This window comes from Trichosurus vulpecula, chromosome 6 (genome assembly GCF_011100635.1).
Source record: "Trichosurus vulpecula isolate mTriVul1 chromosome 6, mTriVul1.pri, whole genome shotgun sequence".
In the NCBI taxonomy this organism is placed as follows: domain Eukaryota; kingdom Metazoa; phylum Chordata; class Mammalia; order Diprotodontia; family Phalangeridae; genus Trichosurus; species Trichosurus vulpecula.
Window position 1 is genome coordinate 28,424,317 of NC_050578.1, and position 69,858 is coordinate 28,494,174.

At 39.0% G+C, this 69,858-nt stretch overlaps 1 protein-coding gene across 2 annotated transcripts; it reads left to right on the plus strand.

Moving 5' to 3' along the window:
- Positions 1–3,373: 3,373 nt before the first annotated feature.
- STOX2 (storkhead box 2) lies at positions 3,374–38,890 on the plus strand. 2 transcript variants are annotated; one of them, XM_036763335.1, is made up of 4 exons: positions 3,374–3,522; positions 21,514–23,761; positions 24,063–24,114; positions 37,185–38,890. In XM_036763335.1, the coding sequence occupies exons 1-3, from the start codon at positions 3,390–3,392 to the stop codon at positions 24,067–24,069; spliced, it is 2,388 nt and encodes a 795-aa protein (XP_036619230.1). In that variant the 5' UTR covers positions 3,374–3,389; the 3' UTR covers positions 24,070–24,114; positions 37,185–38,890. The 2 variants fall into 2 exon arrangements, with proteins under 2 accessions (XP_036619230.1, XP_036619229.1); XM_036763334.1 differs by lacking the exon at positions 24,063–24,114.
- The last annotated feature ends 30,968 nt before the right edge of the window (positions 38,891–69,858 follow it).

Here is a 69,858-nt window from a genome sequence, read left to right on the forward strand (position 1 = left end):
TCAGTGGTCTTTTGGACCTCCTTTTCCATTTGGCTAATTCTGCCTTTCAAGGCATTCTTCTCCTCATTGGCTTTTTGGAGCTCTTTTGCCATTTGAGTTAGTCTGTTTTTTAAGGTGTTGTTTTCTTCAGTGTATTTTTCAGTATTTTTTTGGGTCTCCTTTAGCAAGTCATTGACTTGTTTTTCATGGTTTTCTCGCATCCTTCTCATTTCTCTTCCCAATTTTTCCTCTACTTCTCTAACTTGCTTTTCCAACTCCTTTTTGAGCTCTTCCATTGCCTGGGACCAGTTCATGTTTTTCTTGGAGGTTTCTGTTGTAGGCTCTTTGACTTTATTAATTTCTTCTGTCTGTATGTTTTGGTCTTCTTTGTCAGCAAAGAAAGAATGCAAAGTCTGAGACTGAATCTTGGTGCATTTTCGCTGCCTGGCCATATTCCCAGCCAACTAACTTGACCCTTGAGTTTTTCAGTGGGGTACAACTGCTTGTAGATTACAGAGTTCTATGTTCCACGTTTGGGGGGGAGGTGCCAGCCCTGCCACACCAGCACTGTTCCTTCCCCAACCCCCAACCCGAACTGGGCTTAGATCTTTGGCAGGCTGTGCATCCCTGCTCTGATCCGCCACTTAATTCCTCCCACCAGGTGGGCCTGGAGCCGGAAGTAACAACAGCTGTAGCTGCCCCACCTCTGCTGCCCCCGGGGCTGGAAGCCGAACCTGGAACTCCTTCCACTCCTGCAGCTTTTCCCACTAACCTTCTCCACAGTCTTTGGTGTTTGTGGGTTGAGAAGTCTCGTAACTGCCACAGCTCACTGAATCAGGGTGCTAGGGCCCCCTCCGCCTGGCTTCTGGTCTGGATGGTCCATGCCGCTCATGCTGGGCTCTGCTCCACTCCGTTCCCAGCTCCCAGCTCCGAGCTCCGTGTGGGATAGACCTCACCCAGAGACCATCCAGGCTGTCCTGGGCTGGAGCCCTACTTCCCTCTGCTGTTTTGTGGGTTCTACCGTTCTATAATTGGTTCAGAGCCATTTTTTATAAGTTTTTGGAGGGTCTCCGTGCGGAGCTCACATTATTCCTGCTTACCAGCTGCCATCTTGGCTCCGCCCCCCTCCTCATTCTGGTTTTAAGAGTGACTATGCCCCTCTCCCCCATCAGAGCTTGCCTCTGGCAAGTTCTGTTACAATGAAAAAAGGGTTTTCCAAATGTGGGCCTGTGATGATGAACAGCGTAGGTCCATTCAGAGACTCTAAGCACCAGATTGGTTAGATGGTGATGATTTTTTTGGGGGGGGGGTCATAGTCCTCTGAAATCAAGGTTGGTTACTGTATTAATCACAGTTCTTAAGTCTTTCAAAGTTGTTTGTCCTTTACAATATTGTTATCTTACAAATTGTTCTTCTGGTTCTGCTTACTTTATTCTGCATCAGTTCATACAAATCTTCTTAGGTTTCTCTGAAACTTAATGACCTTCGTCATTTCTTACACTTCAGTAGTGTTCTATCACATTCGTATACCGTAACTTGTTCAGCCATTCTCCAGTAGATGGACACATCCATATTTTCCATTTCTTTGCACTGAAAAAGGAGATTCTATAAATATTTTTTTTGTATCTTTGGGCCCTTTTTTCTTTCCTTGGTCTCTTTATGAGAATATTGCTAGGTCAGAGGGTATGCACAGTTTGTTAACTTTTGGAGCATAGTTCCAAATTTTTTTCCATAATGCCTGGGCCAATTCACAGCTCCACCCGTAGGGTCAGTACTTTTTTTAACTTGTTGATTATGATGGTCTAAATTAATGATCTGGGAGGTGTCTTTCACTTTTTAAATCTATGAAAGAAAGAAAATATGTTTACTTATTCAAATGATTATTCATTCCATATACTGATACAATATTGACAGATGTATTCATGCTTTAGATTAACTGACAATTTTTCTTTGCTTATTAATCATAGATCATAATTAATCCCCAATGTAGTAATTTCTATAAATACTTGTGTGTTGTGGCATTGTACCAATATTTATAGTCTCTAGTTTATTGCTTTGGAATAAACACATTTTAAAATAGAATGCTTAGTTAATTCAAACAGTTTTGTTGGGAAATGAGCTAAACATGACAAAGCTGAGTTATGTTGACTGTTATCTGTCATTTTCAGTATTAATCACATACACATGTGTTACCCATCTCAAGAGCTTCATTCTTTGCACTCTATGGTAATTCATTCAATTTAGGAGCATTGTTCCTAACTTTAGAGATGTGCTTCTTTTTGAGAGATTTCTTTTGTTACATATTTTTTTCCTCCTTATTGATTATTTAGCAAATCTTTTTTTTGGATTTTTTTCCTGATAAGAGTATACTGTGTTTTATGAAAAGATACAGGAAGTCCTCAGATTGTAATGCTTTGTACATCAGCATCATATAGAAGGACACATGAAGAAAGAAATAACAAGTTTTAGCAACATCTTGATTAGGTGGGATGATGAGTACAAGAGAGGAAAGGAAGCAAGGATGGTGGCCATGTGCTGGCCTGGAACAGGAAAGTTGGGAATGAGGGAGAGTTGGGGAAAAGATAAGAAGTTCTGTTAGACAAAAGTAAAATGTATTTTAGCCAACAACAAAACAGCCTTGTGTTTCTATAGACTATCTCATCTTCAATTTAGATCTGCACTATGATGTCAGAATTATTTTATATGTATGTGTTATGGTGAAAATTATTTTGTTAAATTGTATCATGAGTTGGCTTAAGATCTGGGAGTTCTTGGTGCAGGTGAACTTATTTTAAAAAATTGATAACTATATTTCACTGTAATTGGTTTCCTTTGTCATGCTAAATATTTTATTTTATGCTTTTAAAAAAACTTTTTGGAGAAGGGCATCTATAGCCTTCACCAGATTGCCAAGGAGATTGTTCAAACCCCCCACCCCCCCAAAATTGAGAATCCCTGAGTTAGCCCATCTGTTTTGTCATAAACTTTTACTTTATTTAGCAAGGCAAGAGGAGCCTTAACTGTGTTTTAACACCTTTTTTTTAACCTAAATGGAATGTGCTACTGAATACCAATCTTGGTTATATAGTTCTGTTCCTTCTGTTGGGTTGTAATCATCTTGAAGGGTGTTTCTTATTTTTGTGCCTCCAGTGCCTAGCATAGTGCATGGGTTACTGTATAAACAATTGGTTAATGTTTGTTGGATTAAATCTTAGAACACTTTATTGCCCCTATGAGGGTTGGGGTGTGTGTGTGTGTGTGTGTGTGTGTGTGTGTGTGTGTGTGTTAGAGGAAGGAGGGGGGGCGTGGAAGGGGGAGAAGGAGACAATTAGAATATAATTGCATTTCTTTAATGGAGTACTTGCTTCAAATGTTTCTCCTTTTCTACAGGTGATGTCTCTCCAATCAGCATGTCTCCCATCAGTCAATCTCAGTTTATTCCACTTGGGGAGATCCTTTGCTTGGCCATCTCAGCAATGAACTCTGCAAGAAAACCTGTCACACCAGAAGCATTGATGGAACACCTGACTACTTGTTTTCCGGGTAAGAGAAACATAATGTAGCCTTTATCCAGTGGTTTGCCTGGGACTTCAAAGAGACATTCTTTCTGAGTTTACATAGACCAGCAATAAACTCTTATCTGAAGTGACTGTGGAATTAAGGGAGCTATATTACTTTTAAAAAACCAACAATCAACCTACCTCCTTCAACCAGACAGCCACTGTTTTAAAATTGGGATTAGGCAAAGGTATTAAATTATAGCTCATGCAAAGATTTTAGCAAAAAATTAACAAATATTCTATTCAATTTTTGCAAACCATTGGATTATTCTAATTTCTTGTTTAGATGCTTGAATACAATGATTTAAGAGATCTGACCACAAAATAAATGAGTAACTTTTAGTTCCAAAAGTTCTCAATTGTGTAAGATTTTGTGTAAGAAGATATGTCTTAAGAAATTGTGTAAGATATGTAGTGTAAAATATGTAAGATGTGTAAGAAATTGTGTAAGAAGATATGTCTAAAATAAATATATATGCTGGCAATTTATCTTTCCTACCTAATTTGGTCTTTAAGAACTTGAGATTTAGTTATTTGAGATTTAATTTAAAAATAGCTAAATAAAAAAAACTCTGAGAAATATTCCTTTTCCAACTTCACTCGTGGTGTTTTGTTCATGAGTTTTTTAAGGGACACCACAGGCCCTAAGTTTGCTTAGGGGTTAAGAGGATAGTATTTGCCAGACCAATTACAGATAACTATTACGTGTCTACAAAGACACTGAAACAAATTAGATCTCTAGGATTCCAAGTCATTTAATGAATTTCTTTATCATTTTCCAGTCCACATGGGTTTATCATTTCAGACGTCAAGACTCAATTCTTCTCTCACTCATCTCACATAGACCGCCTGATCTTTTCATTCTTATAACTCCAGTATCTCTTATATACATCCCTTTGGTTGGCCCTCTTAACCGCAGCAACTGTATGGTATCACCTCTTACCTGGATAATTGGTCTCTAGGACTCGAGGCTCTCTTTACTCCAGCTCATCTTCCACACACCTACCAAAGTGATTTTCCTAAAATGCAGATCTAACCAGGAAATAAACTCCCTATATAACCTTTACCTACTATTCCAAGTTCTTCACATCCTGGTCCTTTCCTTTTCTTCCATACTTGTAGGATATTACTGTCTTCTAGCCACACTGGTTCATTATACCTTGCACAAAATTTCTCCTCTCGGCGCCTTTGCAATGGCTGTCCCCCCATACCTGGAGTGCCCTCCCACCTCACCCCTGTCTCTGGGAATCCCTGATTTCCTTCAAGACTCTACTCTGATGTCCCCTTCTGCTGGAGGACTTGGCTCATTTCTTCTTCCTGCTTATGACTTTCCCTCTAAGGTTTCCTGTGTCCCTGGAGTATATTTATCTTGTAAATACCTAAGTCGAGTCATCTCTCCCATTAGATTATAAACTCCTTGAGAGCAAATCTGTTCAGATTTTTGACTTTTGTATCCTTAGTGTCAGAAAGGAAGGAAGGAAACATTAAATGCCTACTATGTGCCAGACACAAAGCGTTTACAAACATTGTCTTGTTTGATCCTTACAACCATCCTGGGAGTTAGGTGCTGTTATGACCCCTATTTTACAGTTGAGGAAACTGAGGCCGACAGGTTAAATGACTTGCCTAGGGTCATGCAGCTAGTAAGTAGGTGAGGTAGGGTTTGAACTCAGGTCTTCCTGACTCTAGGTCCAGCTCTCTATTCACTGCTCCACCCACCTGTCAGGCACTTAATAAATAGGTGCTTGTTGACTGATTTGTTACCCTTTCATGCATGGACATCAGGGCACAGACCAGTGATTTTCAGTCTTCTGGTAATGGTTGGATTTCAGGATTCTTCTGGCTACTTTCTCGCCCACAAAATTCAACTCAATAGACATTTACCGTATTTCACCACATAGTCATTGCCACCACATAATTGTTGCACCCCATTTTTCAGTCGAGAAGTTGGCTTATAATCTTTCATGGCTTAATCATCTCATGGTATAATTTTGTTCATCACGTCCCTCCCCCTCTCCCCCTTCCCCTTTCCCTTCCCCTTTCCCTTCCCCTTCCGTCTTCCCTCTTCCCCTTCCCTCCTCCTCTCCCTCTCCCCCTCTCTCCCTCTCCCCTCCCCCTTCCTCCTTCCTCTCCCTGTCCCTCTCCTCCTCCCCCTCTCTCTCTTCCATATCTCTCTCTCTCTCCCTCCCTCCCTCTCTGAAGACCCCAAGGTCACCACTTAGTCAAAACAGTCCACTGTTAATCAAACTCCCTTACTTTATCACATCTTACTCCATCCTACACAAGATTCAGCCCTCCAGGACTACATCTGTGCCTAACCTTGGGGAAGAGGGGGTAAGAGAGAGGAAAGAGAAGTTAATCCCTTTTCTATATCCTGGGGCATGGAGAGGGGGCAGAAGTATGGCACTGTATTTTCCAAATTCTCTTCCTTGCCCACATGTTGATTGGTTGATATACCAGATTACATATTCTTCTATCTTTGAATGCCTGGAGTGGCTCTTCTTCACCCTTTTCTCTGTACCTATCATTATTTTTAAATTTTTTTTAAAAAACTAACTCCCAGATAAATTTTGTCTTTTCATCTGGAACCTAGCTAAAATCTTAAATTCTCACTCTCTTGAGCAGTTTCTACATCATCCATAAATGTAATTCCCTTACAGAGAGTGTCCCTTGCTCCAAAGTTTCACTTTGATGCCTACTGCTAATAGTCAACCACCCCAATTGCTGGTGTTTTTTTAAAAATGTGGCTTCACAATAAACTTCGTAAAATCAGTTCAGATTTATTTATTGCTCTTAGGTTTCCAAATCACTTTGCACACATTACCTCATGTGATCACCACAACGACTCTGGGAGGTAGATAGGTGCTATTGTTATGTTCCCATGTTATAATTATTATTAGATTATATTATATTGTACTACATTACATTATATTGTATTATATTATCCACGTGTTATAATTAAGGAAACAAGCTGAGAGAGGATGACTTGTCACACAAAACTAGTGTTTGGTTGAGGTAAGATTGAAACCTAGGTCTTCTTATTGCTGAAGCCCAACCTTCACAGGATCGTAGAGCTGGAAAACGGGACCTGAGAGGTTATCAAATTCACCCTCCTCATTTTTAAAGATGAGGAAGCTGAGGCCCAGAGTAGATAAGTGACTTGATTAAACTTTCACAACTATTAGCTAGGAAAACTAGAATTCAAACCCAGGACTTGTGACTCTTAGGTTGAACCCTCTTTCCACTGGACAATGGAGCTGTCATCACTTACCATACCATGCTGCCTTTCTGGGATGTTGTAGAATTCAGGTGAATATCTTCCTTTATGGAATGCAAATGGATAGGGGGCAGGGAGTAGATCAGAGCCAGTGAACAATAGTGAAAGATTAGTCATTGCCAAGCAGCCTGTAATGATTTCAATAAGTTAAACTGTTTAGTATGGAAAGAAATAGATTGCTTACACTTAAATGTACATTAAAAAAAATTTGGCTAGGTTTTACAGCAAGTTGAATATATATATCCAAAGGCCACAGTTGTCTGGCTAAGAGAAAATAATCCTTTTTCAAATGTGTGGCATTGGCTGGCGATGTTTAGATTTGCTCTGTAGACAGAGTTCTGGGACACAGCCTCCTTGAAATATGAGGTATGCTAATTATTTATAATTTCCCAGAGCAACCACTCTGCATTAATTCAATGAACAAATGAAAGTATTTCTTTACAAAATGTAATACCCCTTCAACGGTATATTTCATAAACACATATAGCAATGCCCAAAATATAGGGTGTGGATTTTTGTATGTTGTTTTTTAAATATCACATTTAAAAAAAAATTGGGCCTTACAAAACTGGGAATAAAGAAACTACATTTTTCTATTTCTTAATTTGCAATCTCACAAGAAAATACTCATGAAAGCCGACTTCTACTTTTTGAACATTTCTAAAGTCTCCAGTATTGGATATAAATCTTGGAATACAAAGAGTATTTTAGAATTTATCCTTCCTGTGCTTTCCTCCATCTTCTTGTGAAGTTCTCTAGTGAGCAGAGTTTATAGTTCTTGTTTGTGATGAAAAGACTTGACAGTTTTTAGTTCTTTAAGAAGTTTTCCCTCAATATCATTGGCTTAAGAGGCATAAGAATATGTTTAAAGGAAGGACATTTCTCCCTCTCCTCCTTCCCTGCTCTCCCCCACACACACACATCTGTTGGCCAGCTATCTGAATGACACTCGTCCATTCATCTGGTATGGACAGTGACTTAAGGTGGAATAGTAATTTCTAATTAATGTTATCATTGGGATATTTTCTTCAGGGAGTTGAGGGGAAAAACTGGGATTGGTTGGCCCTTAGAAATGATAATTTTACATTGAGCTCATCATAATTTTTAAAATTTGAATTTACCCTTAGTTACTTTTTTTGGAATTTATTAATAAAGGATGTAATTCCCCAAAATCCAAGCAAAATCACTGGAGAGCATAAGGGATTCTTGAGGCAAGGACCTTGCCCATTTATGATGCTTCTTCAATGATGAAAGCAGCGGTGCATTTGTTGTTCGGTCATTTCAGTTGTGTCCAGCTCTTCACGACCCCATTTGGAGTTATCTTGGCAAAGACACTGGAGTGGTTTGCCATTTATTTCTCTAGCTCATTTGACAGAGGAGGAAACTGATGTCACGCAGCTAGTAAGCGTGTGAGGGTAGATTTGAACTCAGGTCTGCCTGTCTCCAGGCGTGGCACTCTATGCACTGTGCCACCTATCTGCCCCAAAGCAGTACATATTCTCATGTAATTTGACTATCTGAACTGATACTAGTTATAAATTCTTTTGTTTTTGAGGTCAGTAAAGAGGTGGATAAGCAGAGTACTACCATTTTTATCCTCTTAGGATCCAAAACTCTTTTTTGTTCCCTTTGTTCCCCAAATCCCTAAACTTTTATTTGGGGAGAAGAGGGGTAAGATCTAGAGATGAGAAGACAAAAAATAAACCTAGACTTCTCTCACAACCATGCTTTCTTTTGGGCTTGGCTTCAGATATTCCTCGTGGATCATTTCAGATAAATGCCAAGTCTTACATGTGGCTAGCTGGGGGAAGCTAGGAAACGGTATCCTGGAAAGTGGCCCTTGAGCTAAGTCTTGAAGGAAACCAGGAATTAGAGATTGTGAAGAGAGTATTCCAGGCATGGAGAACTCAGCAGTATGAAGGCACCATCTGCAGGAGAAGGAATGTTGCGCGAGTCGATCAGCAAGGTGATCACTCTGTCTGAAACACAGCATTTGTGGAAAGGAGTGGAATTTAAGAAAATTGAAAAACCAAATAGAGGGGTGTATATTTGATCCCAAAGGCAGTAGTGACTGGAGTTTTTTGAGAAGGGAAGTAAAAGGGTCAGACCTATGCTTCAGGAAAAATTAGTTGAGAAGAAGATAGATTAAAGCGCGATGAAACTTGAGTCAGGGAGACCAATTAGAAGATCATTTCAAGGTGAGAAGAAATAAGACCCTTGACTTGGGTGGTAGAGAAGTAGAGAGAAGGGGACATATTTGAGAGATCTTGTAGAGAAAGAAATTGACTAAATTTGGCAATGGATTGGATACCAGAGGGGAGAGGTTGGGAGGAAAGATGTTAGGCTTTGGGCATGTTGAGTTTGAGATGCCTCGTCATACAGGGCTGGGACTCAGGGTTGGATAAATAGATGTGGGAGTCATCTGGATGGAGATGATAATTCAACTCAGCTCATGGGAGCTGAGAAGATCCCCAAGGGGGAATGTAGAGAGAAAAGAGAAGAGTACCCAGAACAGAACTTTGGAGGATGTTGTAGATGTTATTGAGTGTGGATGAGAGGAAGTAGTCAGGTAAGAGGAGAACCAGGAGAGAACAGTATCTTAAAAACCCAGAGAATAGGGACAGTAGACAGAGTGCTGGCCCTGGAGTCAGGAGGACCTGAGTTCAAATCCAGCCTCAGACACTGGTTTTGTGATCCTGGGCAGTCACTTAACCCTGATCGCCTCACTCGAAAGAAAGAAGAGAGAGAGAAGGAAATAAAGAGAGAAAGAAAGAATAATCAGGAGAAGAGGGTGATCCACAGTGTCACATCTAGCAGAGAGTTAAGAAGGATGAGGATGCAGAAGAAGCATTTAGAAACAAGCAGTGCCGGTAGAAGTCAGAAGCCAGATTGTAGAGGGTTACTTTGACCCTTTGGTAGATTAATGGTTCCTTCACTGTGAGTACTTCCTCTATATAGAGACCTTTGTGGGTTTTTTTTAATCCACTAAGATTTTTATCAACAGGAATGAGAATTTTCCTGTGCAACAAGGGAGACTCTGTTGGAAGCAGCCTTATTATTTTAGTGTCTTGGCAGAGGACCAGTGTTCTCCTCAAAGTATCCATCTGTTGTCTCGTGTATAAAATGTCCATGCCCAATTTTTGTGTTTGCATGTGTAGAATATACTTGTAATAATATATATGTCTATATAGTTATTTTTACTATAATGTATAATTTTTCAGGATCTACCTCTCTCCCTCAAGTGATTTAAGATCCTAACAATGGGTAAGGGGTTTTGTCTCTAGCTAACAACTAGTGGAAAAAAGACTATCTGGCATCCATTGGTCCGCAGCATATTTGTTACATTAACTCAACCATTAGTAGAGAGTCATGGGCGGTCCAGATAATGTAAGATCTGCATGGGAAATCAAGTTAATCTAGAGGGAAATAGTCATGGTATAAAGAAGTAGAGGAACAGGTACCTGCTAAAGAGCCTTCATGGTGTACGTGGAAGAGAGGTGATTTTTGTAACGAGGGAAGAACTCAGTCAAGAAAAAAATGCATCTAACTTGTGGTTTCAGCTTCATCACATGAGGCAAAGTAAGAAGGAAAAGCAGCTTCCCACAGGTCCAAGAGTACAAAGTAAAGGAATTGGGAAGGTCCAAAGATGAGGGAAGGTTGCCTGAGGATCCAGATACGGAAGAATTGTTTTGTACTGGAAGTCTGGAGGAAGTGTAGGATAGGTTTGCCACAAACCATTGCCAGTGGTCAGGGGCAAAATTGATCTAAAATTAACTGGAATAAGGAGTAGAAGTGAAATTCCTTCTCAGTTGAATGATCATATATGGATAGTTGGCTTCAAAGGCCAGCACTGGCCATTCAATAATCTACAGACATGGAAAAATAACTTATTGGAAATAGCATCTATGAACTGATTCAAAGTGAAGTAAACAGAACCCGGAAAATATTGTACGCAGTAACTGCAGTGTTGTATGATGATCAGCTGTGAATGACTTAGCTAAGCAATACACAGAACCAGGACAATCCTAAAGGACTTATGATGAGAAATGCTGTCCACTTTCAGAGAAAGAACTGATGAAGTCTGAATGCAAATCAAAGCATATTTTTTTACTTTATTTTTCTTGGATTTTTTTGGGGTCCATGTTTCCTTTAGCAACATGGCTAAGATGGAAATATATTTTGTATGACTTATCCTGTGTATAATCTATATCAAATTGCTTTCCTTCTCAAGGAGAGGGGAAGGCAAGAATTTGGAGCTCAGAATTTTAAAAAACAAATGTTGAAAATTGTTTTGGCATGTAATTTGAAAAAATGAGATGTAAATATTTGTTTAAAATAAAAAAAATTGAATTTAAAAAATTTTTTAAAAAAGAAATTAGTATCTTGGAATTGGAAGAGGTCTAGGAGATCCAGGAGGAGGGACCCAAATGTGAACTTTCCTCCCTTTTTGAAGCTCTAGACTAGACCTTCAGTGATGGGGAATTCACTATCTCCTGAGGCAGCTCATTCCATTTTTTGGACAGCTTTAATTTTTTCCTTACTCTTTCTCTTCAATATCTATGCCCATTACTCTTAGTTCTGCCTTATGGGGGAATAACAATTGATCAAGAAATATGTAATAGGTACTAAGTACCAGGCATTGTACTGAGTGTGGGGTATACTGCCCTCAAGGAATTCTCATTCTACTGGAGGAATACAGCATGTTCACAGATCAGTATGGGATGTACATGCAAGCACACACACACAACCATATTCAGTGATGGAATCAGAAAAGGCTGCTATATGACCTCCCTTCAAAATTTTTGCACAGTTGAAGGAATTTTGTCCTCTTATGTCCATGTTTTGCCTCAGCCTCACCCCCTAATTATCTTCCAAGTTAAACTTCAGTAGATCTTTCAACAGCTTCTTATATATAGCATGTTTTCCAGTTTCCTTAGCACCCTGGTCACTTTCATCTTGTATAGTCTCCTTTTTTTTTCACCATCCTTCCTCCAAAGTGGAACCCAGAATTTAATACATTGCACCAGATGTGGTCTAACCAGGGAAGAGTGGTATGGATACCATGCATTTGTTAACGCAGCCTAAGATAGTCCTAAATTGTTTTGGCGTCCTTGCCATGTTGAACACCAAACACAATATGAAGAGAGCGAGATGTATGGTATTTGGAAGGATCGTGTTATGTTTTTCCAGCTTCTCCCTGTGAATCATGGAATAGCACACTTTCCAAAGAACTGAACTTGTGGCTTGGTGATGGTGAAAGGGTGACGGACATATGAATTCTGGGTTTAGATAGGCTGAAACCTATTAGCAATGAAGAATTGTGTGCCAGAGGTTATGTTAAAAACAGAATGAAGTAGATGCATGTTGGTAAAAAGAGATGGGGTCATGTATCAATCAAGAAAGGATTACACATGGTTGTGTGATCCACAGGTATCTGCATGATACCGAGAAATCTAGGGGAAAGCACAGCATGTTAAGTAGAGTCCCTTTAGAAGATTTATGGGAAGACACAGATAAGAATTACACAGAATGAAAAGACATAGACAAAGTTGCAGTCTACACCAAGAAAATACCCACTGTGATAAAAAATAATAGAACTTTTGGAATACCAAGTCATGCTGCTGATGCCTGTTGATCTTTCAGTTTTAATAACTTCCGCACTGGCAAATCTGTTTCAGATTTTCATTTTCACAGTTTTCCATATAGGAAGAATCTTTTAAATCTCTCACAAGACAATTCTTCATATATTTGGATTCAACTGCCATTTCCTTTCAAAGTCTTCTTTTTCTGCTTAAGCATCTCCACTTCTTTCAACCATCCAATATCGGATATGGTCTCACCATTCCAGTTGTCTTCCTTGGACATGATCCCCCTTTTATTTTTCATGATCTTCCTAAAATGTGGCATTCAGAAATGAACAGAATGCTCTAAGGCAGAGTATACTTTGAATGTTGCTTTTGTTAATAGAACCAAAGATCACACCAGCTTTTTTGGTTGCCATGTCACACTGTTGACTAAAATGCTGGATTTGTCTTTGGAATTCAAAACCAATGTTCTTTCTACTTCACCTTGCTGTGTTTAAAATATATTCAAAATAAAATATTCAAAATAAAAACATTGAACAACATAGGACCAAGGACAAGATCTATCAGAGACTTCCCTCCAAGTTGATATTAATCATGACTCATTATTTTTGGTGTTCAATAACTTTGTCAGTCCCAAACATACCTAATTACCATCATCTAGTACATGGTATATAACAGCCACTTAATAAGTGCTTGTTTATTGATTGATTGATCTAGACTTATATCAGTCCATCTTGTTCAAAAATATGTCATGGTAGACTCTGCTAAATGTTTTACTGAAATCCAGGTGTATGCTTTATCTGTGGTATTCATATGATCTAGTCTATTAACTCCATTCCCCCCAACAAAAAAAATAAATGAAATGATTCTAGCATGATCCATTCTTTATAAAACCCATGTTGAAAAAGTGACTTGTTGATTGATTGATATAGACTATATAAATCCATCTTGTTCACAAATATATCATGAAAAACTTTGCTAAACATTTTACTGGAATCCAGGTGTATACTCTGTCTATGGCATTTACATGATCTAGTTTATTAACTCCATCCAAAAAAAAAAAAGAATCAAATGATTCTGGCATGATCCATTCTTTATAAAACCTGTGTTGGCTCTTAGACATCACTGTTATACTTCTGAAATGCTCACAAGCCGTCCTTTTTAATACTGTCTGAGAATTTTTCCTGGAATCAGTCTCAGTCATTTTTAGTTAAAAGGTTATACGTATCCTCCACTTTGTCTTTTTCTTCCCTCCAAAATCATGACTTTTGCAACACTTGCTCATCCCACTAGATGTTAGAGCACAGGTAATAAATTTCTTAATCTACATTTTTTCCTAAGTAGAGTGGTAACTACAAATTTTTGTGGAGCTGCCTACTAAACCAGCCAATGACATTAAACCTGCCCTTTTTGAGATGGGAAGATGGAAGATTGTGATAATTGATGTGCTGGGGCAAGACGGGTTGGAGCTCACCTTGCTCCACCAGCTGGGACCTTTTATATTTTAGCAAATTGGACAACAACAAAAAAGAAAAACAGATATGCGTAACAAAGTAAAGATTATGCAACACTGACCAATGCCTCAAAATATGTCTCCATCTTCTCCATATCACAGACTCCGTCACAAGGTAGAATGCATGCTTCAGCCTTGGTCCTCTGAAAGAATGTTGGTTGTTACATTGAGCAAAGTTTTCAAGTCTTTCAAAGTTATTCTTCTTTGTAGTATTTTTGTTACTATATACATTGTTCTCCTGATATTGGTCACTTCTCTCTGCATCAGTTCATATTGGTATTTCCAATTTTCTCAGAAACTAGCATAGGGCCGGACACATAGCAAGCACTTAACAAATGTTTATGTCTCCCTCCAATCAATTTTGACATTTTTTTTATGGCACAACAGTATTCCATTACATTAGTACACCATAATTTATTTAGTCATCCCCAATAGATGGATACCACTGCCCCAGCTTCCAGTTTTTTTATTACTACAAAAAAGAGTTGCTCTCAATATTTTAGTATATGTGGGTCCTCCTCTTCTTTCTGTGCTCTCTTTCAAGTATTTGTCTAGTAGTATCATCAGGTAAAACAATACTATTTACAGTTTAGTGACTTTGGGGACATATTTCCAAATTGCTTTCCAGAATAGCTGGACTACTTCCCAACTCCATCAACAGTACATTAGTGTATCTGCTTTTCCACAGCCCTTCCAACAACTGTCATTTCCTGTTTTTGTTATCTAATGTATGAGAGGAGAGATGGGAGATGTTTTTCATGATTTGTCTTTTCAAAGCAGAGGGTAAGGTAGCTGCCCATTTCAGCCTCCTCATCATGAAAGCTATTTTAGATCAATTATATTTTTCTATAAAATGATGATAATTGGTGTTAATATCTTTACTTTTGTCCGTTTCCTATTTTTAAGAATCAACAGATTGGGTTGGAGCTGTTATAATCATATCCCATGATGTGTTGTTTTTGTTCTTTTAATTTGGTCTTTACTTTGACCACTTCTAACTAGCTGATGGTTTGATGGAACACAGTTAATTCTGAAGTGGATGCTATGTCTGTAACAAGTTGTTTCTTAACTTTAACATATTGTCAGTTCTATATCTCACTCAGTGCTCATCTGGTTTATTGTCTCCCAACCCTTTCCTTGAAGTAGTCATGATTTGTAGGTGAAAAGCCTCCTGATTATGGTCCTCAAGTAGCCCTTCATTTCTTGTTTTCATCTTTAATTTTTCACCATCAGTTGAAAAATATCTTCCCCAGTGCCCACTTTCACACGGATGTCACTGAGTGCTGATGTAAAAGTTGGCAGAGTTCAGAGGATTTTGTCAAGTTCTTAATGGGTCTTGTATACTTCATCTTCTTCAGTGGATGTTGGCACATAAGCTGCAATTATCTTCATGGTGGTCTGTTTGCTTATGCTTTTCATGAGTAGTACTGTAAGGTGAGATGACTAAGTATTTCATGAAATTATGTTTATTTTTGCCTTTGAGCGCAGGATGAAACCAGCCCCCTGCCAACTCATTTGTCTCTCCAAGGAGAACCTGAAAGCTGTCTTTCCACTCAGCTCTAACTTCTTTATGCCCTCTGGTTTAATTTACAGCAAAAATGTCAGTATTGATGTGGTTTGTTCCCTCCACTAGTGTATCGACTTGTTGACGATGGAGAAAAGTCATATAGAGAATGTCAACATTTAAGTTAATGTTTGTAAACAGTCTGTGAACTGTCTAATTTTTAGATTCACTTTTCTTTTCCCATCATTCTGCTGCTATCACACTGGAGAATGCATAAGACCAAAGGGCATTTTGGCCTTTTTCTCCCATTCCATAGATTCCTGTGGCCATGACAAACCTCTTCTTTGTGCCCAAACTTCTGGTTATGTAATCCTTCTCCCATTTATCTAGGCATGTCCCAAATATAGTCTGTTGCTGAGCCCATACTTAGGGTTTTTCCAGTTTTGTGTAAGATCTGTTAGACATTGTACCCTAGCCCGGCTTTCATGAACCTCTGGTCTTGGTCACATCACAATGAAGCATTAGACTAGGACTTAAATGGAGGAAGATAATGCCCACTATGTATATAATGTGTCTGAAATATTTTTCATTCCTTCATAGGCAGGGGAAAGTGCTATGTAAAAAAAATAACTTCTAGAGAAAAATGTAGTATGTCTACCAGTTGCTAATTCAGAAAAATAGCTCAAGTTCTGTGGTTCAGTTTAGGGTAATGTATGTAGATATATCCACAACTAGAGAGAAAACTTAACTAACTGTTCATATATACCTTACTTTAAAATTATAGGAATTATAGGCCAATATTAGATTCATAGATAGTCTTTTACGTTGTTGAATAAAGGGACACTCCAAAAGAACACCATAGAGAATGCTCTCACATGTTTCTATCATCTGACTACAGAACAGAATCTCATCAAATTTCGTTATTTTAGCTTATCTACTTCTAAAAGGTTGCTAGAAGGCTGAAAAATGTGAAATTTAAATGGGGGTGATCTTTGGGGTAGTCCAAAGACTTAGAGAATAACATGATTTGCATGTCTCTTCTGTTCAGTAAGATTTTTATCATGTATATGTTAATTAAGCCTGTGATGCTGCCCCATTAATAATAATCACTGTATGACTTAAACATTCATTAAAGAAGCATTTACACAGTGTTTGGCAGACTTCATGAATTATCGGTAGTAATGAAATGGATTTCTCCAAATGAAAGAATACTTTGTGTCAGAACTATAGGAGTTTTGACCACATTCTTTGACACTTTATACATTCAAATACTGGTTGGACATTGAGCACCTAGAATTGTATTGAGTATTGTAGGAGGTGCAAAAGAAATATAAGATGTCATCCCTTAAGGAATTTATGGTCTGATTGAGATACAACTGATTACATACTCATAACTAGCATTTTTATATCACTTTAAAGTTTGCAAAGCACCTCACCTATGTTAATTCACTTGATTAAACTAACATGAGCAAAACAATTATTATTGGTTAAATCTGGAAATGCTGAGGATTTCCTTAAGTGTGTGAGGGAGAAACCGTTAACTTAGATACAGGCAGGTCTTCTTGGATGATGGTGACAATACTGTCCTGACTGGAGTAGATGGTAGAAATGAAGTTGAGTAGATTGATTGGGGGAAAATAAGGCTGTGTTCCAAAAGCCCTCTTTTTCTACAGTTCTCTTGATGACTTCATCAGCTCCTGTGAGTTTAAATTGTTATCATTTCTTTGTATATGGCTTCCAAGATATACAGAAGTGTGCGCGCACACATATGTTACTCATATGCAATATATAAATCCATTTACATTTATACATAAACACTTATGTACATATGTGACCTATATATGTATAAGACTCTATATGTAGTTCATCTGCATTTGCCATTTTTGTTCTCTTTATTATCATTTCTACTTCCCATATGAGTACATCTGGGATTGTGCTGTGAGTCTTAAGTGTGCTGGTTGTGCTGTTCTTGATGGAGAAAACAGGCTCTGATAATGATTTTTACAAATCTCATCCATTTGTCTTCTGTTTGTTGACCTCCTTCCATTTGCATCCTTACATGCCCTTGGGATGACTTTGCTTAGTTGGATACCTTGCCAAGATTCTTAAACTAGTTTTACCTTCTACAGTTTTTGCTTTATGGGATGAACCTACTCATCATTATCCATCATCCTTGTTTGTCAGATTTTATAAACAAGTTTATATTCTATCTCGGCGTTACCTTTGGCAGTCATCTCTCTTCATCTGGCACACAAGTTAGATGGTTGTTGACTAAGGTATTTTCTGGGCTCTTTTGGTATCCTTGTTTTGTTAATTAGTTTACATTGGTTAAGCTAAAGTATAAAATCATTATAATCAATATTGATATGATTTCCCAATTTTGTTCGTTGTTTACTTATTTAAATGATTCTGGATCAAGTTGTGTAAATTGTATACCATAACTTATTCTTTGTCTTGCTTTTTTTAAAAAAACAAATTCTGATCTTAGGTTCGATAATTTGATGGCCTATCTGTGCACAGAAAGTTAATTCAGGAAAAAGTCCTTTGGCAAAAACAAGTCTTGCTGTCAAAATATATATTATTTCATTTTTTGGTGGTATTGTTTGGTGCTCACTGTTGTCCCATGCTTGCCATTTCTTTTCTCAAGGAAAGCATCCAAGATGCAAAGGCTGAGACTTCTGTGCAGTCCTTGAGACTTTGGCCTGTCTCATTCCTTCTTCTCAAACTATACTTTCCAATATATTTCTCCATGTCTCCACTGTTTTCCACTTTTGCATTACAATCACCAAGTGTCAGAATGTTAATTTAATTTGGAGGGTCCTATTAAGTTCTTTGCAGAATTTCTTTACCTGTTCATCTCCAGCAACTGATGTTCTTACATAAGTTGCAATTATTTTCATAGCAGTCGTATTTGGAAATACTCATCTCTGGTATGATGACTATATGCCCCATAAAGTAATATTTCATGTTGCTCCTGGAGATGCAATAAAATCCACTCCGCTCTTGCCTCTTTAGGAATATCTGTCAGTCATTCTTCCATTAGCTACAATTTAACTTCTTTCTTTCCTTTTTGTTTATGGCAAGAATGTCAGCCAATAGGCTTGCCAGTTGGTGATGATTAAAATTAAAAAAAAATTGGTCATTGCTTCTCATGAAACAAATTAAAATACAAAATGGGTCTCAGTCTTGTTTTGATACTTTCCTGCTTCTGCAGTAATCACGGAAGAGAGGCAGAAAAGGGTGTGGAAGGGTGCTAACGCTCAGGTTTGGGAGTGTTTTGTTTTGACTGTCTTTTAATTTTGATTATTGGTAAATGTTAGGTGTTTTATCCATTGACAAATTAGTAGACATTTTTGCAGGAGGAGTTGAATCATATCAATTATTTGATTTATACACTTAGAGATCCTTGAAATAATGAGACTAGATACCAATTATCTGTATAAGAACTTTTCACTCCTCAGTTTACTGAGTAACCAGACATTCTGCTCTTTTAAAGATAGGCATCTGCTTTTGTTTTGCTAAGCCCATATTTTAGAAATCCTCCATCAGTGAATATTAATTTGTAATAAAATGTAGCAGCTATGATATATATCTCATTTTATACTTGTTATGCTTTTACCTTTATACACATCTGGAAAATTCTTCTGACTGTCCCTAACCCTTTTTTTAACCACTCACAAAAGTGCCAGTGAAAGACAAAATTGCATTGAAATCCCAAGGTATCCAACCAGATAAAATGCGCACATACAGAAGAATCTATCGTCTATGATCAAACTGGGATTTCAATTTCAATTCAGTTCAATTCAAAAAGCAATGTATTAAGTTCCCACTATTTCCCAGGCTCTGGGATATACTAGGGATAAAGAATCAAGACAATGAACTCCTTAAATTGCTTACATCACAGAGACTGACTCTGCTGCGTACGTGTTCAATGTTATGTCACCTCTGTTCCAATAGATTATCTTTGGTTTTGGGCTGAAGCAATGTGCTTTGACTCAGACTGTGCCAGGACCACTGTTGATGGAGCACTACTGTATTGGTCCAGTCATTTGGAATTAGACACCCCAGCCCCACCAAAGTCACCAGACTGTGCATACCTTTTGACCTAGTAATACCGCAGAAGAGGAAAAAGGACCATGATGTACAAAAATATTCATAACAACTCTTTTTATAATAGCAAAACCCCCAGGATACTTAAGGGGATGCTCACTTCTTGGGGAATGGCTAAACAGACTTTCGTATATGAATGTAATGGATCATTATCATTAAGCCTTAGAAATGACAAAATTCAGAGTTCTAAGGGAAATTAGGCAAGCTTCTACAGACTTAAGCAGAGGCAAAGTGGACAGTAGTAGAACAGTTTACACAATGGCACCAACATTGTGAAGAAAAGCCATTTTGAGACTTGAGTACTGTGTTTAATGTAGTGACAAACCTCAGTTCCACAGGACAAATGAAGAAGCATGCTCTTTGCCTCCTGCCAGAGAGGTGATGAACTTAAAATACAAAATGAGACATACTTTTTTGATGTGACTGTGTGTATTTGCTTATGAGGGTTTCATTTTTCTTTATCTTATTGCTTAACAGGGGAGGGGAGCATGGGAAGGAGAGGAAAAGTGGGAAAAATGAAATTAATTCTAGGGGAAAAGAAACATGGGAAGAGTTTTAACAGGTAGAGAATATCTTGGGGAGAGGGTATCCTAGATTTAGGATATAAAATGAGCCAAGATGCAAGGATTAGAAAGCCAGGTAGTACTAAAAAAAAAATTGCAAGTAGTCTCATTGGACTGGACCACAGGAGAATATGACAAAGATTTTAAAAAGCAATAAGACAGGAAGGATAGGCTGAAAAAATGAGGCACCACTGAAGGTCTTTGAGCAGGGGAATGATGTGGTTGGAACCTTCCATTAGGAATTTTTATTCATCAGCATTATGTGTTAAGAAGGCAAATTTCTCTGCGCACCCAGACCTGCTTAGTAACTACCAGATTCTAGGGGTGTGTGTGTATGTGTGTGTGTGTGTGTGTGTATGTGTGTGTGTGTGTGTGTGTGTGTAAACTACCAGATTCTGATGATATAATCAAATGCATACTTTCTGCAATTTCAATGTAGTTCCTTTTATTTATCCCATGCTGCACTGGATCCTAAAAGCACAATGGACTCTGTTAGTTCTTTGCACGTAGTGAATGTTTAGTTAATGTTTATTTTACATTGACAAAGGTGCCAAACCCAAAACCTACAATATTCTTGAGTGCAGCCCAAATCAGATTAAAAAAATAATTGGGAAATATTTAATAAAAAAATTTAGCAAAATAAAAAATATGCCAAAACATAAGTAATGTTACTATGTGGTTTTCCTAGTCAGTATTTGGCCAGCAGGAAAGACCATTTAGTGTCCCCCTTTTCTATTTGAGTTTGACACCACTGCTCTAGGAGGTTCTATCCACCAATACATCCATGGTAAGTACTGGGGCAGGATTCCTTACCATAATTCTTAAAGAAAGTGATGATGATAAAGACAATATGGTGTAGCCAGAAAGAACATGGAACCAAGAATTGGAAAAAAGTGAATCTAATGCTGATGGGTGATTAGAGGAGAGAGTATGAGCCAAGATGACCCCTAAGGTCCTTTCCTAGATCTGACATTCTCTATGACGTGTGTGTGTGTGTGAATGATCTTTAAAATCTAGGACCATAGTCCTGCTGAGTTTTCTCCCACTGGAAAAATGCCCCAATTGCCTCCTGATGGGTAAACATTAGCATTATAATCATAATGTAATATGTTTCTTATTGGGCATTATGTAATGAGCAGTGTTGTTATGGATACCAATAGCACTTTAAAAATGTTCATTAGCATGCCTGATTGTCACTTTTGGATTAATTTTTCAACCTGTTCCTATCCAGTAGATATGTAGAGATTTCTCTTTAATATATTTCCTCTATTTTCAAAACACGCTTGTCAGGAGGGAGGGAGGGATGGATGGATGGAGGGAGGGATGGATGGAGGGAGGGAGGGAGGGATGGTAGGAGGAGGCTATTGAGAAAGGGCCAGGGGTGGCTGCTCAGTTCTCATCTGTGTATTGCTTTGGTTTCAGGTGTTCCAACTCCAAGCCAAGAAATCCTCCGGCACACACTGAGCATGTTGGTTCGTGAGAGGAAAATCTACCCCACTCCAGATGGCTATTTTATTGTGACCCCACAGACTTATTTTATTACTCCTTCCCTCATAAGAACTAATAGTAAATGGTATCATTTGGATGAGAGGATACCTGACAGGACTCAGTGTACCTCTCCACAGCCAGGAACCATCACACCCTCCACCTCGGGCTGTGTCAGGGACAGAACATTACCCAAAAACCACTGCGACTCTTGCCACTGTTGTAGAGAAGACATGCACAGCATGCATGCATCTACGCTGCAAAGGAAAGCCGCCAAGGACTGCCCCCCTTCACTATGCCAATTGCCACCCACTGAAAAAAGTAAAAGTACTGTAAATTTTTCTTATAAGACAGAAACGCTTTCAAAACCTAAAGACAGTGAAAAACAGTCCAAAAAATTTGGGCTGAAGTTGTTTAGGCTGAGTTTTAAGAAAGACAAGACAAAACAACTAACTAATTTTTCTGCACAGTTTCCCCCAGAGGAATGGCCTCTGAGAGATGAGGAGACGCCCACTACAATCCCCAGAGAAGTAGAAATGGAGATTATCAGGCGCATTAACCCAGATCTGACCGTAGAAAATGTTATGAGGCATACTGCACTAATGAAGAAACTTGATGAAGAAAAAGCTCAGAGGAGCAAAACGGGGTCATCCGCCCACCACAGCGGTAGGAGCAAGAAGAGCAGGAACTATCGGAAGACCCACGGGAAGACTCGTTCCCACAGCAAGACGCGGGGGTCCAAAGGAGGGGACCCTTCAGATGGTTCTCATCTTGATATCACAGCAGACAGAGACTATGACCTGAACGACCCTCTGACTCGCTCACCACGGGAAGGCTGCTTCATCGTTGAACACAAAGGAGATCATTTCATCACGCACAGCCACCCTAACATGATTGAGCCTCATTTTCCCATGACACCGGAATGGGATGTGTCTGGTGAACTGGCCAAGAGGAGGACTGAAATGCCTTTTCCTGAGCCTTCCCGGGGAAGTTCTCACTCGAAGGTCCATCGAAGTCACAGCCATACCCAGGATCGCAGGTCCAGGAATGAAAGGTCCAATAAAGCCAAGGAGAGATCTAGGTCAATGGATAATTCCAAAGGCCCTCTCGGTGCTGCTTCCTTAGGGACAACTGAAGACATAGTTGAAGCGTGTAGCCAAGATGATCCAACACTTAGCCAGTCTTATACTGACGATAGTACTTTAAGGCCTACACAGACTGTCAGTCACCAAAGGGCTCACATTTCATCCACAAACTATAAAGAGGTGTGTATACCTGAAGTTGTCAGTGGCAGCATTGAACCCCCCAATTCTTGTAGCCTTTCGGAACAAAGCAAACCTCCAGAGAGTTTGCCATCTTATAATGAACTCAATGCCTGTCCAACCAAAGCTTCCATGGATGACTATTTTCAATGTAACACCTCCAGCGAGACAGTCCTCACTGCTCCATCACCTTTGGGGAAGAACAAAGACGATCCTGACACTCTGACCTTGACTGATGGGATGAAAAAGCTGTCTTCTTCTGAGAGGCAGCCCCAGCATCCCACCAGAGAACCCGTGGTGCACAAAGAGGAGTCGCCCAAAGGGCCAGGGGGAGGCTTGGCAGCAATTGCTGGCCCAGCCACGGACCCTGTTGCCAATGGACGACTGATCCCCCACCATGGCACAGAGTCAATCAGCCTAGATAAGATATTCAGCAAAGACACGCTCTTCAAACCACTCCATAGTGCCCTGTCCATGAATAATTATCACAAGCCAACCGTGTCCCTCCTGAAAGCTCACCCACAGTCGTCTCCCGATGCTTTGCCGGGTCGCTGCGAGATCCTGGAACAGTCCCTGGCAGCCTCTGTCAGTCAAGCCGTGCCCCTTTCCCAACGACAGCAGGAAGCCTGTGGGAACCAGGAAGCTTCATTTGACTACTACAATGTCTCCGACGATGACGACTCTGAGGAAGGGGCACACAAGAACGCAGAGGAGGAGAAGAATCGGGATGATGTGGGGACCATGCAGTGGCTGCTAGAGAGGGAGAAAGAAAGAGACCTACAGAGAAAATTTGAGAAGAACCTCACTCTCCTTGCCCCAAAGGAAAACGATAACAGTAACAGCCAGAGGGCAACACATTCTGCCCGGCTAGACAGCATGGACAGTAGCAGTATCACCGTGGACAGTGGATTTAATTCACCACGGTAAGAAATTGGAGTGTGTGTGTGTGTGTGTTTATTCTTCTATATGCACACTTACCTTTCAGTAATTTAGCCACTGTTAGTCAATCAGTAAGCACTTATTAAGCACCCACTGTGTGCCAGGGCACTGTGTTAATTAAGCACTGGGGATGCAAAGAGAGGCAAAAGACCCCTACTACCCTCAAGGTCCGTAATGCCTTGTGTCAATCAATACTTAGATGCTTTTCCAGGATCGGTTCTTTGAATGAGGATTCAAAGCAGTGAAACTGTTTTGTTAACAACCTGTTTCTGACTTCTTTTTCAGGAATTGAAAAAAGCAATGTTTCTGCAGCTGTAGAGATCACCAATCTGGACTGGTGGGTTGGCTCCTTCCCTCAGACCAATGCTTGTCTACGATGACCTAATCTAGAATGTCTTAACTGAGAGTTTCTGACATCAGCAGGGGTTTTCTTCCTCTGATGAAGTGTCACCAATGTTCAGAAAGCGAGGGCTAATTCCCACCCAGCCCACACACCCCAACTCACAAAGATAGAGACATACAAACCAATTAGATGGGCATCTCTTTTTAGATGACAAAACTAGCTGCTGCTGCTACGCTCCCTGTCCGCCATGCTGTCTTCTCCTACCACCCACATGCCTTTTCTGTTTTTCTCCCTTGTACAGTTTTGCCAGAGGTCCCTTTAAGTGATTTTAGGACTAGGAGAGATGTCAAGTTTTCTTCTTCATAAAAAAAGATCCTTTTTTATTTTGGATGGGGCTTGACCCAGTGCATAAGGGGGAAGACATAGGAATTTTTTGTGAAGCACTTTGAAAACCTTAAAAATCTATGTAAATGGCAGTTGTTCATATTTGTCCCAACCAATTTGTCTAGTGACTTAATTGACATGAGGCACTCCCGGTGAAGAAAATGTCTTCTACCAATGCAGATCTGCAGCCATTTTGCAAATAATATAAGGTTCAAGAAATGAGGGGTTTCCAGCTTTGGTCTTCCTTAAATAAAATGTTCCCTAGCATTACCTGCCTGAGATAAGGAAGTCTTGGGAGAGTTTCCTATCAAGTTGCTTGCCCAATCATACAGCCAGTATGTGTCAGAGTTGAGACCTAAACCCAGCTCTTCTTGAATTGGAGGCTGATTCTCTTTTATATTGCATTACCTCTGACTGTTGTTGTAAATGATATTAATATTCTTTTTAATTTAAGCATTCTTAGTGCTGCTATAGAATTGATAATCCCAAACTATTTACACATGGTGCTCCAAAAGTCTTAGCTTGAGAAAACTTAAAACTACACTAAGACTTTTGGGACACTCTTTTTCTAGATAATAGCCCCACACTTTTCAGGAAAGCTGAAAGAATTTTACAGTCTAATGACTTCTCTTCCAACTTCTGTAGGGCTTTAAGGTTTACAGCGTGCTTTTCCTTACCACAACCCAGTGAGACAGCAAGTTTTGTTCTTTTATCCCCATTTCTTGGAGGAAGAAAACCAAGAGAAGACCAAGAGAATTAAGTGACTTTACCCAAGGCTGTGTAGCTAGCAAGCTTTGGAGCCAGGATTTAAATCCAGGTCTCATTACACTTTCTATGCCAAACCATATACTAAACCCAATCTCTGCCCAGTCAAGATGCTGAAAGACCTTGTCCAAAGCAGCATAGGGGTGAGTGATGGGACATCAAAGCCAGAGAAGGGCTGCTTAGCTTGCTTCCTTCTCAGCCCCTTCTTTGTGCTCAAAGGGCCAGGTGACCTGGGGCTCTTATTTTCATTCCACTTTCTAATCCGGATTGGTGACTCTTGGATGCAGAAATACTGTTGAGAGGTCAACCATTTCTTGGCTGATTGCCAGCTCTCTTGGAGGTTGAAGCCAGCTCCCTATCTCTTGATAATTTAACATTTTTACCATTACCTGGGTAGGGCCCTACATGGCATGGTTTATTTTTAGAATAGAATTGAGCAATAATTCTAATTTTGAGACTCATTCCATCCTTTTAAATGCCTTGACAGCCCTGGAGTACACAAAACTGGGCTTGGGAATCACAGACTCACTTTGTCCAGTGTTAGGCCTTTTTAAAAATCAGTTTCAGCAGCCAATTCATCATTTTCTAGGAAACTTTTTTTGGAGTTAAATTTCTTTTTCCTAATGTAATGCTGATTTTTTTTCACCTGCTTTTGTGTCTTTGTCTGTTTTCCTTTCCTAATCTGCCCTTCTTTTGAATTCTGGTAGCGGTGGATCCCAGAGAAATTAAACCTTTAATCCTTAGTTGAACTTGAAAACGTTCCCTGGAAGAAGTGCCTGGCCATTCACCTGAAGCCTTTCTACTTCATGGTATCTTCAACTACAGGATTTTTTCTCTACCTATTTTTAAAAAAAAAATTTTTCAATGCTACTCACAAGGCATTTTCCCAGCATCCCTGCCATGAAGAGAAAGCTAGTGGGGTGTGGTGTAAGAGACACCGGCGTTGGGGAGCAACTGAGGGTCTTTTACACATGTAATTCATCTCACATTTCCACATGTCATCCATAGTTAGGGACCTTTTATCCTGGGTAAAGAAGCAAGAACATTAGAGCCATTGTTTTCAGCAATATTACTTGTGTTGTCATTAGTATGGAATATTCATTTTGGTTTTGGATTGAGGGGGGAGAAGAAGGGAGTGGGTTTTTCTTTAAAGAAAAAGCCGCAGCTGTGCTTATAAGTTAATATTTTGATATAATAGAAATAAAAGTATGCTTTTTATCGCTAACTGGCGTTGATATAGCACTTTAAACTTTGCAAAGCACTTTACACACGCTATCTAATTTGACTCTCACAGTTATAAGGTAGGGGTTATTATTGTCCCCGTTTTACAGGTGGGAAGCTGAAGCCAAAAGAGTGATTTGTGCACACAGGTTTTAAGTGTCTGAAGCAGGGTTCGAACGTGAGTCCTGCCAACTCCAAAGAGCAGTGGCAAATCTCCCTTGTCCCCTTCGTGATTATTTTCTTGGATTTGCTATATAAAAATTAGTTCTTAAATCTCCTTTTACTAATGCAGTTGAAGAGCTAATGCAACCTTCCTGAACTTCCTCACTTTAATGATTTAGGGTCTTTGAACCCTGCTCTGTTGTGTTAGCTTTTGGAGTGATGACATGATCTGCAACTCTGACTGTTTTCATCTGCATTTTGATGTAGTGGAAAGGGCATTGGCTCTGGAGTCAGAGAACCTCCTTCTGACATGAACATCATGACCTTTGGGAGGGAGGTCCCTTGGCTGTCATTACCCTCCGTTTGTAAAATGAAGGGGTTGATCTAGGATTTAGTGATCCTTTAGTCAATTAAGCAGTGTTATAATAACTGCATAGGCATCTATTGTCATCTGTGGTTACCTAAGAGGACCAGGAAAGTGTATACTTCCATAGGAAATGAGGATGCTATCTTAGCCCAATGGATGTGATTATTAAAGAGAACTGTTCTATTTAATATTCTGTCTCTCATCTTAGCTTCAAGTCTTGCCCCCTTACACTTCCGCAGGGTCTGGCCAAGGTGTTGCCTCTTATTTCTTGTTGTTTAGTCATTTTTCAGTCATTTCTAACTCTTTGTTACCCCATTTGGGGTTTTCTTGGTAAAGACAATGGAGTGGTTTGCCATTTCCTTCTCCAGCTCATTTTATAGATGGGGAAACTGAAGCAAACCAGGGTTAAGTGACTTGCCCAGGGTCACACAACTAGTAAGTGTCTGAGGCCTAATTTGAATTCAGAAAGATGAATTTTTGTGAGACCAGATTCACTTTTACACCCCAAGGACTCATTGGAGGAGGGTGTTAGTGAAGGATGATATCTGATGCTAATAAGTGAAAGCCATATCTTAAAATACCTACTATGTGCTAGGTACCATGCTAGGTGCAAAGATATAAGTAAAACAGCCCTTGCCCTCAAGAGCTTACACTCTGTTAAGAATGACAAATACCTTAGGACAGTAACCTAGATGCTCTGAAGCTGAGGCAAGAAAAATAGCTGATAAATACAGGTCCTGGGACTGGACCAGTGATTTCATTGCTGTATAGAGAACTCACAGGTGAGTATAATCCCTCTACCAAGGCAAGTTGGCACTCCATCTACAATTTGTACTCTCAGAAAGTTGCTGAGAGGTTACACGACTTTATTCGGGGTCACACAGCCCGTAAGTGTCAGAGGTTAGATTAGAATCCAGGCCCTTCTGGCTTCAAGGCCAGCTCCCTATCCACTCTACCATGTCATTCCTCTTAACTATGATCCCCAAAGACATAAATCACAAAAGCTGCCAGAGGTATTTCTGGGAATACTGTATGAAACACAAGCATAGCTAAGGTATTTGACATATTGCAAACACACCTAGTTCAATGAAGTGTGAATGTTTGTCAGTATCATGAGCAAAGCCATATGGACCAGGTTCTCCTGACCTAGAGACCTTGGGAATGATCAGGTTGTATTTGACGTAGGCTATAGCAACAGGAACTTTAATTGGAGAAGTGTTCCGAAGGCTCATGTTTCTGCCTGGACATTGCTTCTTTTCATGATTTCTTGCTCAGAGTAAGCATTTTGAATATCACAAACAGTATTAATACATCAAGTGATTCAACCTGCAGAAAAGAGGATGGATTCCCTGATACCTCAGTCTGTTTTCATTGAAAATAACACCAGTACAGAATGAGGAAAATATAAATTGTACACACAACCTGTTATTCAGCCCCTAAATGGCACATCTTCTTAAAACTTGGCATCCTGATCCCAGTAGATTTTGAAGGCTTGCTAGCCTTTTTCACTCACTGGCTAAACCACAGGGCGATGAATTAGCCGTGGCATCCTGTAAGACAAGTATGGTGCATAGAAAAAGATGCTGAATTTCAAGTCGGAAGATTCTGGTCAGTCAGTAAACAGTGAATAGAGTGCCGGGCCTGGAGTCAGGAAGACCCGAGTTCAGAGGTGGCCTCAGATTCTTCAGGGTCAAGCCGTTTAATCTCTGTTTGCCTCAGTTTCCTCAGTTGCAAAATGGATATAAAACAGCACTTAACCTTGCAGGGTTGTCCTGAGGGTCAAATGAAATATTTGTAAAGCCCTTGGCACCGTGCCAGGCACATAACAAAGCTACGTAACTGCTTAGTTCTCACACACATTCCCCTCTACGTACCAGGCACTGTACTAAGTGCTAGGGATACAAAGAAAGGCGAAAGGCAGTCCCTCATCTAACGGCATAAGACAAAATGAAGCAGAAAAGGAGAGAAGGCAGGGTGAGAAAGTATCCACTGCAGCGACACGATGAAGTCCAGGAATGTCATCATACAGGAAATAGAGAAGGCTGACCTGGGCCTCTCCTCAAATGGAGATTCCGAAAGGTCAGGTCTCTATTCCCATCAGAGAGTGGGAGAGGCCCCAGGGGCAGATGGGGCTGATGTGATCTGAGTAGTTGCTGGGGCCTGTGATCCATCATTCTCCAGGTCGGGAGTACAGCCAGGTGGAAAATAATAGTCTCTATTCTAGGTCCCAGAAGGACCATCTTTGATATGAGGCCACCTTGATTACCAGTTCCTGGCTGGGGTCTTGATAGAGAAGTCCAGAGTCAAGCCTGGTGAAAAATGAAGGGTCAGATCTCATCCTTCCCCACGTGGTCAGGATGGGCGAGTGCACTAACCTCTTTGCTTACTCCAAATAATAGTCCTTTTTTGATAGCCTAGAGATCTTTGATACAGTTACATTATTACGTTCTAATTAGTGTTAATAATGAATCCCATAAAGAGATGACACCACTCAAATTTGTACTGCATATTTTCACTAAGCCGGAACCAATTACCCATATCTTACATAACTGTAACTTCAAATAGTGCAAATTCAAATAAATTGAACCATTTTATGGAATTCACTATTTTACCAATTGGGTACTAGCTGTAATATAAAATAGAACAATTGCTTTTGATTAAAAAATAAGACATTTGGAAAAGATGATTTATAAAAGGTGTCATCATCTCCCCTACCACCCTACCCCTTACCCCAAAGAGAAAAAGTGATTCCATTAAAGGAAAACCCCAGTAACCTCCTAAGTAATTTGCTACTTTAAAGGAAAAAGAAACTCCATAATGTGATATGCCCTTGTTAATCTTCTGTGAGACAAAATTAAATAGGTCTTCAAGGAGGTTATGACAGTGAAATCCTTTGAGGGTTCACATGTACAAAAACCTATTTTCTCAAAAATTAGTTTTTGGCTTATTTGCAAAGTCCTGATTTTTCACTTGCAAGAAATGTGATGGAGCATTATAATGGATCATAATGGACGCCTTTAAAGCCTCTGTTTATTTTGATGAAACAATTTGGTGGTGATAGAGCTGGCTGTCTCTGATATAGCACTCACAACTTTTCCATTAATGGTCTAAGTCTATAGTAGTTTCTACCATGTACTTGCCTTTTTCTCAAGACAAATGTTTGCCTTACTCCAGGAATGACTGTCTTCTGATGCAGTAAGAATAGGAAAACAGACACCTCAGAAGTGGTTGTGATACTTTTCTCAAGACCCAGGAAAAGCAAATTAGGAGATGGAGACGCTCCAAATCCTAGGGAACAGAGGGCTGTTGTTGTCGTAGTCTCTCTTGCTATGCATTTATCTTCAGAAGTGATGCAGAGCCCAGTACAGTGGGTGGCAGCTTGCCAGCGCTGAGCTAGAGTGGGATTGCAGTATGATATTTTGGCTATCTCATACCTCCGATTTTCAGGTTTTGTAGAACATAGTGAAGTCTGAGCCAAAAGCAAGGTCCATTCTCGCTCCAAATTCAGGGATTTTTTATTTCTAAGTAGTACTCGTTCCTGATGTCTATACTTTGAGAATTGGTGATGTCTTCGGTATGGTTATGGTGGCTGGGGGTGGGGTGGGGTGGGGGCGCTTCCTTTCACTAACAGAACACAGTTTGTCTCTCCCACATCTTCGACCTTCATGAGTTCCTGTGGCCAAAAACATTTATCACCCTGTGGTGATAAGCTAGTGCTCCACTTACACACAGTCTGTCATTTGGCTGGTGCTTAGAGCCATTCCAGGTGGGAGTACTGAGTCAGCAGACATTCACTAAGCACCTACTATGTGCCAGACAGTGTGCACTAGCCCTTAGAAATACTAACACCAAAACAAAGCGGTTCCTACCCTTGAATTTATGTTCTGTTGGAAGAAACAACATGTATGCCTATTAGTAAATATAAAAATATATGTAGTCAATAAAAGATGTTTGAGAGATGGTTAACAGGTAGAATGGAAACATAATAAAATAATAATTAGTATTTATATAGCACTCTTTATAAAGTGCTATAAATAATATTTGTATCTTATTTCATTTGATCCTCACAACCACCCTGGGAGGTAGATGATGTGATCTCCATTTTAAAGTTGAGGAAACTGAGGGAGAGAGGTGGCATGGTTTGCCCCGGGTCATACAGCTGGTAAGTGTCTGAGACTGGATTTGGCGAGGACAGTCCGGAAGGAGATAAGAGGGGATTGGATGAAGGACGGGTGCCAGTAGAAACGTTGGCCTTGGGAATAAGGAGGACAACTCCTTCATCAGAGACAAATCTGACTGCCATTATCATACCCTTCGAGAATCCAGGGTCACATCCATCCCACGATGCAGCCCTGGCTCAAGACTTCAGGGGAAGAGAGAATGTGAGGGCTTCAAAGGTGGCAAATGTAGGTCGTTTTAAAATATTTTAAAAACATAACATTTAAGTATCACCATTTTGGCCTGTGAGGAGGCTTTCATTTATTATTAAATTCCCAAGTAGGCTTATTTTTAAGCGTGGTGGGTACTTTTATTTACTTATACTTATTTATTACTTATTATATATAATATATATAGACTATATGTGCTATAGTGTATATATTATAGAGAGTATATATACACTATATATACTGTATATATACCTTTATATTACTTATACTTATTTATTACTTATAAATATATACACTATATATGCTATAGTGTATATATTATAGAGAGTATATATACACTATATATACTGTATATATACTTATATATTACTTATACTTATTTATTCAACACTAAAAAAGAAAACAATTGAGGTTATGGGGGGAGACGAATATCCCAACAGAAGTGATCAACTTGTCTATTTTTCCATTGAAGACACTTTATATGAGACTATGAGGCACAAGCTGGCAAAATGAAAATTCATCACTTTGGGTAGATTTTCTGTTTGTTGGATATTACCCTGATTACCATTCCTGAAGACTTTTAATATTAAATGAAGCATGTATGTAGTTTGTTTCAAAAGAGCTTTGCACTCTGTCACCTTTCTCTTCTCCTTCGCATGCCCTCCTGCCCCTGCCTCCAATGTCCTCCTTCCTCATGCCTGCCTCTGTGAAAGAGCAGCTCAGGTGCCACCTTCCCCTTCCCGGGTGACCTTGAATGTACTCGGTCTATTTTATATTTGCGTGTTGTTTCTCCTGATAGAATAGAAGTAAGTACCTTGAGAGCAGGGAATGTTTTGATTTTGTCTTTTTTTATGTCCACCAGTCAGCATAGTCTGTGGCATGCAGGAGGGGCTTAATAAATTCTAAGCAGCAGGGACATAGTAGATAGAAGGACGGACTAGAAATCAGGAAGACCTCAGTTCAGACCCTGCCTCAATTTATTCAGCAGTAAAATCGGGATCACAGTAGCTCCCACGGGATTCTTGTGAGATCCAAAGGAGATAATTACATAGGTTAAGCACTTTGCAAGCCTTAGCCCTAATAAAAGTGAACATTCATTATTGTTCATTCATTGATGGTTACTTGGAATGCATTTCCCCAGGAAATATGATGCTGTACCACATGGTAGTTATTTTTCCACAGCAAATCCCCCAAATCTGCCTTATTTAACCTATAACATACCTTGAATATAAATCTTCTATAAGTAATACTCGATTGCCTTAGGAATTAATTTTTCTATGGGGAAAGCATTCAGAGTTCCAGTGTGGGATTGCAGGAATATGTATCCCCTATCGGAGTGCCAGCAATGAAAGATTATGCGTTACTCAGGTGTCCTTCCTTATTCTGGGAGGATGGCAGTTTGTGCAGAGGAGTGAGAAGTGGGGCTGGGGACTCTAGAGAAGACAGGGCTGAGATTGGGCAGGGTCCTGAGGAGAAGGCCAGCGAACGGAGGCTTAAGTTTTTCCTTCCCCTCCTTCTGCTGCCAAAGGCGGAGCGCTGGACCTTGAAGAAGGAAGGACCCACGTTCAAATCCTGCCTCAAAGGCTTGTGACCCTGGACAAGGCACTTAACCTGTTTGCCTCAGTTACCCCAGCTGTAAGATGGGAATCACAATGGCACCATCCTTGCAGGGTTATTATGAGGTTGAAGTGACATTTCCGAAGTGCTCAGCACCGAGCCTTGGCACATAGCAGGCATTTCACTAAGGCTTGTTTCATTCCTTCCTGTATGGGATTCATGGTCCTGAAGTGTCATTTTCTCTTAGTTTCCAGTCTTCCTTGCTTGGTTCCTGGAAGCAAGAAGCAGAGACAAGACATTGGTGGTGAATAGCAAAAGTTCCCTTAATGAAAGAGTAGGACTTTTCTTCCTTCCTTCTCCTTTTTACCCCTGTTACCGTAGCGGAACTTGCTGTGGATGTGGTAAAAACATCAGGGATTTTCAGGGACAGGAGCTCATGGCAATACAAAGGAGCTTCCCCTCTAATAGCCATAGCAGACATTTATGTACACATCACATCATTTTGTTCTTCAGAACACACTCTTTGAGACACATAGGGCAACTGTTGGGTTTTTTTTTAATCAAACCTTGTTTACAGATGAGGCAACTGAAGTTAAACATGGTTAAATTATTTGCAAGAGTCAGGACTGAGACTCACACCCATGCCTTCTGGTCTTAAGACTAGTGCATTTTGCACTCCAGCATGTTGCTTCTTCCGCTCCTCCCCCCACCCGTCCTGCCAGCTGCTTGCCCTTGACTAATTGCCAACCCTGGGGGAGTCTGAGAAGTGGGTTCCAATGCTGCTAGGAAAGAAGTGTGGAAGGGGGTCTCTTGTGGCCAGTCTTTGACTGAGTCAGATATACAGAAAACAATCAATGAATATATTTGATAGCATTCTACCTGTTTAGAATGGTCATTGAGGCTTCGTTAAATTTATCAGCTTCAATAAAAGCATAGAATAAAATTGTTCCCATCCCTGCATCATCTTTTCTCTAGGGCATGGCTTCTTAACTTGGAGTCCATAAACTTGATTTTCTTTTTAAAAATAATAGTTTGATAGCTGTATATAATTGTGATTGATTTCCTTAGTAATAATAATGATAAATTATAATAGCTAGCATTTATATAGTATAGTGCCTTACCACAGCATAACCACCCAAGGAGATAGGCACTAGCATGATCTCCTTTTTACAGAGGAGGAAACAGAAACAGGCAGAGGTTAAATAACTTATCCAGGGTCTTACAGGTAATCTTATCTGAGGTTGGATTTGAACTCACGTCTTCTTGACTACAGGCACCATGCTTTCTCCGCTGTGCAATCTAGCCGCCTTTAGTAAGTAATCTTTTGTATTTTATTTTATGCCTTTAAAAACATTATTCTGAGAAGGGATCCACACAGGGATCAGTCTATTAGATGGGTTCTTGATACAAAAATGGTTGAGAATATTTGACAGTTCCACTTGCCCTATGGAAGTACTAAGTTAAGTAGTAAGTAGAAAAAAAGTAAATACTTTTTTTTAATAGTACAAGAGCATTCTGTAGTGACCAGCATGCCAGATTATGTGTCAAGAGACTTATAACTAGTCCTGGCTTTGTCCCTAATTATTAAAGCTTGAACGGGTTCCTTCCTTCCCTACATCTCAGTTTATCTGTACGTTAGGAAATTAGTTGGACCAAATGATTTCCTTTAAGATGACATCTGTCTCTGAAATGCTAAAATTTTCTGATTTCAGCAGCTCAAAAGAAGTAATGGGTAGGTAACAAGAAGAAAATGGCAAACAAAGGATAGAGGGAAAGTATCTAGGTGTCTTAAATTTGATATTTATTCAGCATTTACTGAATGCCTGCTCTGTGCAAAGAAACTCTGTGCTATATACACTGTATAATAGTAACAGAAAACAGCATGTTTGATGCCCCTATTTCCTAAAGCCTTCTTTAGGGAAGGGCTTCTCCTTTCTCTGATTCTTACCAGGATTGTACTGGAGCTAACTGGTACCCATTTGTGAGAATTGATTGTTAAATTTTCAGTGTTAGTAGTTAGACCCCAGAAATTGGCAAATACTACAGATCAGGGCTTGATGTCTTGTCTTGAGTGCCTAAACTTAACGTGATGAAGAAAATGTTAATACTGCAGATGAAACTTCGAAGTGTGTCCTGTGTACATTTTTTATTTTTGGAGAGCTAGTTGTTAAACATACCAGCATATCCCCATCCTTTTCCTTCCGTGTGGTCACTGATGTGGCTAAAAGGGTTTTTTAGAGAGAGCAAAGTAGTCCATAGGCTTTGAATATGCCACTCCTCTATCCAATGAGGAAAGTAGAATCTGCTCTTATTTCTTTTAGGCAGGAGAGAACACCAAGTCCTTAACCTGGGGTTCACAGGACCCCAGAAGGGTTCGTTGATAGATTTTAAGGGGTTCCCAAACTCAGATGGCAAAAAACTTCAGTAACTTGTAACTGAAGTTTAGCATTTCCTGTTTAATTATTCAAAAGACATCATTCTGATACAAAAAAGGCTAAGAATCTTTGATGTAAGGCTATTCTGCCAGTTCAGGTATTTAGATTAATAGTATGATTGAAGCCCTGGCTTCAGGTTATTAGCAGCAAAAAATAAAGAACTTGGCCTATCTCTTTAGCCTCTTCAACTTTTGAAGGGACCTTCTGCATTTAGACTAAGAGGTGTTTGTTTTTCATGTGGACTGTGTGCAAGCTTCTTTAATCCGATATTACCCCTTCATGCCTTACAGAAAGATTCTGAGAACATTGGATTGTAAGGAAACAGTGTGAGAAGGAATCTTACCTAGGGAGTTCCAGACAACTGAGGATCCTTAAATAGATGTGGGCCAAGGTTACACAAAACTCTTGTGTGGTCAGGAGCCATGGGAAGGCAGGGAACATTGTCAGCATGGGGTTTGAACAGCTCACAGATGGAAGTGACATTTTAACCAGTCTTAATTTTATTAGATAAATTTTATGTGCTATCTCATGTCAGGGATGAGGGTGGAGCTTGAAAGCGTTTTCAACACGTACCATACACGATGGATCCACCCAATGGGTCCAAAAAATGTTAGTTTTTTCCTTACTTTTCACTTTAGCAAATAGTAAATCCATCTGTATGATGGAGTGGAGACCCTCTCACCATGCTGAAAAACTTACAGCTTTTTATGGCTTGAAACATGGGAAGCCACTAAGCAATGCTGCCCTCAAAACTAAATCAAGTGGGTTTTGTTTTTTTGGTAATCTCCCAACAAATTTTCACTAATTGTCTTAGCCCTCTTAGAGTTACAAAAATAGTTTCAAGCCATTTAAACTTGAGAAATTAACCAAGAAATTGAATAAAGCTGTTAAAGCATTTTTAGCACATAGAATCCTCCAAGGAAAAAGGCAGGAAAGAATAAATATATGCCCCACAACTGAATGGAAGAAAGCAAATGTTATTTATTTGCCTTAACAATATTTGAACTAATTTCAAGTAATGTTCTCCCCAAGAGCCTTGGCATAAGTTCAGGGCCTATGCCATTTGGTCAGGTCCTACCAAGTGGAATGGCTTCGAATGTATACCAAGCAATAGGTACTTCATAACTCCCTCCAAGGCAGAGCCCAGATTTTGGGGGAGGCTCCTCATCAGAAGATGGGCTGCCATGCAAGGTAGTGAATTCTCTTAGGTTTCTAATCTGTGTCCATGGTGGGAATAAGCACATCATTCGTATTATGGCCTTTTTAAAAAAAAAAAAGTATTTGAACTTATAAGGGCTAGAATTTAACCCAAAGCTCAGACTGAAAAGGTACTCTCTGGAGTTCACTGAGGATCCCAATTTGGTGGTATTTACTTCTTTACATACTAGCCTGAAATGAAGGCATTATGTATATATATTTGTGTGTGTGTGTGTGTGTGTGTGTGTGTGTGAGCGTGTGAGTTTAAAAAAATCCATCTGATGTCTGTCTCACACGTGACATCTTGAAGTCGTTTCCTTGAGTTAAAAAAAAAATCCAACTGTGTTCAGCCATATGAAATCCTTTAGTCCATTTAACGTGCTAGTATTATAACATGTTGACTCGTGAAAACTTCTGGAATCCATTTTGAAGAAGCATATGTGAGTAATCAAGTTGGGATAGTTTATTGATCTGACATTACGAACCAACAGAGGAAGTCCATTAAATACATCATTCTCTCTTCCTCTGGCACTCGATATGTAATTATTTATGTGAAAACTTTTTTTTTAATTTTATTCCTCCTACTAGTACCCGTGAGAGCCTGGCTTCCAACACTTCCAGCATTGTTGAAAGTAACCGTCGTCAAAACCCAACCCTGAGCCCTGCGCACATAGGCGCTGCTCCAGCATTCAGCTTCCGCACAAGTACAGACCCCTCTGCAAATGAAGCCGAGAAGTTGCCGAAACCCAATTGCTTGCAAGCTTCTGTTACTAGTGTGTGATGGTCATTCTGCCTCCTCCAATCTTCTGTCTCATCCTGTATGGCGAAGTTTACGACATTGGGACTGATGTTTACATCTTTGGGAAGACAAGCATCTCCACCACAGTTTTGGTGTTTACTTCAACTGTGCTGCTAAGTAGGCTAGGACAAAAAAAACAAACAAAAAAAACAAAAACAAAAACAAAAAAAATCTTAATTTCCAAGTATTGTTTTTCACGTTTATGGCTCTGTAGCAACAGACTAGCCCAGTAGGGGTAATGTGTATACTTTTGCTTAATTGATCATAACTGAGCACATAGGTCAAAGTCTAGCCACTGTAGGTGTTAGCTGCATTTTTTGGTGTCATACGGTTGCTCATTCCATTTACAAATGCCACAGATGTGTGATGATGCTCCTAGTCCATGGTTGAACGGTGCCACAGAACTGATCCTCGATACCTATTTCCCCCAAGTTAAGCCACCATAGAAAGCATATAATAAAAGGCACAGGTCATCTTGAGGAAACACAACGCCAAACACTACTAGAAAGGACCTCAGCCCTTCTCTGTCTGTGAATTATTTAGACACCCATCATTTTCACTGTGAGTTCTCATGACACACTTTTTGCAGGAGCCCTTGGAAGTGAGTCAGAAGGGATTGTGTTCGAATCAGTGGGTGTGTTTTGTTTTGTTTTGGTGAATAATATCAGATGCTTGTCTGATTCTTTACCTTCCATAACTATGAACAGGAATATAGGCCTTTGAATTTGAAATGGACAAAGGAAGGGGGAATTACCAACTTGACTTAGCAAGAGCACACTAAGTGATGGAAGAGGTAATGTGGATTTTTTTTTCTAAGTATTAAATCATGTATCTTAGGGAGGTCATTTTATTCTTGTGATACTTATGATGTTCCTAGTTTAATATAATAGAGGAAATAGCTAATTTGTTTAAATGAAAAGCAATTTCTTTGTGATACAAATGAAGAGTATGGCCTGAGGAGTTTATTTCTTTCTAATGGAAGGACATAATTCTATTTTATGTAGTTTTAAATAGAATGCCTAAATTAGGCTGTGGAAAATAATCTTTAGTGGTTATATGGAAGAGCAAATTTAGGGAGAGTTGAAATTCAGGCCTTTGATTCCTGGAAAGATGTTTGTAGACATATAAAAATACGATTTCAGTGGAAACAGAATTGTGCCCGTGGGATTAATAGCAGGAGGCCCTAATTCTACAGGTGTGGCATATACATAATTTGTACTCCCCTAAAATTTCCCAGAATAATTATGCATATATGAACTATGCCAGAGTAATGTTTACAGATACATTGTACCAACTTTCAGGAGTCACTCTTAGATAGGCTTATAGATATCATTAGCTCATATTGTTCCCACAAATGGTTTGTTAATGTTTGGTTTTGGTTTCTAGTTTAAGGTATTAAAGACGCCTTTCCACAGCTTAGGGATTATTACGAAGATACCAAATTTTCAGTCTCAAAATAAGTTGGTATTTGAAAACAGATTTTTGTTGGAACAACAAATAAAATACGTAGATAATAAAAATGACTTGTAAAAAAGACAATGTGAGACTCAAGGCAGTGATATGTAACAGTATGAAGACTCTCTTAGTGATGGGTTCATTTTGTTTTGCTTTTGGTCAGCCAGGTATTAGAAATGAATTACACATTTAACTCTAAATGTAAATTGAAATTTCATCTCAGATTTTGTTAGCAGGTATAACATTTCGTAAAACGCTTCTGTCTTAATATCATAATTTGAATCACCAGGAATCACAGAAATCTGTGCAGTCTTATATTTTATGGTTGTTTGCAATTTGTAGATTCCCTTTCCCCTTCCCCCAAAACCCCTCCAAATTACTTTATGACTTGAAACACGTGGGGACTTTCTAATTCCTTTGCAGATACTTAAGAGGCACATGGGTCAAATTCCTTATTTTTTGGTATTGAGAATTCCTTTTTATGTTGCAGTTAGACATTCCCTTGCATTTCTGAGTAGACTCCTAAACCAATGGGCCTTCACCCTCATGCCTTATTTCCTCTATGGCATGCCACGTCTGCTCAGAAATGCATCGTTTGCCTCATTGTTTAAATATGTGCAGAAGGAATGATAATGTATCTAATAGACTCCAGAGTCCATTTCTTTGGGGAGTTGTATACCATACAGTTACTAAATTTTCCACATAAATTCATTTAAAAAAACACATACTTTGAAGTTTATATCATGCTATAGTTTATATCATGTGATTCATAAGTAATAGAAACATTGGAATGCTATATTAACCTCTAGTTGGTCATCTGAAAATAGCCCCTGTAAAAACCAGATAGTATATGAACAGAAAAGAAAAAAATCACTTATTTAAGAGAAACTTTTTGAAATAAAAATTTGTCAAGCATTAGATAAGAAGTTAACAGTCTATACACTATCTGCCAGATAAATGGTGTATGTGATTTCAAAAAACTCTCATAGACCAGCAGTCATTAGTATTGAAATTATAGACTTTTTCAAAAATGGAATGTAAACAGGAGTTTCAAATAGAAACATTCTCATCTGTATTTAATTTTTACTCTTGGAAAAATGTATTTACAATGGTATCTTAAGGCCGTTCTGTCTTGAGGTTCTTGGTGACCAAATGCTTGGGCCTCTCTCCAAGAGTTTCTGATACCATCATACTCCTTCCATGAGATTAGAGCTTTCTGTTATGGTTTCTTATCTGGTCTTCTCTTTTTGTATATCGACTGAAAGGTTTACAGAACTGAGTTGGGTTGAATCTCTCTGTGTGTTCAACTTTTAAAAGGTCAACACATCTGTCAGTATTTTGCACATTTAATATGTATTATTATAATACAACATATTACTTTATGGTAATTTTTATTTTCACATATAACTACCTCCATGAATTCAATGAAATGGCAGCAGTGTGTTCAAGGGTGTTATAAAAAGCAAGGTTAAAACTTTCTGAAGCATCGGGTGACAATATTCTCTCCATATGTTGACACTTGTGTTTAAAGCCCTCATTTCCAGGATTCCTTTTGTGTGTGTGTGTGTGTGTTTGGTTTTTCAGATTCAGTCTTTGCATTTCTTGTCAAGAAAGCTCACTCGGGTGTTTTTTGTTGTTGTTCATATCAAGAGAACATTTACAATTTTGGTCTCTTTTCCCCATCCCTGCTAATTTTTTTTCCTAGTAGATAGTTGGTAAGTGTGATTTAACAGGCTATTTGCACCTATTAGAATTTTAGGTTTTATAAGGCAAAGAATACACACCAGATATTTGAACTGCCAACTCTGAAGCACTTTGGGCCCCAATCTGCCTTCACTTGCATGCTAACATATCAAGTCAAATTTTCACTTTACTTGAGAGAGCTGTGTTGTACATTCCATTCTCACCATATGTCTCATTTTCTGTCTGTTTCTCTCTCCCTCCCTCTCCCCCACTTCCACTCTCCCTTTCTCAGTGGTTCACTTTCTGTGTTAGACCATGCATAATATGCCATTTTCTATATTGTGCGCATCTCAGGGTACCTTAATGAGTAGATTAAGAAGGGGGTGCCATCCTATCAAGACATGAGCGAAAAAGCCAAAAGGGAGGTAGCTGCGGGGGAGAGGAGGGAGAACAAATCATCCCTCTTACTGTGCTTTGAAACTTTGAGATTTGGGTTTTTGTTCTGAAGTCCAGAAATCAAAAGCTAAGCTGTACATCAGCTGTTCTCAAAACCCTCTTTTTCATAACCAGCGTTTAAAAGATTTTTTTTTTCCACAGACAGTACCAAGGGAGGGACTGTGAACACCATTCTCTTTCAGTCTGGCACAGCAAATGTAAAAAGAAAAAAATCTACCTGGGGGGTAAACCACTTCTTACCACAAAGTGTACTTGAAAATAAAGTTTTTAACTTAAATTATAGAAATATTGCTTATAATCATAACACTCTTCCTGATGTGTCTCACAAAGGCAGCACTTGGAGCCTACTAAAAATAATGATTGATAAGAACTTTGCACACAGTTCCCCTTGGATCTCAAAGTGCTTCCAAAGCATTCAGATTCACTAATGCTAAACAAACAAAAAACAGCGGGTGCTCTTTATTTTAACAACTATTTGGGAAAAGAATGATCAGATAGTGAGACTTGAGGTCACTCTCAGGGGCAGCTATCAATTAGTGATTGGATTGATAGGCCATCATGAAAAAGCACTAAATGGAATGCTTTCCCCCCTCCCTATAAAGGGAATAATAAACATCAACTTATTATTGTCAAGTGTAAATAAAGACAATAAATAATACTACTAATAAATAATACTTTGCATTGTCCATTTTTACTTAGAAATTTCAGGGGTTTTTATGAATTTGATATCATCCCCTCAGCTTATAGAATGTGAGGCAAAAATGCAGACAAATTAGTTGACACCCCTCCCCAAATATTCCACTTGAACTGGTAGTTCTAGACGTCCTCCTTCATCTATGATTTTTATATTAAACTCCCGCATCATCTATGCCACAGGGACATTCTTCAGGAATAAGGCTGCTCTCGGCAGTGGAAGGTGCTGAATACACATTTTAATTAAAAACTTTATCAAGTACTTTTTACAGGGCTGTTGGGCACAAAGGAGAATTTGTATAACCGATTTCTGCCTGTTATTTTGAAGGATTTGGATTACTGAAGAGAGCTGGTCTTGTTAGCCTTGTCCTCTAAAACAGGAGAGAGAAAAAACAGCCTTAACAACTACACGCTCCTCAAAGTCAAATTGGCCAGTTGACAGAGCTGTCCAATGTCCTGTCACACTCGGGAGCACCCAGCACAGCATTCCCTTTGTTGACCACCTCCAGTATCATCTTGCCTGCTAACAGAAGACAGCCTATATTTACTCTTCTTCTGTCTGCAGGTGGCTCTTCCCTGTACATTAGGTTTAGAAGAACCTAAAGAATATTGAAAACACCTTTTTGGTTTTGGGAGACATCACCTGGCTTTGGTTCAGTAGGGTCATGGCCTGAATAGAGATGACTGTCAAATGCCTTTGCCGACTGAACAAATATTTTCAACTGGCTGGGACCTGTCGATTGACATTCCCCCTTCTTCTTCCTTAAGAAAGCTTTACAGTGTTAAGAATGCATTCAGTATTCTTATTTTTCTGGGAGATTTTTACTTAGGAGATACTCCTTCAACTTTACACGTTTTTTAAAAAATCCATGGTTAAATTCCACTTTTGTAGTTGAATGAGGGACTGGAATCTCCTAGGCTGAGTTAGATGAAGTTGTCTTTGCAGCAGTATCCTGATAGACAGCCATAGCTTTTCCAAATAATCTTGGGTCTCTACAATTTCTATACAGATTGCCATGGGTCATTTGAAATTCTACTGGAATTTTAGAAGGCTGATGTGGAATAGAAATAATGATTTAGATTTGAAAATTAAATTTCTTCCAATAGCTATAAATACACACATGCACACACTCACCCTTACACACACCCTTTACAGGGCTTTAATATTTTGGCTTCAGATATGAACATCTACTACCATACCAGCTGAAGGCAGGGGATGCTTCCCAAATGGTGACTGGAGGAGGTGAGGAAACTATGGAATTTGGGACTAATTCCACTCATGCCCTGCCTCCCCATTCCAAGGGCTGACCTCATTGCCCCTGTTCCTTTACTGCTCCCACCAAAAAGAGGTACCAAATCTGGGATCTTGTGAAGATCTCACCTGATTTACATCCATCCTTTGCAGTTAGGTGAAAGATCATTGAAGTGCACACTCAACGAATCCTCCCTTTCCTATCCCACCCCCCGTGTCCTGTCCCCCCTTCCATCTCCACCTAGATGCTGATACACCGCCACATGTTTCCACATTGGAAGGGCAGACTAATGTGCAGTATTGTGCACACATGCTGGGTTAGGGGATAGAGCCACCCTAAGGTCACCTCCATGTAAGTATGACAGCTATAAAGAAGGTCCTTAGAGTAGTTGGCACAGCTATTACTTTAGAGAAGAGACTTCAGTTTAAATACTAACTTTAAGGGATCATAATTCTGCAGGTATCTTTCCCTGAGTGACTGAATGTGACTGTTGCATTAGGTTAAATGAGTTAAGAAACGCAAGTGGGATTTACTGTATGTTAGAAGGGAGTTTTGCAGCCAAGACTGCCTTGAATAAATGTGTTTGCACTGAAAAAAATTTTTAAAAATTTACTTGGTCTCTGGTTGCTGTAAAGGTCATCCAAGATGGATGTTCTGTTTATATTGTATAATATTTCATATGAAATAATTACAGCTCATGAAATGTCTTCCCTAATGTTACTGATTTATAACAGCACATTTGTAACATGGTTTTTATTGTGTCCGTGTACCATATTGTAAATGATGATTACTTGTCATGCTTAGTATAATAACTTAAAAGGAAAAAAAAGGACAGGGATTTTTGTAAGTCTATATTTGAAAGTCCCTCCACATGGTAATATTGTGTTCATGTTGTTTACGTAGTGTCGTGTGAAATATCCATTTTGGATTGTGTTACTTTTTAAGATATTAAATAACATTTGGTTATATGTCTAAGTGGATTTTTTTTTATTTGAGAGAAAATATTTTAGGTGATGCTAATTATTTGTCCCCTAAATTGAGACAGTTTTTGACAACAGATACACATCTCAGAATAGGGTTGGACATTTCTACTTAGAGAAGAGAAGGGGGAGGGAGAGAATTCTTTTATGAGGAATTTCAGTCTTCTAATGCACATCAAAAACGGGGAGGAAAAAAGAGGTGGAGGGAGGGAGAGAGAAACTGAATGCTACAAGTTAGTGATTTTTCTAAGAATTCTTGAAAATAAACAGTTCTTGAAAATATTTGAATATTTAAATCAATTTCAATCTGAACATTAGTGAAGCTAAGAAGTACCTAGAATTGAATTCTGTTTTGAAATGTGACTATGAAATACCTAATTTTTAAAAACAGGACAGAGCAGAAAAATGTACATTCAAATGAATAAACCCAAAGCAGTCATTAGGGGGACGTTGAGTATGTCTTTTTACACATGCAATATTATATATGATATATGTGTGCAGACACATACATGCATCCGTGCACACATATATGCTCAGTGGGTAGAGTGCTTTACTTGGAGTCAGGAAGATCTGAATTTGAATCCTGTCTTGGGCACTTCCTAGCTATATGACCCTGAGCACATCACTTTCAACTTCTTTCCACCTCAGTTTCCTCATCTGTAAGATGGGGACAATCACAGCACCCACTTCACAGAGCGGTTGTATCAGATGAGAGAACATATGTAAAGCACTTTGCCAACTTGAAAGTGCCATCTAAATTTACACACACGTACACTCATGTATGCATGTGCTTATTCCAACCATCCCATTGTCCCAAATGTTTTAGCAGGTGTTGAAAATACAGGTTATTTGAACTTGGCAAAATGTTTTTGGAAGAGGTTATGACTAATGAGTTATAATTTTAAAGGAAAAGAGATGTGGCATGGCAAGGGCAGTAAGGGCTGTTCTGTGTATACTGGCCAGCTTAAATAAACTCAAGAAGGAAGAGGAGAGAGTGAGAGATGGGACTGGGGGCCTTGAGAAAATATTTAAATAAGGAAGCAAGTTCAGGTTTTTTTAAGTCAAATGGTATGTGTGACTAGACAGATATGATGATGGAGCTATTTTCTGAAGAGCTTTTAAAGCAATAATTAAGGGGGGGGGTGCTAGGGAGTAGGAGCCAAGATGGCAGAGTGACATCAGCATTCTTGCCAAGCTCTCCCAATACACCCTTCTACAACAACTTAAAAAACCCACCAAATGGAATTCTGAGTAGAAAAGCCAACCAAATGTCTCAATGAGTTGTTTTTCCAGCCTAGAGTAACTTAGGAAGACCGAAAGATGGATTTGCAGACACTAGGGTAGTGGCTGGTGACAAATATCTCATAGCAGCAGCACCAGTAGTAGACTAGCACCTAGAAATGATAAGGGAACTGAACATCTGGTCAGATAGAGACTCCTGGGTTGCCTATTCTAGCACTGAGAGAAGGATCTGGTGCCATTTGGCAGCTCTGTCACCCATTACCTGGTTCTGGGTCACAGTTCCAGGAAAAGAGGAGCTTGTGAGGGAGCAGAGGCTCTACCTGGATAAAAAGGACCAGAGTACAGACCAGGAGAGCCTCAACCCAGATCACAGCACTTTGGAAGCACTGAAAACATCAGGAGGACATAAATGGCAAAAGCTCAGGTCAGACCCTACCCCATTCCCTCCCTCCCCCTCTCCCCAACCTCAGAAGTGAGCACAGCCCAACTCTAACAAATTCCAAAGTCAAGAAATAAGCTGGAAAATTAGCAAATAACAAAAAGAACTTGACCATAAAAAAGCTATTATGGGTGACAGTAAAGCTCAAGATACAAACTGAAAGGAGTTTGAAAACATCTAGAAGCAAAACTTCAAATGAAAAATGCATATTGCACACAAGCCCAATGAGAATTCCTAGAAGAGCTAAGGAAAGAGATTTTTAAAAAATAGAACAAAAATGGTTTTAAAAATCAAATAAGAAAAAAAAAGAGAAAAAAAATAAAAAAATTAAAAAAAATCAAGTAAGAGTAGTAGAACAAAATTGGGGAAAGAAATGAGAGCAATGCAAAATGATTATGAAAAAGGAATCAACATCTTGGTAAAAGAGGCACAAACATATACTGAAGAAAATAACTCCTTAAAAATCTGAATTGGCCAAATGGTAAAAGAGGTAAAAAACCTCATTGAAGAAAGTAACTTCTTAAATATTAGAAATGGGCAAGTGGAAGTTAATGACAAGATCTCAGGAAACAATAAAACAAAAGTCAAAAGACATAAAAAAAAGAAAATGTGAAATATCTCATGGGAAAAACTTACCTGGAACACATCAAGGAAAGATAATTTAAGAATTATTGGTCTGCCTGCAAGCCATGAACAAAAAAAGAGCCTTAACATCATATTTCAAGAAATTATCAAGGAAAACTGCCCAGATATCTTAGAACTAGAGGGCAAAGGTGAAATTGAAAGAATCCATTAGCCACTTCCTTTTGGGAAAGAGATCCCCAAATGAAAATTACCAAGAATATTATAGCCAAAATCCAAAGCTCCCAGGTCAAGGAGAAAATACTGAATTCAGCCCAAAAGAAACAATTCTAATACCATGGAGCCACAGTCAAGAGCACACAGGATTTAGCAGTTAACACACCAAAGGAGTGGAGGTTTTAGAATATGATATCCTAGAAGGCCATCAAGGTAGGATTACAATGAAGAATAGCCTACTCTGCAAAACTAAGTATCATCATACTGGAAGCGAGGGAAATAGACCTTTAATCAAATATTTTTTCAAGTATTTTCCCCAATTATTTCTGATGGGAAAACCACAGTTGAATGGAATATTTCACATTCAAACACAATAGAAGCATAAAAGGGTAAACATGAATGAGAAAACATAAAGAATTTACCAAGACTAAACTGTTTGCATTCTTATACGGGAAGATGATATCTTTAAACCCTAAGAACATCAACATTAGGACAATTAAAAGGAATTAATTAGAGGGAAAGGGTGTAAATCAGGTTGGGATGCTTTCCAAAGAGGAATAGAAAGGGGAGAAAGAGGGATACACTGGGAGAAAGGGAAAGAGAGAGGATGAATGGGGGAAATTATCTCATAAAAGAGGCACACAGAGTTTTTACAATGGAGGGGCAAACAGGGTGGAGGAAGTGGACAATGCTTGAATCTCTCATCTGAACAGGTTCAAGGAGGAAAGTATACACACACAGTTGAATATAGAAATTCAGCTTATCCAATAGGGAAGTATAAGGGGAAGGGGCACAGGGGAAGGGGGACGGTAATAAAAGGGAGGGTTGACTAAGGGAGACAATGATTGGAAGCAAAACAGACCTTTAAGGAGGAGACAGTAAAAAGAGAAGGATAAATAGAAGAGAATAGAATGAGGGTAAATACACATTTAGTAATCATAACTGTGAATATGAATGGGATGAACTCACCCATCAAATGGAAGAGTATAGCAGAATGGATTAGAAACCAGAATCCAAGATACGTTGTTTACAAGAGACCCACTGGGAACAGAAAGACACTCAAGCAATATCTATTATCTTTTGGCTGAAGTAAAAAGGCAAGGGTAGCTATCATGGTCTTAAGCAAAGGAAAAGCAAACATAGATGTAATTAAAAAGAAATAATCAGGGAAACTACATTTTGCTAAAAGGTATCATAGACAATGAATTAATATCAATCCTGAACATATATGCACCAAATGGCATAGCATCCAAATTCTTGAAGGAAAAGTTAAATGAGTTACAGGGGGAAATAGTAAAACTATGCTAGCTTAAAGAAAAATTAATTTCAATTCTACATAAACTATGTGAAGAAATCTGTAAAGGAGGAATACTATTACATTTCTTCTATGATGCAAATATAGTTTTGACACCAAAACCAGGAAGAGTAAAACACAGAAAGAAAACTATAGACCAATTTCTCTAATGATTATTGATACAAAAAAATTTCAACAATATGCTAGCAAGGAGATTACAACAATATATCACAAAGATAATACACTATTACCAGACTGGATTTACACCAAGAGTGTAGGACTGGTTCGATATTAGGAAAATTATAAGCATAATTTACCATATCAATAACAAAAAAACAAAAATCACATGATTATATCAATAGATATCCTAAATACAACATCCATTCTTATTTAAAAAGACCAGAGCAGAGGAATAAATGGAGCTTTTCTGTAGTATATATCTAAAATCAAGGATAAGCATTATTTGTAATTGGGATAAATTGGAAATCTTCCCCAAACGATCAGGGGTGAATCAAGGATATCTATTATCAATAACAAAATGAACAAAACTAATATGATCATATAAATAGATGCAGAAAAAAGTTTTTGACAAAATATAATTCCTATTCCCAAAGCACAGGAATAAATGGAGCCTTTCTTAAAATAATGAGGAGTTTCTATCGAAAACCAAGAACAAGTATCTTAATGGGGATAAACTAGAAAGCCTTTCTAACAAGATCAGGAGTGAAGCAAGGGTGTCTGTTATCACCATTATTATTCAGTATTGTAGTAGAAATGTTCGCAATGGCAATAAGACAAGAAAAAGAAATAAAAGGAATAAGCATAGAAAATGAGGAAACAAAACTATCACTCTTTGCGGATAATATGTTGGTATACTTAGAGAACCCTAGAGAATAAACTAAGAAAAAGTTAGTTGAAACAGTTAGCAACTTCAGTAAAGTTGCCAAATAAAAAATATAAACCCACAAAATCATCAGCATTTCTATACATTACTAGAAAGAAACTTAACAAGAAGAGATACAGAAATTCCATTTAAAATAACTTCAGACTGCATAAAATACTTGGGTTTCTACCTGCCAAGACACATTTGGGAATTACATGAACACAATTATGAAAAATTTCACACAAATAAAGACAGATTTAAATAAATTTCCTCATAGGCAGGAAAAGCCAATATAATAAAGATGACAATACTACCTAAATGAACTGACTTGTTCAGTTCTATACTAATAAAACAAAGAATTATTTTATAAAGATAGAAAAAAATAATAACTCAGCTAGAGCAGTGATTCTTAAACTGTGGGTCATGACCCCATATGGGGTCACAAAAAATTTAGCAACAGTAAAAATGTGTAAAGACCAAAAATTAATTAAAAATCAAATGCATAATGAATCTGAGATGTTTCTGGCAGTGCTTGTCCATGTTGCATCCTGCAACTTCGCTGCAGCCTTAGTTCTGAATACAAAGCATGCACATTTTGCACTGTGCATGCCCTCAGGCCATGCAAAACCAACAAAAGCTGTCAAATTTGAAAAGGAGTCCCACAGGGTGGAATAAATTTAGGAAGTCCTGATCTAGGGGACCAAAAGATCAAGAATATCAAGAGAATCAATGAAAAAATGTGAAAGAAGGTAGTACCTTTTCGTACCTAGTAGTACCAAATCCCAAGCTATATGACAAAGTGGCAATCATCAAAATAATTGGATACTGGATAAGAAATGGAATGTTTGATCAGTGGAATAGATTAAGTATATAATATAAAAAAGTAATGAGCACAGTAGGATAGTGTTTGATAAACCCAAAGATCCCAGCTATTGCTAAGCAAACTAGAAATTAGTTTGACAAAAACTAGGCTACTACCAATATCTCACACCATACACCACAATAAGCTCAAAATGAGTATATGATTTAGACGTAACAGGTCACATCATAAGCAAATTAGTGGAACACAGAAGAATTTACCTGTCAAATCTATGGCTATTGGAAGAGCGATAGAGGGGATGGCTTTAGAAAAACCTGGGAAGACTTCTATGAACTGATGCAATGTGAAGTAAGTCAAGAGAACAACATATATAGTAACAGCCATATTGTAAAAATAAGCAAACGTGAAAGACTTACTCTGTTCAATACAGTGATTCATTAGAACTCCAAAGGACTCATGATCAAAAAAGCTATCGATTTCCAAATAAGGACCTGATGATTAGAATGCATATTGAAACATATGTTTTTCCTTTATTTATTTTTCTTGCTTTTTTTCTAGCACATGGCTGATACAGAAATATACTTTGCATGACTTCATATGTATAGTGGGTATCTTGTTTCTTACCTTCTCAATGAGTGGGGCAGAGGATGGATGGGGGGAGAGAATTTAGAACAGAAAATAAAAATAAAATTTTTCAAAATTAGTCTGAGGGTCAAATATAATTAGAAGTTTATATTTGAGCTATAGTACAGTAGCAAATAGTGGAGTGATATAAATAATACATTTTTTTACTCTTTTAGATTGTTGGGTTTTGGACCATAAAATAGCTATTTGTAGTCCTCGTAGAATGAAAGTTTTATGTCCCTGGTAAAAAAACTTTGTCTAGGTGATTACCAAAGCCCATTTGTGTTAGCTATTTCCTACTAGGCAGTAGGGCATTGCCTGGCATGGTAAACTAGGAAGACTTGGATTGGCTTCAATGGCTGTCTGACAAAAATTGGCTAAGTGACCTTGACCAAGTGCCCTAAACTCTCAATGCCCCCAGGCAACTCAGACTGTAAGTGGCAGAGAAAGTGTGACCTGCACTGTGGTAGAATTTCCTTACCTGGAGGTTCACCATTCCAGTGAAGTCACAATTTCCCTCAATTAGAAGATCAGTTATTTCTCTGTTTTCCTGTCCTTTTTCTTTTCAGGTACACTGTTTCCTCTTATTTCCCCTAATCCTTTGGATTTGTTTTTACTTTACCCTTCTCTCCTCTCTAAAATAGGTCTTGTCTTGACCTGTTTTATCTGTTAGCATTTACCCTTAGCCCTAGTCCCAGCTGTGTTGATAACGGCCAAAGTTTCTGAGCATTCTAAATTTAAAATCAACATTTTGCTTATAACACTTGAATCCAGAGAACACTTCACTTCTGCAAATTCTATCTTTGTTTACCTTTCTATCATAAGCTAATCTCCATTACCCTCAAGACAAGAATTGAAAAAAATCAGTCATTAACTTCATCCTAACAGGTTGCAAACCCCATTCATCTTTTCTCTGCCAATGGCATGAAACATGATACTGAGGTAAACCTGTGATCCATCAGATAGATAATTTGTATCTGGCAATAACAACAGACATTTGGTTCCCCTGCTATCCTCATAGGTGAGAGCCATACCCCTGAGACATACCAAATGTTAGGTTAATCATCAATTATGTGTGTCATGCATAAAATGGCCTAAATAACTTTTTTTTTAATTTAATTTTTAGTTTATGGAATAAAACAAGCATTTCCATAACATTTCATAATAAAAAAGATGATTGCCCATGAAACTGCAAGTCTACTATGTACAACTTGCTATTTCTTTTAAATATATAATAGTTACGTAAATTTATTTTTCCCCTTTTTTCTTCCCTACTCCCCACCCCCATCTTAAAGATGACTACCATTAGACACGAATATGTACATGTATGTAAAACTATTCTATACATACTTCTATTTATTTATCTATTTATTTGGATGCAGATAGCATCTAAATCCTTTAAATACATATGTTTTGAACTGGGGCATTGCCTTTCAGAGGTAATGAGCCCCATGCATTTACCATATGCTTCACTTTCCCTTTTCCTTAAAAAAAAATTCTGCTAATTTAAGTATTCTGAGCTCAGTTCTCCCACCAAGTTTCTGCATATGCATTTGAATCAGCATCTGTATAGTTGCTGCCACTAAAGTCTGATTAATAGCATATCTAGACAACAGTATATATTGACAAACTAGCAGAGGCCTGGTGACACAGTGAATAGAGAGGTAATGTCAGTCATTCAGTCAATAAACATTTATTAAGCACCTACTATATGCCAGTAGGGCAGTTAAGTGGAGCAGTGGCTACAGACCCAGACCTGGAGTTAGGAAGACCTTAGTTCAAATCTGGCTTCAGATACTTACTAGCTGTGTGACCCTGAGCAAGTTGCTTAACTGTGTTTGCCTCAGTTTCCTCATCTGTCAAATGAACTGGATAAAGAAATGGCAAACCACTGCAGTAGCTTTGCCAAGAAAACCGAAATGGTGTCACTGAGAGTTGGATACAAGTGAAAACTGACTAAATATTGAACAATTAATTTGAAAGCAATTAATGCCATTGTCTTTTGAGAATATATAGTGTCCCAAAAGTTTTAGTGCAATTTAATCTTTAATTACTCCAAAAGTATAAATGCTACAAATTTACAAAAACAACATTTAAATTGTCTGTTATTTGAATTTGCAAAATACTGATGGTCCGTATTACAATTCAATATAAACACCATCTTGCATTGCCTATCTAGCTCCAGTTAATTTTCAAATGTTGTAAAAAAAAAAACAAAAAACCTTTATCGACTGTTGCTCAGTGACTGAAAGGTTAGTAATCCCAATTTCAAGCTCAACCAAAGAAGGAGATTTGTATGCCTACACAACAGTTTTGATATGATTCCACACACAAAAAAGTCTTCTGGCAATAAATCAGATGACCCAGGCAGCCAAGAAAGAAGCAAGAGAGCAGAACCAATCCACCAGTCTGAGAAAGCATCATAAAGAGATTGTCACAAATAGAATGCATAATAGCAGGATGCCCCATCTTATTAAAATTCATAATTTACAAATTAAATGAGTAGAAAATAAATTTAATTAATTAAATTTTCAAATGATATTTTTTGTAAGTGTATATAGCAGTATACTTCTGAAAGTTTAAAACTGCACCAAGACTTCTGGGACACCTTGTATGTCTGAATTCCTTAGTGATTGAGTTTAGGTAGAAGAGTGATCTTGAAATCTGAAAACAGGGCTTCTACTCACTAGAAAAAAAACCCAACTACTTCATTTCCCCTCTGCCTATTTCTCTAAAATGGGTAGGGAGGCTATTTATTTTAGGAAAGTGTAGCTTATCAGATTCTTAAATGGGTTACCACCTCTCCATACTTCTTTATATCTCATTATTTTTGTGAAAGTATGCTATAGATTCTTTCTCAAATGTTCTTGGAGTCTTCCTTTGGTTCTTTTAATTTCTCAAGGATATCAGTGCAACTAAGGCAATCCATTTATTATTTCTCATTCCGTCTACCTGCCTGTTCCTCCTTTTTTTAGTCACACATCTCTTTAATGATGTCTTTTAGGTTACTTATCCCATATACTATTGTAACAACAATGTTACTTGCAGCTACTATGGCTATGTAAGACCAAAAACACCAGCACACAGGAAGGCTGCTAGCACAGGTTCTTTGATCTACTTTTCTAAGGAAAGCAACTTTAAGGAGTTTACAATCTCACTTTAGTTAAACATACATATATCATTCACTTATTTCAAGGGAAAAAGTGAGCACGCTGATTGTCAGAACAAATACAAACAGAAATTACAAGTAGAAATTATAAACAGAGCAAAAAACACAAATCAACAGACAGGCTTTTATCCGTCTGACCATAACTATATATATATATATATATATATATATATATATATATATATATATATATATATATATATATATATAATTACCAGAGAAAGATGCAACAATATCTGGGTTTTCAAAGCCAGAGGGGCTCTTTAAAGCTACTCTGGTGAAATCACAGAACACTTCCAATAAGTGAGCCCCAAGCAAAATGCTAGCGTCAGAGTATATACATACCTCTTCAGGGTCAGAGGGCATCATAACCATATGACTCAAACCCAAGGCCTTGTTGTGACTTAAGCAGGTCATCAAAGACTCCTGATTCAGCCAAAGACTCTTGATTAAAACAAAGGCAAGTCTCAAAGGCACTTGATTGCCTTAGTGCTGAGAAGCTCTTCAAAACAAAAAACAGCAAAAAATCCCACCCTGCTTGCCATTATAACTATAAGATGGCCATCTGAGTGAGGCAGGTTTACAGCATGTGAGAGTGGGAGGGACTCCAGTGGTCATCTAGGCCAACCCACTCATGCAAGGAATCTCTACTATAGCATATTCAATATGTGAACATTCAGTCTCAGCTCCACAATAGAAGAAAACATCACTCTGGGGCATGATGGGGTGACCTTTGTGCTTGGATTCATGTGACCACACACCAACTGATGAAATTAATCCTCAGAGTCCGTCATTGCACTAAATTAATTATATATGTTTATCTATGTCTATTCAATCAATAACAACTATTAAGGTTAAAGTGAGTAAAGAACAGTCGTAACAGGCAGGAGAGTGCGTTGGGGAAGAGAGTTCAACATGAAGCTGAGAGGCTCGTGCTTGAATGCTGCCACCCACACTAGCTGCTCTGTCCTGGGTAAGTCATTTACTGCCTCTCACCTTCTGCCTCCTCACCTAGAAAATGAAGGTAATAAGAATTTCCTGCTCCTCAAGGTTGTAAAGAAAAGTGATTCGTAAACCAGAAGGTTCCATAAAAATATAACTTGCTATTATATTTTGTAAAACTCAATTTGACAAGCTAGCTCCATATGGAAGTAGAAAGAGTTAGAAATAAGTTTTTTTTTTCTTTTTTCACTTGCTTTCGGTGAATCAATATAAAAGCTCAGTGTGGGGTAATAGAACTATTAATTCATTATTTTTATGTACAGAATCCTCACAACTAAATTAAGCTGGCCTTAATGAGATGATCACAAGGTATTTCGAGATTCAGAGGGGGAGAGGAAAGAGGGGAAGAGGCATCACTTAAAACAAAGCATCAATACTTTAATAATTGTCAGCATTTTTCTACATATCAACTTCCTTTCACAGAACGATTGCATTATACAAATTCATAGAATGAGAATATCAAGCTTATGCTCAATTTCAGATGATTTTATTTTAAAATAAATGTAAAATTTAAGATAATTTATAAAAATAATTTTAAAATGATTTAATCGAAATAGACTGAATACATTTCTGTAGAATAGGAAAGAATAGAAGATGGAAGTGGTGGGAAAGGAACAGAGCAAATGAAGAAGGGATAGCAGGGAGATTTCTTGGTATACCAGTCTCTCAGGACATCCTCCCACTAAAGACATTTGCATTTTCCCTTTATAAAGTCTACTTGAAAGCTGCTCCCCAATCCCTGACATTTACCTTTGTAACATTATCCCAAGACATTGTACTTCACAGTTCTATCACAGGATTACCTTGCAAGGACATTTAATGCAGGCTATAGAAAAGTCTGAGTGCAATTTTAACTGTTAAAGAGTAACATATTAAGTATGTATGCTATCTGCCCAAATCTGGGGCAGCTAGGTGGGGCAGTGGATAGGGGGCTGGGCCTGGGAGTCAGGAAGACCTGATTCCAAATCTGGCTTCAGACACTTAATAGCCATGTGACTCTGGGCAAGTCACTTAACCCTGTTTGCCTCAAGTTTTCTCATCTGTCAAATGAGTTAGATAAAGAAGTGACAAACCACTGCAGTATCTTTGCCAAGAAAACCCCAAGTGGGGTCATAAAGTGTCAGATATGACTGAAAAACAACTGAATAACAAAACTACTAAAATCCAGACATTCTATGTTTGATTCCATCAACTACATTCTCCATATAATTTCTCCATGACCACTCATTATAGCAGGATCATAGGCACAGCTCTGGAAGTGACCTCAGGACCCATCTAGTCCAACCCCACCACTCTTACTTCTTTTTGAAATAACTTTCAGCCAGTTGGCTTTTTCAGTGACTTCCTTGCTCTGTTTATCTCTGTCTGTAGTAGGGAGATGGTAATGACTCTTCTCTACCTAGTTAAAATAATTAGAATTGGATGAAAAACTAAAGACTAAACAAAAAGGATTAGTTATCCCTTCCACATCGTGACTTTCCCGTTGTAGTTTCAACATACTGCAGGTCAGCATAAGAAATTAAACAGGAATTTGGCGGGAGTTTTGTGGAAGTGGCAGATGACGTGCAAAGGCCCAAAGATGACACAGAAAATGTTTAGAAGCTCAGAAATGCATAAAATTTATGCATAGTATTGTACCATACTATATCGCACTACCACAGTAGTACAGACTTCTCTGGTACGAAGGGAGGGCCAAAAAATTTCACAGGGATTTTCCAGATCACAGGGGAGACCATGCCCCAATCCCCTGCGATCTGGAAGGGATAACTGTACACCCTTCCTGTCCTGAGGTTTTCCCCTGTTGCTCTTCTCCTCTTAACCCTTTGTGCGGTGATGGCATCAATAAGTTGTCACAGGGGCAGCTAGGTGGCACAGTGAGTAGAGTACTGACCCTGGAGTCAAGAGGACCTGAGTTCAAATCCAGCCTCAGACACTTGACACACCTACTAGCTGTGTGACCTTGGGTAAGTCACTTAACCCCAATTGCCCTGCCTTGCCCCCCCCCCCCCCCCCCCGCAAAAAAAAACCGCACAAAAAAACCAGTTGTTATGTATATAGTATATGGTTATGTATATGTTATGTACATATGTATACACAAACAAATGTTTGTGTAGAGTGTCTTGTGGGGAAAGAGTTAAGGGGCCCAGGGGGTGTAGTCAAAAGCCATGGAGAGAACAGGTCAGTGGATGCTGTCCCAACGAGAAAGCCCCCAACTTTGGCAGGTGGAGTTAATACTGTCCGTTTCTGGGAAAGACAAAAGACAGCACATTCCTTAGGGATATAGGCAAAAAGGGGCTTAAAATTGTTTGGATAATTACAGCCGCTGATGTAATGTTTGCTTTTAACTCTATCTAAAATCCAAAGGCTGCTGATGCCCGTGGAGATAAGCTTTCCCTAAAAGAATAACAAAAGAATCGCTTTCCATTCTTTGATTTGTGTTTGCTTTTGGTTATTGTCCCAAGACTCCTTTTTCTTTTAAACGTGGATTTTGCTTTAATCGAATTTTTCATCTGGCGGATCTCCTCATTTTTATTTTTTTTATTCTTTCTTCATTTTGAATCCCATTATTTGTCTCAAAAAATTTCTAATTAGAATTTCTTTTGGAAACCTTTTAATTTGGCTTGCCTTTACTTACACTTCATGGCTATGAAGCACTTTACATACTTTTCACAGGAGAAAAAAATGGGAAGATAGGCCTGTTGTTTGAAAACCTGCCCATTGTTAATCAATTATCAAGTATTTACTAAGCACTTACTATGTTCCAGGTACTGTTATAGGTGTTTGGGATATGAAGAAAGGCAAACGGGCAGCTAGGTGGCACAGTGAGTAGAGTACTGGCCCTGGAGTCAGGAGGACCTGAGTTCAAATCCAACCTCAGACACTTGACACACCTACTAGCTGTGTGACCTTGGGCAAGTCACTTAACCCCAATTGCCCTGCCTTCCCCCCTCAAAAAAAAAGAAAGGCAAAAACAGGCCCTGCCCTCAAGTAACTCACATTCTCATGAGGAAGATGACTTGTAGACATATAGGAAGGTACAAAACACATCATAGGTACTTAGAAGATAAACTTTAGGGGGAAGGCTCTAGCTTCGGTAGGCTGACTTCAGGGAGATGATTGTTTGGGAATTGGAGCAGAGAGACTGCAATCTGCTTCTTTGGAGGGTACTACCCACACAGACATTACCTGTCCTTGGAGTATTTGGGAGTTCTAAAAAAAATCATTACTTTGCCTCCACCTCAAAGTCATTACTGCAAAGAGGCAGCTGGATCCAAAACACAGTAAGGTTCATGATCATATTGCCAAGTGTTTTAGAGTCTTATAAAGGGTCGGAAGTTTCTGTCTTAAGCCTTCCTGACAGCTTAACATAATGGAAAAATACGGATGTTTTATTTAAAGCAGCAAACCAAAGGAGACCAAGGGGTTTGGGAGGTTGGTGTGTTAGGCTGGTTCTGTATAACCACGACTAAGCTGTGATTCATACAGGCCCATCTCGGCGCTGTGGGAGTAGGGGTTCCAGTATTTCCATCCCCTGCCATATGGTGTGACTGTATTCTGTGGTGAATTGTCTGCTTAGAATATTTTGTTCCCATCTGTATTAAGCATATGTTCCTTGAGACATGACTTTAATGAGTGGTAGAACAGGGTGTACCCAGTCTATATTTTCTGGGATGTTTTTATACTCCAAAATATTGAAGAAATTGAACTCTAGATGGGCTTAGGGAGAGTAGATCCCTGGGAGAGTAGACCATCGGCCTCTCTGTGGCATTTGGAGCTGTGCCTTCTGCTGGCAGGGTCTCACTTGGCTCAAAAGCATCCTTGGTTGGGTGATTTATTCTCTAGACTCTAGAGGTGTCAAACAGGATGACTGGGAGTGGGGTGGGGTGGCATTTTGGCCACAACACCCCTGAGTACAGTTGGAACCAGATTAAAATGGACTTGGGAAATATTTAACAAAATAAAAATACAATAAAACACAGATAGTGTTAATATACATTTTTGCCATATTGCAGAGTTAAAATCTGGCCTCAGACACTTACTAGCTGTGTGATTTATGGGCAAGTCACTTAACCCTGTTTGCCTCAGTTTCCTCATCTGTAAAATGAGCTGGAGAAGGAAATGGCAAACCACTCTACTATCTCTGCCAAGAAAACCTTAAATGGGGTCATGAAGAGTGAGACACAACTGAAATAACTGAATAACAACAACTGATACACCATCCATTTTGATTGTCTCAAACATTGGAACTCTGCAAAATCTTCTTTATGAAATCTAGTCATTTGGAAGTAGTTAGCCAAACCATCCACATGTAAAACTTAAGTGGATGAAAAATTTATTCCTTAGTTGTGAATTAATCCATCATAAAATCACAGATTTAAAGCTGCAAAGGTCCTTAAAGATCTCATTCATCTTTCTCATTTTCCACATTTTAGAAATATGGAAACTAAGACCCAGAATAATTAAGTTTCTTGTCCAAAGTCACACATGTAGTAACAGGAGGCTGGCTTTTTTCTACCAATGTTCATGTCTTCTGACTCCAAATTTAGCATTGTTTCTACTACATTATACCACTATCATTGTGGATCTCAGTAAGTTTTGTAGATAGTCAAGAGCTGGGCCCAGAATTGAATCAATAGATTATCATAGATTTAGACCGTAAAAGGAAACTTGGAGGCAATCTAGTCCAATTTACTCGTTTTAGAGATAAGGAAACTGAGTTAAGCTACTTGCCCAAATTCACACAAGAAGTTACTCAGGATTTGAACCCTGGTTTTTGGACTTTGGGGTTAACATTCTTTCCACTATTCTTCCCTAGAGGAGATCAGGCTGGATCCCCCCAAAAAACTGTGCTATTCCTTTAATTATCTCAGGCTGTTCAATGCCACCTTCTGAATACCAATATTCTGGTGGTGCCATATTTATGGAAGCCAAAACATAATCTCAGAAGAATCAAAATTATAGGTCAACCAAATGGCTAAAGAAAGATACACAATAAGTATGCTGCCAAGAAGAAGTATAAACACATTATCAAGAACATGTTCAGTTGTTTTTCAGTTGTGTCCAACTCATCGTGACCCCATCTGGGATTTTCTTGGTAAAGACACTGAAGTGGTTTGCCATTTACTTTTCCAGATCAACTTATAGATGAGGAAGCTGAGGCAAAGAGGGTTAAGTGACTTGCCCAAGGTCGCACAGCTAGTAAGTGTCTGAAACCAGATTTGAACTCAGAAAGATGAGTCTTCCTGACTCCAGGCCTGTAACTGTCCACTGCACCACCTAGCAGCTGCCCTATTATAAAAACACATATATGCTATATATGTATGTGTGTATATATGTATGTGTATATATATATGTACACACACATATATATATATATATATATATATATATATATATATATATATACACATAATAGAGAAAGGAGAAGGGGAGGGAGAGAGAGAGGGAGGGAGGGAGGGAGATATATGTATAGAGAGAGAGAGAGAAGGAGGAAGCGAGGAGAGGGAGGGAGAAAGCAAGAAGAGGGAGAGGGAAATGGGGGAGGGGGGAGGAGAAATCACTATGGCATGTTGTTTTAACAATCTGGCTAGCAGCTTCTGTGGGGGAGTAAGAGCCACCCACAGCCAGCACCCAGGAGGCTGCCGGCATGCCAGGAAAGCACAGGTTCTTTTTATTTGCTTAAACAAGGAAAGCACGGTGAAGGGGTTGACCAACTTTCTTTAATCCAGCATTCAGTTAGTTCAGGGGAACATACAGACAAGCATCAACAGACAGACCAAATACAGACTACATTCAGTTAGTTCAGAGAAAAAAACAGCCAGCACCCTGAACTTTAGGACATTCATTTAGTTTGGGGGAAAAATAACCAGCACCCTGAACTTCAGAACAAAATACAAACAAATTACAAATATCAACAGACAGACCCAATACAATTCATAGTTACCAACATCTGGGCTCAGCCCAAGAGCTCGGGCTGGCCCAGAGTCACGCTTGCCACTGCTGCCGCACCAACCGGAAAAGGAAAAGGGATCTTCAAGCTGTCCTCTCCCCTCTTATAGAGTTTTTGACATCATCAAGAGCCGCCTGAATGACCAGGGCCGATTGGTTCCTGAGTTGGCCCCTCCCCTCAGCCAGCCCCATGAATCATCACACAGGAAGTTCTCTGCTCCCAGGCATGGGTCTCTGGGCTTCCTGTCCCAGAAGAGAAGCCACAGACCCAGCACCCAGCAAGGCTCAATGAGATAAACTGAGTCACTCAAAGAAAACAAAGGCCACTCGAGAGGCCACACATGTGCAAAGACATGGCCCCCCAAAAGTTTTCTGTATAGCTCTTTCCTACAGCATTTTAACCCAAAAGAAGACAATTAGTTTAGATTTGTACATGTGGCAATATCAGAGAAAGCTATGTTAGTCCACTCATCCACAAAGAAAAGGATGATTGTTTAAACTGAAATCATTATATTTAGAACCCTGAATGTTTCAAGATTAGACACTAATTTTTTTTTGAAAAATGACAGCACATTTTGTTAATGGAAAGACCTATATGAACTGAAGCACAAGTCTGAAAAAAAAAACCCACCTCTGAAGCAGCAACCACTCACAACTTCAAAAGACTGAGGTTGAACCAGACCTACCCTTAGCAGAGTGATGGGTATATAAGGTACAGAAGCAGACATGCATTCTTAGACAATGTATTGATTTTTCTTGTCTGATTATGCATATTTTTCATGTTAGTACTTTTACTGGAATAGTGGGGTGGGGACTAATAATACTGAAAAAAGTTATATTTTATTCATTTGACCATACTTCATTACGTAAGCATAATTATTCAATTATGTTTATTGTATATTTATTCCAAAAAAGCACTTGACTGACTTAGGAAAGAGTCAAAGCCTTTCATAACTCATCCCCTCCACCTTTCTAGGCTTCTTATACCTTACTCCCTGCCATATACTCTATTTAAAAAATATTTATTTACATATTCAGATATTCTTGGCACAATTCCTCAGATTTGCAGATGACACAATACTGGGAGACATAGTTAAGCTGCATGACAGAGTCAGGATCCAGAAAATCTTAATAGCCTAAAACATTTGATCAACTATATGAGGAATTATTTTTATTTAGAGTTTTGTTGATTACTTTTGTCATTACATCACAATCATTTTCAGATTTTAAACTCCCTCCTGAATCCACCAAATGAACCTCCCTTTTTAACAAAGAAAAACAGTTCAGCAAAAACTAGTAGCCTTACAACACTTGGCAACATATACAACATTCAGCACCCATAGCCCCCCACCCCTCCAAAGAAATGTATGAGATGCTTCTTGTCACATCTCCTCTAGGAAAAGCCATTACACAGAGGATAGTGTTTAGCTTCATTTCAGTGTTCTTTATGGTGTCATTGTGTACATTGTTTTCCTGATTCTGCTTCCTTTATTCTGTGCCAGTTCCTACAAGTCTTCCCATGTTCTTCTGAAGCCCTCATGAAATTTAGAAGGAAAATTAATAAGGGTAAATGTAAAGTCTTACATTTGTGTTAAAAAAAGAAACTTCACATTTACCATATGGGGGAAACATAGCAGCAGAACAATAAGATCCGGGGGTAAAGCAAGAAATCCATGATCGCCAATGTTGCATTAGAAATGTTACCTATAGCAATAAAGAGAAGAAAAAGAAACTGAAGGAAGAAGCATAAGCAGTGAGAAAACAAAATTCTCAATCTATGCAGATGATAAGATGGTATACTTAGAAAACCCTAGTGAGACAACTAAAAAGCTAGATGAAGAAATGAACTTTAGTAAATTTGCCACACATAAAATGAAGCCACACAAATCATCAGCATTCTTAGGACCTTTTTCTTTGCAAAAGACCAAAGACCATCACTCTGACGCTTTTGCCCATGACTTCTTGTCCTGTCCCCTGAGGCCAAGCAGTGTAAGTCTAACGTCTCTTCATAGAATTGTACTTCAATTACTGGATGACAGCTTTCATTTCTCCTCTAAGTCTCTTCTCCAAAACATTCCCAGTTCCTTCAACCAGTCCTCATATGGCATAATATTGGGGTCCAAGACCGTGCTGGTAGCCCTCTCATGATAACTTTGCATCCTCCTTGAGGCTTATCAATTCAATAAACATTTATTTAGCACCTACTATGTTCCAGGCACTGTGTGGAGGAAGAAGAGGAAAAGAAGGAAGGGAAGGAAGGGGAGGAAGAAAAAGAGGGAAGAGGAGGAACAGGGAGGAAAAAGAATAGGGAAGAGGGGAAGGGAGAGGGGAAAAGGAGGAAGAGAGAGGAGGGGGAGGGGAAGGGGAGGAGAAGATGTAGATGAAAACAAAGGAAGAGGAAGACTGAGCAGATGAGGAAGACTGAGAAAAGACTTTGGCTGCCACAGTGATGGAAAGATATGTCTGAAGATTCAGAGCTTACTATGATTGACAGTGGTGGAACTTAACCCAGGGACAGACTGCTGTAGGAAGCAAAAGTAATCCAGAGATGTGGAAGTATTTCACTAAAATCTTAAGACAAATATGTTTCCAGTGTTTTCAGATCATGCCTTTCCCCTTCTCTGATTTCCCTTTTCCACACTGGTAGAAGGAATTTATGCAGACATGAGGTTTTTTGGTGGGTAGAGAGTGGGGATGTTGCAGGATTGTTTTCCATTAGTTCATGAAGGTTTAAGAACAATTTTATTGCATGGGTTTTCCTGCTGTATTTCATACTATTGTTCAATTAAAGGCTTTTAACTGGGCTACGAGTAGAGTCTACACTGGATGGCAGTTTGAGCCATATAATTCCCAACACCTATCCTGAACCCAATCATAGCTTGAGGGCCTTCCCCCCTCCACCTCCACCAGAATGGAATGGCCAGCCCTGACTACACCCAGTCCATCAGTGCATACACATCTCTTGGGTGGGCACTGCTGAGAGACATGGAGTTAGGCACCAAAGTTGGATAAGAGGAAATGGTCAGCTTAGATTGCATTTGGAAAATCTTGCACCATTTCCAATAATCCTTCTGAAAGGGTCCATCACAATGGATAGAGTGCTGGCCCTGAAGTTAGATGATCTACACTTAAATCCTGTCTCACTTTGCTAGGAGACCACGGGCAAGTCACCCACCCTCCATGTTTAATCATCTGTAAAGTGAAAGCATTTGGATTTAAATGCTGGTAAGGTCCATTCCAGCCCTAAAATCTTTGGTCCTATGATCCTAATTAACAATGTTCTCATAGGAATGCCACATGGCTCCAAATCATAGATCACAATCTCAGAAAAATCACAATCCCAGGTGATTCAAAGGGCAAAAGGAAGACTCATAGGAAGTGAAAATGAGCAAGAGCAAATTATCTGTAATTATTTGCTCATGATAAGTAGCACCAAAGGACACTGTGGAGGACATATAAGACTGGAAAAGGAAATGGGTCAGTCACATGGCAAGAATGAAGACTCATGGATAAGTAATTTGCATGTTACAGAAATGTCCATGATATAATAAAAGAGGGAGATCCTCTTTAGAGAATCCCTGAAAGAATGAGGACAAGAATTTGGCAGTATGGAAAAGCACAGGTGGGTTGCAATCTGCATCGGTGGAGAGAAGAGCCTGCACCTCATGATGAGATCACAGATACACCAAAGTACACAGCATCATCCATTGAGTTCTGTATGGCATGAGTGGCAGTGTTGGTACAGTGGGTAGCAAGCTGATCTCAGAGTCAGGAACACCTGGATTCAAGACACACCTTTTACGTGGACTGCCTGTGTGACCCTGAGTAGTTACTTAACCTCTTAGCACTCAAGGACTCTCTCCAAGCCTATAAGTTGTAGAGAAGGTCTGTCCCTACACAGGTCCAGACACTCCCCATCCCCCCACCAAATGAGAGCATTTAGAATTGTAACAGTAGATACAGAACTGAACGATGAGAGAAGAAATGTCTGTTGGTATTGTTAGGTTAACTGAATTTTAACATTTTGTTATTCTCTTATGTAAAATGTAGAAAACTAAATTAGTTGCTCTTGTTCATAAACCTGTAAAGAGAATAGGAGTTACCTCCTCATGGTTTCCCATCCCCTACCCTCATTGGCCAATGATGAGTATTCTAAATAATCCATATTGTTTCCACTTTCTTGTTCTCCAGCCCTGCTACCCAGTATTGAAGTGATTTGCTCTCCAATTTGGTGGGGAAATATTTATAACACAACTCAAATCTTTTCATTGTGTTTTGACTCATTGAACGAAAGGATTTCTTATTCCCTTGAGGTTTCAGCCTCTCCCATCCACCATGTTTTCTTTTTTAGCCCAATGTGAATGACACATGGAAAGTACTTGACAGTGGTCCACTGTATTGGTAACATTAGATTCCCAAGATCCAGAAAGCTTTCAGATTTATTATTTCTGCCATAATGAAGAAATTCAAGAATCCTACAGCCTGGAAGAGTTTTTCAGTTGACATCTTTCTTTCAAGATAACGGTTTTGCCCTGGTGCATTTAGTATGTCCCCATTTCTTAGTAATTGCTTTCCTTGAAAATGGAGTTATCAAACAAAGATGATCTATGTCAGACAGCAGCTGTTCCAAATCCCAAATTGTTCATAAGCCCCTTTATAAAAAAATTCAGCATGAGGCCCTCTTTTCTCAAGTTGGAGCAGTCAGTCGAAAACCAAAGCCCCATAGGATGATAAATAGTTTCTGAAATATTCCTCCCCAACATTTTGAATGTCCTCCTGTAGTGTAGTGTACTCTAACTGAACCAGAAATTGTGGGTAATAAAAGGATACTGGGCGGGGGGCAAGGGGGAAGAATGTTTAGAAACTCATTCAATTCTAGAACTCAGAAAGAATGTCCTTGTTTCTCAGTGAAGGTTTAGCAGTTCATATACACAGCATGTGTTATTGGCTAAAATACAAGGAAAGTTCCCAGTCCCTGACCCCCAATAAACAGTTACAATTTTTAACACAAGAAGGATGGAAACTTTTTCCTCTTGATTTGAAATTGTAGTAAAAATATATTCATTGGCAGTGTGCATAAGATGTACTACAGTTATTTCATATTGGGAGCTTCCAAAGAGGAAAGATTTTGGAGCTCCCTCCTTTAGCTGCCTTTTGACATCAAACAGACCATTTGGCAATCTAGAATTATTGCTTGTATCGACCATTATTTATTTCATTTTCCATGGTCACAGAGTATTCATGGAATCATAAAATCTCTGTGTTGGGAGGGCCTTCAGAGGTCAGCTAATCCAACCCCTACCACTAATTCACAAATGATGATCTCTAAGAAGAGAGCCATCAATAAAGCCCATGGCCTCAGATGTCTATACACAGATGCATAGAGTACAGATAATAAAGTGTTTCAACAATCCGGCTTGCAGCTGTTGTGGGGGTGAAAAACCAACACAAGCCCAACAACAAGAATGCTACCAGCTTGCTGCAAAAGCCCAGGTTCTTTTGATCTGCTCTAGTAAGGAAAGCAACGTTAAGGGGTTGACAAGTTTACTTTAATCCAGCATACAAATTCCATTCACTTAGTTCAGGGGAAAAGGCCAGCACCCTGAACTTCCAAGCAAAATACAAACAAATCACAAACATCGACAGACAGACCTTGTCTGATTCAAATCCCAATACATAGTCACCACAGTCTAACAAAGTCCCAACATCCGGGTTACGAGCTAGAGGGCTCTTAGCTACAGCTGCCCAGAGTCTCCGCTCAGCGCGCCACCAAGAGTGAGAACCCTGAGCAAATAGCTCTGTCTTCTTTTCTTATATCGTTTCAGATGTCATCAAACGTCATCTGAATGACCAGAACTTAGGCTCCTATGATTGGCTCTTGAGTTCCCTGGGAACTCCCTTAGTCCCCTGGGAGCTTCACACCCACATAGGTTTAGCACCTAATAGGGATTTGGGCCTGGGGCTTAGCACCTAGTAAGACTCAATGAAATACACTGAATTAATCAAAGGGAACAAAATCCAAACTCTTCAAGGGCACTTGGTTGAATGGAGTGCTAAGAGCCCATTTTGCTTACCAACACATAAAGTTGAACTAGAAATTCTAAAATAAGAGAGAAATGTTTGAATCAGTAAGACATGATGGGATGGGATCCATAACCGGAATATGGTGTTTGATGGTTGGCATACTCTATTCAAATGAGATTTGCTATGTGAGCAAAGCAGAATTGCAATAGTTCAAAAGAAGTGTGAAATGCACAAATTTAGAGATATCTCCACTGCAAATGTTCATGTGGACTATGTGTGCCCAACCTGTGGTAGAGCCTTCTAAGAGCTCATATTGGTCTGACCTTCTAGTCAGGAATACTACATCTTGACCCCAACATAGTGATGTCATTTTGCTCCTCTTCGAGTGTGAAGGACAACAACCAATCAACCCTATTCAAATGAGATAATAATTGTAAAGCACTTGGCACATAGTAGGCAGTTAACAGATACTTATTCCCTTTACCCCATTCAAAAGTATACCCTGTGCTAACATTTATATCACTGATTGGATGAAGGCATCAATGGTATACTTATCAAGTTTGTAGATGACACAGATCTCAGAGCTAATGCATGGGAAATCCAAAAAGATCTGAACAAGTTATAATGGTGGGTCAAACTGAGGTAGATGAAAGAAAGGATAAATGTAAAGTTCTTTACTTGGATTCCAAAATAATCAATTTCCTAAGTATAGAATTAGGGAAATATGGGTATACATTAGTTTGCATGGAACAGAATTGAGGGCTGTCAAGCTCAGCATAACACAACCAGGTGATATGGTTGCTAAAGTAAGCTCATGCCTCCTCAGACTACATTACAATAAAGATACCCTCTATAATGAGAGAGGTGACAGTCTCGTTGTACTTGACCCTGGCCAGGGCACACATAGAGTACTATGCTTAGTTGAGTGTGACACCATTTAGGCAGTACACTCAGGAACTGGAGGGGGACTAGAAATATGAAACCAAGATGGTGAGGTTAACAAAAACTATGTCATAGGAGGGTTAGGTGCAGGAACTGGAGATGTTTAATTTGGCCAAGGGAAGATTTGGAGATGGGAGGTTGTGGGACATGATAAATATCTTCAATTATTTGAAAAGCTGTCACATGGAAGAGGGATCAGACTTATAGTTGCTTAATCCCCAAAGTGTGGAAGTGGGAACAATGTATAGCAGCCATGGACAGTCAGGTTTCAGCTTAACGTAAGGAAGAACTTAGTAGCAATTAGAGATACTCCAAAGCAGAATGGGCCACCTCAGGAGGTAGTGGGTTCTCTCTCACTGGGGGTTTTCAAGTGTCAGCTGGATCATCCCTAATTTGGGCTGTAATGCAAGGGATTGCTCTTTAGGCATGAGTTGGACTAGATGATTCCAATTTAGAGAAAGTGGGTGTTACTATGGAAATGACACTGCATTCTGATTCAGAGGGCCTGGATTCAAGTCTGTCCTCAGCTACTTAAATCACTTAACCCCTCTAAGCTGCAGGGTCCTTATCTGTAAAAATGAGAAGGATGGTCTAGGAGGTGACTCCAAAGGTCCCCTTCCAACATGAAAATTCTATGATCCTAAGCCCCTTGAAGCATCTTACATATCTCCAATTCTAAAGAAGTCATCATATCTAGTTGAAATCTGCCTCCTTCCTCCACTCAATGTTCCTGGTTCTGCCCACTGGGGTCAAGCAGATCTTGTCTTAACTTCTTTTCCACAGGACAACCCTTAGGATACTCGGAAGATAGATATTTTTCCCTCAAGCTAACTAATCATCTCTTGTTCCTTCTCTTAATTCTCCTAGGGCATAGGGTCATGGCTATAGAGATGCAAGAGACCTTAGGGGCCAGCTAATCCAACTTCCTCATTCTATAAAGGAGAAAACTACAACCTAGAGGGTCTAAGTCAATGTACCACAGGTAGTCAGTGGCTGAGCTAGGATCTGAACTTAGGTCCTGCCACTCTAGATCCATCACCTTTTCTACCTTGTGATTTCTAGTCCTTCCATTATCTTTCTCACCTTCCTTTAGAGGTGCTCCAGCTTGAAAATCACTTATACTCATAAATTATATAATCAACAATCCTATTTAGACACTCTGGTGTTCTCGCTCCCATTTTATAGATGCAGAATCCAAGATATCACAGTAGAGATAAAGACTGAACCAGACTAACATCTCCATGATCCTTGATATCCTTTTATTTCCTGTTAAGCTTCCCTTGACAGCCAACCAGCCTTGGAGTTGGGAAGTCCTGAGTTCAAATTCTGCCTTAAGGATCAAAATACCAATATGGAAGAGGACAGCTGTATCTACATTGTAGATACATCGGATACCTCAAAAGGTAATGTGAACTGGTCTCCAGCCCAAAAAGCACTGCTGGAAAAGCTAAAGGAAGATTTTAAAAACCAAATTAGGGAGCTAAAAGAAAATATTGAAAAAAAGATTGGCGAAATGGCTACAGAGATTCAGAATCTAGAGAGAGAAAATGACACCCTGAGCGGCAAAATCAACCAACTGGAAAAGGAGACTCAAAATCAAAATGAAAACACTAATTCATTAAAAATTAGAGTTGAGCAAGTGGAAGCTAATGAATCTGTGAGGCACCAGGAAGTAGCAAATTCTGCCTTAGTCAGTCAATAAGCATTTATTAAGTATCTACTATGTTCTAGGCACTGTTATTGTTGTGTGGTTTGTCCTTCATTCTCAAAGAAGATCATGACATCAGGAAGAAAATTACATGACTTGCAAATAATGGATTATGTGAGGGAGGTCTATGCAAAGTCATCAACCTCACTTTCTCCTCCAGAGTCATCTTGATCCAGTGGTCAGATATTCATCAGGATGACTGGAGATGATGCAGGATGCATGCCACTGTGCTAAGCACTGGACAAATACCTACTTAGCTATGTGACTTTGGGCAAGCCACTTAACTAAGTTTCCTCACCTTAAAAATGAGGATCAAATGAGATGATATGTTTATTAAAGTGCTTTGCAAATCTTAAAGCACTGTATAAATACTAGCTATTATTATTTTTTGGATGGGGGGAGGGCAGGGCAATTGGGGTTAAGTGACTTGCCCAAGGTCACACAGCTAGTAAGTGTGTCACATGTCTGAGGCTGGATTTGAACTCAGGTCCTCCTGCCTCCAGGGCCCCTGCTTCCCTCACTGCGCCACCTAGCTGCCCCTAGCTGTTACTATTATTATAGCTGTCAGATGGATACCATTCATTCTCTGTCTGTGTATCTTTCCTAAGATATTAGAAACCACCATTATGCAGGCAAGTAGACCCTATTCAGTTTAGGTCCTTAAAACATTTTAACCAATTCCAGAAACAGAGCTCTAAAGTGGACCTACCTGCCTCTTGTCCCCAAAGACTTTGATATTGTATCTATTCTTTTGAACAACCACAATGACCAAAAAAAATGCACAGGGAATATGTTTGTCTCTTATAGCCTGATTCCTCCCTGCCCCCTCAGAACAGATGGGACTTGTGTTTATCTTGATCCGTAGAGTCCCAAGGACTCCCACCGTGACACAGGCATAAAAGCTCTCCCTCCGATCTCTAAACTTGATCATCTGGCACAATAAATTAGAAAAGCATGCTGTTCCATTTGGTAAGCTATCAAGTGCCCCCATGTTATTTTAATATCCAGAAATCATCTCATCTCTGGCAAAGCAGAAGGAGGATGATGAA

Coding starts and splice junctions, on each gene's coding strand:
- STOX2 (XM_036763334.1), top strand. CDS start 3,390: ATGTCTCCCATCAGTCAATCTCAGTTTATTCCACTTGGGGAGATCCTT. Junction 3,523..21,513: donor CCTGACTACTTGTTTTCCGG/GTAAGAGAAACA, acceptor CTTTGGTTTCAG/GTGTTCCAACTCCAAGCCAA. Junction 23,762..37,184: donor AGTGGATTTAATTCACCACG/GTAAGAAATTGG, acceptor TCCTCCTACTAG/TACCCGTGAGAGCCTGGCTT.